General features: G+C 43.4%; 2 protein-coding genes across 5 annotated transcripts in view; one reads left to right on the top strand and one right to left on the bottom strand.

The window, feature by feature from the left end:
• ABCC6 (ATP binding cassette subfamily C member 6) overlaps positions 1–8,667 on the bottom strand; it is a 48,606-nt gene extending 39,939 nt beyond the window's left edge. Inside the window, exons 1-6 of one of the 4 annotated variants that reach the window (XM_087942113.1) lie at positions 8,555–8,667; positions 6,991–7,167; positions 5,363–5,488; positions 3,614–3,751; positions 2,308–2,433; positions 383–444 (exon numbers count right to left, since the gene is read on the bottom strand). In XM_087942113.1, the coding sequence (XP_087798239.1) occupies positions 383–444; positions 2,308–2,433; positions 3,614–3,751; positions 5,363–5,488; positions 6,991–7,167; positions 8,555–8,614 (689 nt within the window). In that variant the 5' untranslated portion in view covers positions 8,615–8,667. Of the gene's footprint in view, positions 1–382; positions 445–2,307; positions 2,434–3,613; positions 3,752–5,362; positions 5,489–6,990; positions 7,168–7,387; positions 7,412–8,554 lie in introns of those variants that run through there. The other 3 variants (XM_087942114.1, XM_087942115.1, XM_087942116.1) reach the window with 3 other exon arrangements.
• A 3,393-nt stretch (positions 8,668–12,060) lies between these two features.
• On the top strand, positions 12,061–46,945 carry LOC113425871 (BOS complex subunit NOMO3-like). Its single transcript, XM_026688152.2, has 31 exons — positions 12,061–12,257; positions 13,610–13,699; positions 14,124–14,169; positions 15,470–15,570; positions 16,630–16,736; positions 17,751–17,823; positions 19,595–19,747; positions 20,877–21,014; positions 23,445–23,534; positions 23,694–23,799; positions 24,879–25,029; positions 25,146–25,323; positions 26,249–26,390; positions 26,597–26,728; positions 27,537–27,673; positions 28,271–28,358; positions 29,211–29,274; positions 29,874–29,969; positions 30,642–30,851; positions 31,765–31,847; positions 33,990–34,149; positions 35,242–35,368; positions 37,626–37,739; positions 38,921–39,048; positions 39,945–40,086; positions 40,413–40,496; positions 42,545–42,655; positions 42,901–43,002; positions 44,091–44,210; positions 45,384–45,476; positions 46,527–46,945. The coding sequence occupies exons 1-31, from the start codon at positions 12,102–12,104 to the stop codon at positions 46,656–46,658; spliced, it is 3,654 nt and encodes a 1,217-aa protein (XP_026543937.2). The 5' UTR covers positions 12,061–12,101; the 3' UTR covers positions 46,659–46,945.
• The last annotated feature ends 24,437 nt before the right edge of the window (positions 46,946–71,382 follow it).

Genomic DNA, 71,382 nt, shown 5'->3' with positions numbered 1-71,382 from the left:
TGCAATGCTTTGGTTATCAAAGGGCAAGGTGCATTTCTCTTGTTTGCCTTCTGTCAAATGTTGAAATTATGTCTGCACTATGTTCTTAGGCTTTTTTGGCCATAAAAATAAAAAAAAATAAAAACCATTTTTTGGGGGCTGCAGCTCCTTAATTTAAGGCCTCCGTTCTCGAGATTGCTCTGCAGAATATTAACTGTCAACTTCCCATAATGATTTTGGCTTCTGAGAGCAGCTTTGATTCACAGCAGAAGGCCGCCTGGTTTAACTTGGAGGGGGGGGAAAAGGCTCAGCAAAATATCTTGCCCAGCCGAACAGATGGATTGGACAGCCACTGCTTGACACTTAAAAGCTGGAGTGGGGGGGATGTCGTTTGAATTCTTACCGAGCAAACCACCAGAATGTGATTTTGGAAACAAAAGAGGCTCCGGATTCAGGACAAGGATTCTGCAAATGTTTATAAGAAAAAGACAACCGTCAAATCTGCACACATCAATGCAAAGAGTATGGCTATAGTATAGACAGTGGGAGAAAGCAAATTCTTGGAATGTTAGGCCAATGGTCACCAACCAGTGGGCCAGGGACCACTGGTGGTCCGTGAGAAAATTTTGGTGGTCCGCAGAGAAATGTCACCTCCAAAGCAATTAATCCAGGCTGTGCAGGAACACAAGGCTGCGCCGCCCACATGGCCCGCGGGAACACAAGGTTTGCGTCACTTGCATTGTGAACAACATGAGTAGTGACAGGAGGGGGGGAAAGGGTGGAGGGGGGGGACTTGCCCCACTCGCCCCACACACCTGGCCTGGCCACCGGGCTGCTTCTTTCCACTTCTTTCTTCTTCTGGTTTTGGCTGCACGCAAGGAAAGCAGCAAAAGTCTTTCTTTCTCTCCCCCAAACTCCGCCAGAAATGAGTCTTTGGGACCCTGCAAGGCCTCCTGCTCCAAGAGGCTGCGCCAGCGTGAGAAATCTCACAAAGACTCATTTCTGGCGGAGTTTCTGCTCAACTAGGAGACTCTATTATTTCAGACAAGTGACTGTCCGGTCTCTTCTTAAAAACCTCCACTCACAACATCTGGAGGCGAGCTGTTCCGCTGGTTAATTGTTCTCACTGTTAAGGAAGTTTTTCCTTAATTCGAGGTTGCTTCTCTCTTTGATAAGCGGCAGCAGCAGTGGGAACCGTGGAAGTTACGGAGGCGGCTCCCCCACCCGAGAAGCGGCTGAAACGCTTCCACGGTTTCCGCCGCTGCTGCCGCTGTTATTGGAGACGACGCTGGTGAGAGAGGGACAGCTGCAGCTCGGCCTGGGCGCTTGGAATGCAGGAACGGGCTGCGCACCGGGACTTTTGCAAACTTGCAGAGCCCGAGGCTGGAGCACCAAGGGTAGCAGCAGCAGAGACCGCTCGCTCGGCTCTTCTCACGCCCACCCAGCCGCTCGGGATTAAACCAAAATGCAGCGCGCGGCGCTCCCAGGTACCTCAAAATGTCTTTTTTTTCCTGTTGTTGCGGGGACGGGGAAAAGCGGGAGCGACTCAGACGCTGTTGTTGGAGATGGCGCTGGTGCACGGGGGGAATTAATTCACCCCGAAAAGACGTCCTAGCTGTTTTTTCGGGGCTCAAAAAATAAGGCCCGGCCTTATTTTGTGAGAAACATGGTATTTTGTAATGTGGAGAGATTCAACATAACTTTGAACATATTCAATGAATTGCTAGGAGGGTCCGTTCAAGATAATTCTCGATCTGAGTGGAATTTTCAAACCACCCTGGGCTATGCATTTACTCCACTATAATTTTTACACATTTTTGTTGTAAAAGGAATGCATGTTCACATGATGAGCTTAGGAAATCCTGAAAATGACCACAAATGAAAACTTTTAAATTCTATTCTGAGAGAGGGGGGGAGAGGGAGAGAGGAAGAGAGGGAGAGGGAGGGAGGGAGGGGAGGGAGGGATAAAGGGAGCAGGAGGGAGAGGCAGAGAGGGAGGGAGAGAGAGGGAGAGAGGGAGGGAGAGGGAGGAGAGAGAGAAGGAGAGGGAGGGAGAGAGGGAGGGAGGAGGGAGGGAAGAGAAGAGAGGCAGAGAGGGAGGGAGGGAGGGGAGAGAGAAAGGGAGAGGGAAGGGAGAGGGAAAGAGGGAGAGAGGGAGAGAGAAAGGGAGGGAGGGAGAAAGAGAGAGAGAAGGAAGAGAAGGCTCAAAAGAGCCCACCAGCCCTTCTGTTATAACTGCTAAGGTCTAGAAACTTTAAAATGCACCAACAAGACTCTAAAATATATTCCAAGCTCTATAAAGGAACAATCCAAAGTTCAGCTACTTACTGAGTCGTTGTTAATTTTGGAAAAGAAAGGTGGGGGATCTGTAAAACAGCACAACACCAGTTCCGATAAAATCAGAGCAAAGTAAATGTATGAAGACAGATGTTGGAAAGGCTGTTCCTGGAATCCCTGTTTAAAAAAAATGTTTAAATTGAAAGTTGGCCACCATTCTTATTAAACCAGCAACTGCCTATATCTCTGTTAACAGCCCTGTAGTGATCTATGGCCGTGACTTTGGGGAGGCAGGAGGAAGAGCTGCAGACTAGGCAATGGTCAGATAAGAGGCAGCTGAACCCTCAGGGGGTATGGCAAATAGCAAGAGCACTTAGACTTATATACTGCTTTACAGTGCTTTACAGCCTTTTCTAAATGGTTTACAAAGTCAGCATATTGCCCCCGCAACAGTCTGGGTCCTCATTTTTACCCACCTCGGAAGGAAGGAAGGCTGGTGAGATTTGAACTGCCAAATTGCAGGCAGCTGGCAGTCAGCAGAAGTAGCTTGCAGTACTGCACTCCAACTACTGCGCCACTGCGGTTCAAATGTCTCGGAAGAGACCCTGTCTAGCTTCTTGGATGGAAAATGGAGAGGGGAGAGACGTACAGATAGTCCTTGACTTACAACAGTTCGTTTAGTGACCGCTCAAAGTTACAACGGCACTGAAAGTGTGACTTACGACCATTTTTCACATTTACGACCGTTGCAGCATCCGTGTGGCCACGTGGTCAAAATTCAGATGCTTGGCCACTGGTTCATATTTAGGACGATTGCAATGTTCTGGGGTCATGTGAACAGCTTTTGGGACCTTTTGACAATCAAAGTCAATGAGAAAACCAGATTCACTGAACAACCATGTTACTGACTTAACAAGTGCAATGACTTGCTTAGCAACTGTGGCAAGTAAGGTCATGAAATGGGGCAAAACTCACTTAACAAAGGCCTCACTTAACAGTTTAAAACAAGGCTCTTCAAACTTAGCAAGTTGAAGACTTGTGGACTTCAACTCCCAGAATTCCTGAGCTAACAGGACTGGAGGAGGAGGAATTCTGGGAGTTGAAGCCCACAAGTCTTGAAGCTATCAAGTTTGAAGACCCCTGCCTTAAATTTTGGGCTCGACTGTGGTTATAAGTCGAGGACCGCCTGTTCTTTCAAACTTATAAGATTTTTTGTTACTATCAACTTAGGCATGGCTCGTTTAACAACCACTTAGCTTAAGAATGGAAACTCTGGCCTCAATTCTGCTCGTAAGTTGAGGACCACCCTGTGCTGTTGCGCTGGACTACCTCGCAAGGCTGACCGAGGCAGACTTACTCCTTCCATCGCTTGGTGCAGTTTGAGGCCAGAGGAGACACTAGAAGAGAGAAGAGACAGCAGCCAAAAGACCATCAAAACACCCGAGGATTGGACTCCTTTCATCCGCTCCATCTGGGTGAGAAAAACCACCAGGACCTAAAATGGAGGAGAAATACCAAAGTATTTATATCTAGTATTTGTATTTATATTTATATAGGCTCTTACTAAATTTAAGAGCCTTGGTGGTGGAGTGGCCAGAGTGCAGTACTGCAGGCTACTTCTGCTGACTGCCGTCTGCCTGCAATTTGGCAGTTCGAATCTCACCAGGCTCAAGGTTGACTCAGCCTTCCGTCCTTCCAAGGTCGGTAAAATGAAGACCCAGATTGTTGTGGGCGAGAGGCTGACTCCGTAAAGTGCTTAGAGAGAGCTGTAAACAGGGATGGACTGTTACCGATTCGCCCCGGTTTGGGCGAACTGGTACCGAACTGGTAGCTAATTTTACGGCCGGTTCAGCGAACTGGCAAATCCCATCCCTGGCTGGCCCCGCCCACCCTGCCCAGCCCCTCCTCTCCCAGGAGTCACCATGCGGCCCCGTTTTGGATCCCAGGTAAGTACAGGGCCCGTTTCCAGCCTTCCAGAACTCCTAGGAGTCCCAGGGAGGCTGTTTTCGCCCTCCTGGAAGCTTCTAGAGCCCAGGGTGGGGAAAACGCCCCCTCTCCATGCTGTAGGAGGCTGACTTATAAGAGCCAGTTCAGACCTGCTAAAGACAAGGACTGTACAGAGCAGTGATCCCAACCTTTTTGACGCCGCTGCCCGGTACCGGCATCAACTGGCGGGCGCTATACTTTTGACGAAAAGTGCGCTTCCGTGACTTCACCCAAGAACTTTTCGCCAAAAAAGATGGTAAGCGCCAGCGCTCCGGTGAGCTTTTCGCAGAAATGGCTTTCTACCCGGAAAAGCTCTCCGGAGTGCATGCCGCCATCTTTTTTGATGAAAAGGCTTCCCGTGAGCTTTCACCCGGAAAAGCTCACCGAAGCACTTTTTACCAAAAAAAAGATGGCGGCGCCCAGCAACCAGCGCCCGTAAGACCCGGTAAGACCGGGTTGGGGACCCTTGGTACAGAGGATTGAACTGCCAAATCCTTATGCCTCATTATAATGTAAAAGACCTCCTGAATATGAGGATGAGCGTTAACAAGATCGAACTACAAACACACACAAACACATTTGCGGGGCAGAGTTGGGGAAACTGAATGGAGCCGAGTGTTTACTGGATGGATGCCCTTCCTTGTTGCCAATGTAGAGTTTGCAGCAGATCATTGTGCTCAGAGAAAGAAATATCTGCCGCTACCTGGGATTGAACTCACAGCGTCCTGACCTTGAGGTGAGAGCTCCACCTCTAGGCCAGCGCACCACACTCAAAACCAGGGATATTATGGGATGCTATTAAATGTTACATGTTACATGGTTAACACCAGCAATGAGTCCTGTGAAGCTAACGAATGAAAGGACTTGTTCCAAACCCAATGTGTTTGAACTGGATATAAAGGGATTCCCTGAATTTTTTAAGGGGGGAGGGAGCTCTTCTCACTTATTAATCACGCCTCTCCTTGTTTGTGCAAAAATAAAGAGATATTCAACCACTTTTCTGGCTCGGATTCTAATTGGGCAAGGCGCACAGATCTTGCCAGCATTATGGCTAATAATATCCTAAGTTCCAAAGCAAAGAAGCATGTGTGAAAAATAGAGACAAATGAATTGTTCTCACCATGGTGACCAGTTGAATTGTAGGGCTAATTATGAGCTCGGGTGCTGGTAAAACCCCTTGGTTAGCTTTCCAAAGGAGGTAGGAGATGGTGGAGAAACACAGCACGAACAAGGCGAAGCCAAGAATCTAAAGAAACGGAAAAGAGCACAATTAGAAAAATTTGAGATCCATTTTTCCCCCCTAAGGATATCATATAGCTATCATTACAGGGAGTCCTTCACTTACAATCATTCGGTGAGCAACTGTTGGAAACCACAATGGCACTGGGAAAAGTGACTTACAACCAGTCCTCACACTTAACAACCATTGGAGCCATTGTAGGGGGTGGGCTTCAAATTTTTTAGCAAGGGGCTCCCTGCCCTAATGACTGCCTGGCTGGGCGTGACTGGGTGGTCATATGACTGGGTGTGGGTGTAGCCAACTCCAGCAACTCGAGGTTGCTTCTTTGCCCTAAACCTAAAAAAGATAATATACCAAAAAGTTGTTTATTATTTCGTGCATTTAATCCTTAAATAAAAGACTGGGTGAACCAGGCTTAATAGCAGTGACTGTGAGAGGGATCTTGGAGTCTTAGTGGAGTTTCTGGTGAGTTACATGATTCTTATTATTTGGGGATTAATCCCCTCGGAGGCTAGTGGCTATGTTCTCTGATTTTCTCAATGGCTGTCCCTCTCAAACGCTGAATAGATTGTTTATCTAGCCTGCAACATTTTTACAAGGTGTGAAATGCTCTTGGCTGAATGCCCAGAAGTTCAATTAAGCCTATTCAGAGCTTTCTCTTGCTGCTTCTCTTTCTGAGGTTATTGGGGGCTCTCTGAGCCCTGCAGAGTCTTAGCTAGCGGCTCTCCTGAGCCACCTCTGATTATAGAATCCCAATGGCCATGTAATCAAAATTCACGTGTTTGGGCACCATCACGTATTTATAATGGTTTTAGGATCTTGGGGGGTCATGCAATTTCCATTTGTGACTTTCTATCTTGCTTCCAACGAGCGAGTGAATCCAGATTCATTTAATTACCACATGATTCACTTAGCAATGGCAGTGATTCATTTAATGACTGCGGCCCAAAGGTTGCAAAGTCAGACGTGACTCACTGAGCAACTGCCTTGCTTAAGCAATGGAAAATTTGGTCTACCTGTATTTTAAACTGTATTTCTACCACTTCATCATTCTTATTTGTGCTTGAACACTCTAGGTGGAAAGAGAACAGCATAATGATAATAATCACAACTGTATTGATTGGATGTTTAACCACAATTATATTGAATTGGATGTTTTTACCGGTTTTACTGTTTTTGTTTTAAAGGTGTGTTTTTATCTTTTTAATTGTAATATCTTTTATGAATGGTAAGCCATCCAGACTCATTGACTGAAATGGGCAGCCACTGAAATTGAACAAAAGAACAAAGAATCCCACAAAAGAACAAAGAATCCGACATGCTTATGGATGGCTGGAATCAGTGGTGGGATTCAAATAATTTAACAATTGGTTCTCTGCTCTAATGATTTCTTCCAACAACCAGCTCACCAAACTGCTCAGAAAGTTAACAACCGGTTCTCCCAAACTGGTACGAACTGGCTGAATCCCACCACTGGTTGGAATCCTTCTCCCGGGTTTGAACCTTACCATTTTTGCTTTGAAGACAGCCGACATCCTGATATAGCCCCTGCGGTTTTTCTGAAGGTAAAGATAATAGAAGGGGAAAGAAATCCATAGATAGATGCAAGGGATCCAAACTGCAACAGTGTTTTGAAAACAGGCTGCAAAGCCTGGGAGATCCATCCACCATGTCTGGCTCCGGTTCTACGAAAACACAAGATCACAAAATGCAAAATCACAACTGCTGAATTCAAAACATGTACTCTGTAATTGTCTAGCTTCCATCCAGAAAGGCTATTAATAAAGCAGTTCAACCGGTTCAACCAATTTCAAACACCAACTGACTTAAAACCCAAAGCCAACCAGTAACGATATTTCAAAAGCAGTGGGGGAAAATTACACGTTTTTTTCAGATAAGACCTACGCAGTACATTTAAATGGTCAAGCGCCCAGGTTCTTTTTCTCCTGCTTTTCTATGCTAAGGAACTGTTAGGTCCTCTACGGTTACAGTTTCTGTCTGTTCCCTGTTTTTGATCACCGCTATAATCCTTCTGAGTTCTGTCTCTCTTGATAATGTCCTCCAACTCCTCCTCTTTCTCAGTCTTAGCCAGAAAGCATTTTGAAGAATGTCCAGAAGTCCAAAGTTTCACTATTATTATTATTATTTTCCTCCTCTCTTGCATCCAGTCTAAAAGGCAGAGTTTTATGGTTCCCAAGATCGGTTTTCTGTTCTGTTACTTATCTCCAAATCTGACTTGAGGAAGGAACTAGGAAATATGAATTGATGGGGGTGGGGAAAAACTTTAACAAGAAAGAAAACAGATAGATATCTGATATTAACACAGTTGAGAAAGTCCAGAAATATTTCACAAGAAGAGTTCTCCATTCCTCTACTCGTTGCAGAATACCTTATGCCACCAGACTTGAAATTCTAGACCTAGAAAACCTAGAACTACGCCGCCTTCGGTCCGATCTAAGTATAGTATATAAAATCATACATTGCAATGTCCTACCTGTCAATAAATACTTCAGCTTCAACCATAACAATATAAAGAGTGCACAATAGATACAAACTCAAGGTAAACTGCACCAAACTTGATTGCAGGAAATACGACTTCAGCAACAGAGTGGTCAATGTCTGGAATACTCTACCTGACTCTGTGGTTTCTTCCCCAAACCCCAAAAACTTTAATCTTAGACTGTCTACTATTGACCTCACCCCTTTCCTAAGAGGTCTGTAGGGGGTGTGCATAAGTGCACCAACGTGCCTACCATCCCTGTCCTATTGATTCTTTTTATTTTTCTTATATGTATCCATTTCATGTATCCATAACTATGTTTATACTTATACCTGTTATCTTATAATTACTTGACAAATAAATAAATGAAATAATAATAATAAAAAAATAGATGGACAGAATCTCTTACCGGTGAGTGGGCATGCATAAATTTGTACGTGGAAAATGATCAGGGCAGAATGCTCATTGCCCTTCGCTTGGACCAGCCTGATTCAGTGTCTATGCATATTAAATTTACCCGCAGTGAAAGCCATATATCAATCAATAGTCAGCAAGAACTGTTTTCTGCTCACCCCGAGTCCAGCTGTTGCATTCTGCGGAGAACTACATAACCCAGGAACCCTGGTCATCATAGCCGTGGAGGAGGCTTCTGTCTTGTACAGATCTGATTGCTGCCTGCTGTCATTCTGCAATATTTATCTTCTTTGGTTCTGTGTGTTCTACCCCTTCCAGAGGGGTGGGGATTTAGAACATAGAATAACAGAGTTGGAAGGGACCTCGGAGGTCTTCTAGCCCAACCGCCTGCTGAGGCAGGAAATAGATAACCATTTCAGACAAATGGTTATCTAATCTCTTCTTAAAAATTTCCGGTGTTGGAGCATTTCCAACTTCTGGAAGCAAGTTGTTCCACTGATTAATTGTTCTCACTGTCAGTAAATTTCTCCTTAGTTCTAGGTTGCTTCTCTCCTTGATTGGTTTCCACCAGTTGCTTCTTGTCCTGCCTTCAGGTGCTTTGGAGAATAGCTTGACTCCCTCTTCTTTGTGGCAGCTCCTGAGATACTGGAACACTGCTGTCATATCACCCCTAGTCCTTCTTTTCATAAGATTAGACATACTCAATTCCAGCAACCATTCTTCATGTTTTAGCCTCCAGTCCCCTAATCATCTTTGTTGCTCTTCTCTGCACCTTAGACGGATTCTCACACTATATGGAGCCCCAATTTCTCTAATCATGTTTTGTTAAATAAGCCACAATGGTTCAGTTCTAAATCTTGGTTTACAATATATGGTGAGGTGAGGGGGAGGGTGTTATTGAAACCAGAAATGCAAAATAAACCACCCTGACGTCATTCCTGAGGATGAGCTGTTTTAAACAGAGCGCTTTGGGTATGTAGTAGTAAAGTCCACTGAAGATTAGATGCCTGGCTTGGTGTAAATTAATCAATAATCCAGACTGGTAAATGATTCTCTTAAATTGAAAAGCCGTCTAGGATTGATGCCACGGCTTAGATTCCTGCTTTAGTTGATAAATCAACCATGTGCGCTGAGAATGTAAATCCTGCTAGAGTCAGCATCTGGCTGAGACATAGGAAGGTCTGAAAAAGGACAACACAGTTACCCGTCTTTCTTTGTATTGAACTGAACATCAGTAAGAAATGGTGGTTGAACCAAAGCTGTGGCAGGAAAACCCAGATTCAAATAAGTTTGTGCTAGTAAATCTCTCTCAGCCACATAAGTGGCTATGAAGAACCAGTTTGGTCTCGTGGTGAAGGCACTAGACTAGAAATCAGGAGATGGTGAGTTTTAGTACCACCTTAGGCATGCAAGCCAGCTGGGTGACTTTGGGCCAATCACTAGGAGACTGTGAGTTCTAGTCCCACCTTTGGTGTGAAAGCTATCTGGGTGATCTTTGGCCAATCACCAGAAGGTGAGTTCTAGTCCCACCTTAGGCATGAGAGCCAGCTGAGTGACTTCGGGCTAGTCCCTCTCTTTCAGCCCAACCCACCTCACAGGGTTGTTGTTGTGAGGAAAATAGGAGAAGGAAGGAGTATCAGATATGTTCACGGCCTTGAGTTATTTATACCAATAATAAAGGTGCATAGGGTGTTTTTTTTTTTTTTTGTGGTCCATTGTGTTGCGAATTTCAGCCAATAAAGGGGTGTAGATGGTTAAATAACACAACCATGTAGATGTCATAACAAATACGGGTTACCGAATAAATTTGCAATAGATGCAAGGACTCCAGAACCACACTGCAACCTTTGTGGCATAACATCACGAAGCTTCACATCATCCTACGGGCCAGTTTGTTGCAATGCCAACACAACCCGTTTGATTACAACATCCCTGTCCTGAAAACAACCCATTTGATTATCATAGTTCACCGCACTCCACAAATTCACAAAATGGGTTGCTTGTATGAACCCAGCCGACTTGCACACTGCAGTCTTTTAGTAACCTCTCGTTCAGAAATCCTTCTGCATTTGGATGAGTATTTTCCCACAAACTCTGTCGTTATTACCTGTTCCTGTACATCCACTTATTAATCTGCCCTGCCCATTGATTCTCTTCAGGAAGAGCTGGAAGTGAGCTAAGCTCACCTCACAACGCAGCTGAATGCTCTGCAATTTCATTCCTCAGCAGTGATTTTAACAGTAAGCCACGATTAAACAAACAATGACTCGATATTAGGCGGAGGGAAGCAACTATATAAATTTCAGTATAAATTTGAACGCGTAAACCCAGGGAAGGTGTGAACAAAGCTGGAAACCACCAAAACTGTGGCTCCTCCTTTTGCTCATTTAACTTTTTCATAACTCAAGTTTGTTTGTTGTTAACTCTTTATGAGTTAAATTTAACTCATAAATTAAAACACAGAATAAAAAGCATACACTAAATTTATTTTAATGTATGCTTTTTATTGTTTTTTATTATGGGCAATGAAATTTCATTTCAATATATGCCGATTAGTACATTCGAAGTCACAATAAAGGTATTCTTAGTCTGTAAAATCCCCAGAGTCGCTCAGATGTGATGGGAGGTGTAGAAACATAATAAATAAGCAAATAATCAGATAAACAAACAAACAAACAAATAAATTGCAAAAGCCCAACGCTTTGTAGAAATATAATAAACAAAGTCAAACAGAAATATAACAAATAAACAGATACCAAAGCCCAAGTTGTAGAAATATAATAAGACACAAAATAAATTGCAAAAGTCCAACACTTTGTAGAAATATAATAAACAAATAAACAGATACACAAATTGCAAAAGCCCAACGCTTTGTAGAAATATAATAAACGGATACATAAATAAATTGCAAAAGTCCAACACTTTGTAGAAATATAATAAACAAATAAACAGATACACAAATTGCAAAAGCCCAATGCTTTGTAGAAATATAATAAACGGATACATAAATAAATTGCAAAAGCCCAACGCTTTGTAGAAATATAATAAACGGATACATAAATAAATTGCAAAAGCCCAACGCTTTGTAGAAATATAATAAACGGATACATAAATAAATTGCAAAAGTCCAACACTTTGTAGAAATATAATAAATAAACAGACACACAAATTGCAAAAGCCCAATGCTTTGTAGAAATATAATAAACAAATAAACAGATACACAAATTGCAAAAGCCCAACGCTTTGTAGAAATATAATAAACGGATACATAAATAAATTGCAAAAGCCCAACGTTTTGTAGAAATATAATAAACAAATAAACAGATACACAAACAAATTGCAAAAGCCCAACGTTTTGTAGAAATATAATAAAGAAATAAACAGACACACAAATTGCAAAAGCTCAACGTTTTGTAGAAATATAATAAAGAAATAAACAGACACACAAATAAACAAATTGCAGAACTCCAATGCTTTCCCCTTTCTAAATGTTTCTTTTTTTTCTAAGTGTCCTTCTCTTGAAGCCTCCGAAGCAACCGAGACGAAAACGCCTCCCGCCTAGCACGGCCCGAAAAAGTAAACTTCCGTTTTCCTGGTCCACTCTGCCCCCTCTGCGAAGAAACCACCGAGCACGTTGGCGGGCGCATGCGCCTCGTCTCTTCCTGAGTCAGCGCTGGCCGGCGTGTTACGACGGGCGACTCGGTGATGCTGGGGCGATGCGGGTCGCCGTCGTGGGGTTGTTGCTGGTGGTGGGCGCTGTGCGGAGCCCTCTGGGCCGGGGCCGGGGGCTCCGAGGACATCGTGGTGGGCTGCGGGGGCTTCGTCAGGTCCGACGTCGAGATCAACTACTCCCTGATCGAGGTGAGCGCTCGCCCTGGTAGGTAGGACAGTGGGGGCTTGGAAGGAAAAGAGGAAGGTATTTAAAAAAAATCGTTAATTAATATTAAAAGTTAAATTAGAAGTGACTTTTTATAATGAAAGTGTATGCTAGACCAGCGGGTCTCTCCAACCTTAGCTCTTTATTTTATTTTATTTATTTTATTTTATCAATTGCTTACAAGATAATAGGCATAAGTAAAAACATAGTTATGAATACATGGATACATATAAGAAAAATAAAAAATATATAAAAGAAACAATAGGACAGGGACGGTAGGCACGTTGGTGCAAATCCCCCCTCTGTTTGTCTGTCTGTATCTCTTATCTCTCTATAATACCTATCCATCTATATAATATCTATCTCTATCTATCTCTCTATAACTGTATAATATCTATCTCTACTTACCTACCTATCTATATCATCTACCTTCATGTCTATCTATCTTCATTTGTCTGTCTATCATCTATCTAGATCTCTTTAATACCTATCTCTATCTCTATTATATCTATATCTATCAATCATCTATCTTCATGTCTATCTTCATTTGTCTGTCAGTCTGCCTGTCTGTCTATATCTATCTGTCTGTCTATCTATCTCTATCTATCTATCTATCTATCTATCTATCTATCTATCTATCTATCTATCTACCTCATCTATCTACCTATATTTACTCTATCTGTGAAATATCATTCATGCATCATCACAAAATCTCCAGAACCGTAAAGTCTACAAATTTGAAATTTGGCATGACTTCTAGGTGCTCACTAAGAAAGGATTTTTCGAAATGATCATCAGAGCATTAGTATTTTCTATATTATTATTATTATTATTATTATTATTATTATTATTATTATTATTATTATTATTATTATTATTATTATTATTATTAACATGCTCTGATGCTCAGGAGTTCTACTCCCCCTCCCCACCTGAAAATAAATCTGTTCCAAATGCATAACGCAAGCAGAGGAGACGAGTTTCAGAGGGTTAAACCCTGTTGTTGGTTGTTGTTTTTTTCAAACCACAGTGGCTGGTTTGCACAAGAGTTCAAATGCAACAGGACTTGCACAACCCAAGACCTCTTCCATTTATGGCAAAAGAAACCAGTGGCCTTTGAGACGAGAGCCTCCGATTAATTGGAGAGGAATAGCTTTTAAGACATTTTGGGATGGGTTTCAAATTGTAGAAGATTACTGTACACTGGCAAGATACTGTCAATTGGCCTTGGCCAAGAGTTGGGTTCGATGGCAGCAGGACTTAAGTGTCATAAATCAACAGCTTTTCCAGAATAATAAACCATTTTTTTTCTCCCTTTTCAATGTTTCTTCTGCAGATTAAATTGTACACCAAGCACGGCACTTTGAAGTACCAAACTGACTGCGCTCCAAATAATGGTTACTTTATGATTCCTCTGTATGATAAGGTGAGAGACTTATCTAATAATTTAAAATAGGTGGCGTTACGTTTCAGGTCTGTGTTTAAACAAAATCCTACTGAAACTGGTTTCTTCAATTTCATATTTGCCATTCTGCTGGCTGTGGATAATGGATGAGTACCTGGGGCTGGTGAAAAGCGCACCGAGAAATTCATGAAATGTGTGTGTGTGTAATATATATATATAAATATATTTAAGCAAAGGTTTCTAAAGGTAAATAAGATTTCAAAATGGATTGAAATGTAAAGTTTATGAATGGAGGTAGGTCAATGACTGAGCAGGAATTCCTCTGGGAGTTTTCTTTGTCCCTGTCCAAAATCTTAACCACGATATTCCCTGTCATTATTTATGATAAAGGATTGAATCGCAGTACCTTATAAGTACATTTTTTTTCTGTTTTCCTTTTTTTAAGGGGGATTTTGTCCTTAAAATTGAGCCTCCCCTAGGGTGGAGCTTTGGTAAGTTGCTATTTTTATAGAAAATGTTCCCAAATGATCTGAAGCTTATTACAGTTGTATATTTGTTTATAAACTATGTTATAATAAACTTAGTTGTTCATTACAGTTGTTTATTGAAGCCCATCCCAAGTTGACTTTCTGATCTGCCCAATATCTGAAGTCTTGACCATTGAGAATCTTTAATTTTCCAAGGGCTGTGATTGTGTATTCATTCTCATTGAAAGAGATCCAGTTGTGGGTGTTTTTTTTTGACGTACTTCCCTTTTACTGTTTCTGAATCTCTGCAACTCAAGGTTGCACTCTGTAATTCTTAGCGTTTTGCTTGCAGATGTTTCATTTATAGATGAATCGATATTTATAGACGTTTCATTTATGGACCCTCCCTCACACTGATGATGTTACCTAGTTGGTTAATGAAACGTCTGCAAGCAAGCAGCCAAGTTCAGAGAACACCAAAGCCTGAACTGATTAGAAGTGTTTATGCTCAGAACAATTCCTAAATCTGCTTTCTGTGCTTATTTGCTTCCATTGAAATCACTCAGAGGGCATTCTAATGCCTTTTTACCAGCTGATAAGCTATCATGGATCTAGTGAGGGTTACTTTGAGTAGACATGGATTGGATTGTGCTCTAGGTCAGTCTTTGCACTTGGTGGCTGGATGGGGTGGGTGAGGGAAACTGGGCCATGTGAATGGCGGCCTGGCAGGCACATGTGCACGCGCATCTCAAGTGTGCATGCATATGCGCATGCTGTTCTGGCCCAACCGGGTTCCCAAAGAGCAAACACAGACAAAGGCAGCAGCCCCCACCTTTTAAAGTTTAATAACCAATTCTGTTCTGAAGGCTGCTTTCCCCTAATTAGCTCCGACAAGAAAGACCCTTGCCAAGGTGTTTGTCAAGGCTGGCAAAAACCCAGAGATAAGAAGTAATTTATTTATACGAACTAAGATGTCCACCGGTTGAGCTTCAGAGCTTCTTTGCTTCCTGCAAAGAACGCTTTTCTAAACCTGGCTTTTATCCTCTTGAGGGAGGGGGCATTACCTTGCAGCCTTACTCCCAAGTTGCCTGCGCTGCTGTAATTGTTCTTTCCTCTGAGCAATCCTTCGTGCACATGCACTTGGCACAGGCTTCTCGGGAACCTCCTCATCACTGCTGCCAGCCCCCACAATCTCTGAAGGCAGCAGTCCACTCCCTGATGGTCCTGGCCCTTCATCCTGGCCCAGTCATCGCTCTCCTCAGCCATCGGCGCTAGTCTTTAGCAGGAAAGAATCCCGTTTGAGGGTTTTGATCTTCCTTTCCAGAGCCAACGAGTGTGGACATCCATGTTGACGGCATCAACGACATCTGCAGTAAAGGAGGTGACATCAATTTTATTTTCACTGGCTTCTCAGTCAATGGGAAGGTGAGCGTTCCTCTTTTTAATTTTAATTGTTTTGGACAGCTGCCTGTGTTATGTTTCCTGTGCAGACCTGCTTGGTCCTCAAGACTGTTTCGTAAGTGGTGCTTGAAGACTCACCATTAAGGCTGCATGTTTTTTTGTGGCGTCTTCCTCTTGGGTGATAACACATTTTGCTTTTAAATTTAAACATGCACCAACTCAGAAAGCTCAAACTGCCCAAGGAGCTGCTGATCCAGCTCTACAGTGAAATTATGGAGTCTGTCATCTGCACCTCTATAACTGTCCGGTTTGGTTCTGCAACCCAACAAGACAGACACAGACTAGGACTCCAGAAAAAAAACAAATTACTAACAATCAGCTTTTAATAAGGACCTGTATATACTGCATGAGCCAAAAAGAGGGCTGTGAAAATATCTACAGACCGCTCACATCCCGGACATAAACTGTTTCAACTCCTTCCCTCCAAACAATGATATAGAGCACTGCATACCAGAACAACTAGACACAAGGACTTTTTCTTTCCAAACACCATCACTGTGCTAAACAAATAATTCCCTCAACACTGTCCAACTATTTACAGAGTCTGCATTACTATTACTATTAATCTTCTCATCCTTCCTTTCACCCATCTCTTCCCACTTGGGACTGTAGGACTGTAACTTTGTGGCTTGTATCCTTACGATTTATATTGACTGTTTCCTAGTATGATTTGATTGCTTATTGTACCCTATGACTATTATTAAGTGTGGTACCTGATGGTTTTTGACTCTTGACGAATGTATCTTTTCTTTTATGTACACTGAGAGCATTTGCACCAAAACAAATTCCTTGTGTGTCCAATCACACTTGGCCAATAAAGAATTCAATTCAATTCATTTCTATTCATATGATGTACGACAATCTTTTCTTTTATGTACACTGAGTGCATTTGCACCAAGACAAATTCCTTGTGTGTGTCCAATCACACTTGGCCAATAAAGAATTCTATGCTATTCTAAACCTTGTTGAACATCATGCCTTTTTCTTTTAAAGCTGAAAGGCGGTTTTATTCATTCCTTGCAGGTTCTTAGCAAAGGCCAGGCTTTGGGTCCTGCTGGCGTCCTTGTTGCACTCAGAAGTCCCAGCACAGGAGTGACCTTACAGAGCACAACCACTCAGCCTGGAGGAAAGTGAGTGTGAATTTGATTGAGATCTCACAACACTTTGTGGTAAAACCCATTTCTCAAGAATTGAACAGTATCGGCAAGGTTAGGACAGGGATGTCAAACTCAAGGCCCTGGGGGCTGGATCCGGCCCGCAAGATGCTTAGATCTGGCTCATGGGACCTCTTGTGGTTCACTGGCAGCCTGTGCAGACAGCAGCGCAATCAGTGGGGAAGAACGGGGACTAATCCGGGAGTCTGGGGAGGACTCAGACGAGGGTCCTGCATCCAATGCAGAGATGGGGCCAGGACCATCTGGGAGTTGGGTGCTGACTTAGGAGCCTCCAGAGCCTGGCAGCAGTGAGGCAGAGGAACAAGGGGAGCCTGTTCCCAGTGCGCGTATGCGCAGAGCTGCTAGAAGGCGAGAACAGCTGAAACAAAAGGGGCGACTCGGGAGTAAGGCTGGGAGGTGATTGTCCCTCCCATAATGGATAAAGGACAGGCAAAGGTGAAGGAACCTTTGCAGGAAGCAAAGTAGTTCACTCTGTTTGGATCAATTCTTGAAGCTCTGTGTGGACTTTGTACTTCGGCTGGTTTTTAGAATTCATTTGGCACTCTAGTTGTTGGCGGCTATTCAAAGGAGAGAAAGGTGGGTGCTTATCTCGAGGGACTGTTTGGGACTCATTACCGGCTGGGAATGAAAATAACTACCAGCATTGAAATAAAACAAGAGTTGTTTTAAATAAGCGTGTGCTTAATTACGGTCTCAGGAAGCCTTGGTCCGAACAGGACCACCCTGGAAATAGTGAAGGACCGCCCCGTGGTGCCTCTGCCAGCGACAGGTGTAGCAATAACCGTTCTGGTAGGAATGCCTGGGTGGTAATTTTGAGGACTTCTGGAGAATATCCAACTGGGGACATGGATTTTATTGTCCTGTTGGTCCCCAAAACTGGAGGGGGAAGTGAATTTTAGCCACTGAATTTTATATCAATGGATAGGAATGTTCCATATGGACTATTTTGGTGTCTTTTTCTTTTCTCAGATATGCCTTCTTAAAAGTGCTTCCCGGAGAATATGAAGTCTTTGCTTCTCATCCCACCTGGACTCTGAAAGAGGTAATAAACATGACTGTTGTCCTCTTTAGTCGATTCCCAAAGGGAAAGTGATTCTTTCCCAGCTCAATTCTCCCAAGTTATCTTTAGCGTGATTTATTGAAATGAAAGCAGCCGGGTCACAAGAATTCCCGCAGCTGAAACTCCTTTGCGTATCGAGCCAGTTTATCCCAGTGACTTATCAAGGTGGAGATTTTTCAGTTTTGAACTAGTGCAGCGCTGGATCTCTTCCCTGATAATGGAAGAGATCCACCCCTGTTTACATGAACAGTTTCCTGGAGCCAATCATTACACTCTGAAGTGGATGCGTTAAGGAGATGCTATCCGTATCTTGATTATATTTTTTTAAAAAAACCATAGACCTTTCCACCATTCATATTTTCTTTGAGAGGGCAAATAGCAGTAGCATTTAGACTTAACATGCCACTTCCTAATACTTTACAGCCCTCTCAAAGGGGTTTGCAGAGTCAGCCTATCGCCCTCCAACAATTTGGGTCCTCATTTTGCCGACTTTGGAAGGATGGAAGGCTGAGTCACACTTAAGACCCGTCAGGATTGAACTCCTGGCAGTGGGCAGAGTTTGCCTGCAACACTGCATTCCAACTACAGCACCATCAGGGCTTATACACATAAGTAACTTTCCCAAGATGAATTGAGGTTCCCAATCGCACCAAGTCATGTCTTTGTATATTGTTTTAATCCAGCAAGCGGAGTATGTAAATCGTAGGTTTTTGCCTTACAATAGGACTTAGACTTACACACCGCTTCATAGTTTCTCTACAGGTTCCGTGGAGGCAAAGAAACGCTGATAATAACTCTCCCAGTCCTCAGCAGAGATTGGTATATCCAATGCAAATCTCCGTTCCTTTAGGACACCTGCTACAGAGTGCCAAAATATTACTGAGTTATGACTTTTGGCAGCCAGCTCAAGTTCTGACCAGATTGAAGCGGCAAAACTTGTTTTCCTTAATTTTACAATTTTTGTACATTCTCTTCTTGTGTGCAACATCTCAGCTTGTATATGAGTAGTAGGATTCCTTTGGGCTAGCCTCATGGCTGCCTTCCATTTCTTTTTCAGCCGCTGGCATTCAGGATCAAACCAACGGGGTCATAGTGCTTTACAGCCCTTTCTAAATGGTTTACAAAGTCAGCCTATTGCACCCCTCCCCCAAACAATCTGGGTCTTCATTTTACCGACCTTGGAAGGGATAGAAGGCTGAATCAACTTTGAGCTGGTCAGGATCGAACTGCTAGCAGTCGGCAGAGTTTGCCTGCAAGATTGCATTCTAACCACTGCGCCGCTAGGATTTGATACAGCGATATTGTCAGGATTCCGGCAGTTGCCCTAATTAAATCATGAGCCTTGAGCCAAGCTTCAAAAACTTCAAAGGATTTATTAGGAGCGAACAGGTCGGCATGACCTCTATGAAGCCGATTCTGAGACACGTAATTCATTGTCACCCTTTGACCCTGGTTTCTCCCCATCCCTCTGGGTGTATCATAATTCATATTCTCCAACGGAACACTTCCATAGCCAAGAGTCCTCAATCGCATTCTCCAATTAGAGATTTGCATGGCAGAAATTCCGGTAGCGTAGTTACAATCTTTGCAAGATAAGAATGGAATGCACTTTCAGTTCCAAACTGCTGCGCTGCTCTTTCAAATTTCTCTCCCCTCCCCCCCCTTCTGTTCATAGCAACTCTAAAACAGGCATAGAAATGTTTTATGAGTTGACATATATATCTTGCATCACCTGTTGCTCTTGGTATTTCAGGCCACCACTACTGTCCGAGTCACCAGCTCCAATGCTTACGCTTCCAGCCCACTTATCGTGGCCGGGTACAATGTCTCTGGATCTGTCCGAAGTGATGGTGAGCCGATGAAAGGGGTCATGTTCCTCCTTTTCTCCTCTTCGGTGTCAAAGGAGGTCAGTCCAGATGCTATGAATCAAAACTATTGGTATCAATTAGCTCCTCCATCGATCGGTTCCCTTCTCCGCCTTGTGCCACATGTAGTACTTGATGATGGCAATTCCATGTAGGAAGACTCGTCAAGGCTGAGTCTGTTCTGGAACCAATTAATTATTGGCTCCTGTTGTGGGTGGCAGAATGGACCGTACCATTCTGTGTCTTTAGGGACTAATGTAACTGGAGGACCATCTGTAGAGATTAAGTTGATGGAGGTCTACCTGTAGGGATGGCCATAACTTGAGGACTACGTATAGGGTTTAATGCCATAATTCAAGGATCACTTGTAGCGATTAATCTTGTAACTCAAGGACCACCTGTAGGGATTAATGTAACTCGAGGATCACCTTTGGGATTAACATCATAGCTTGAGGACTACTAGTAGCGATCAGTGCCATAGCTTGAGGACTACTAGTAGCAATCAATGCCATAGCTCAAGGACCACCTGCAGAGATTAATGTTGTAACTTGAAGCTTACCTGTAGGGCAAGGGTCTTCAAACTTGGCAAGTTTAAGACTTGTGGAGTTTAAGACTTGGCAAGTTTTAAGATTTGTTCAACTCCCAGAATTCCTGACCTAACATGACTGGAGGAGGAATTCTGGGAGTTGAAATCCACAAGTCTTAAAGCTGTCAAGTTTGAAGACCCCTGCTGTAGGGATTCACGTTGTAACATGAGGACTACCTGTAGGGATTAATGTAATTTGAGGACTACTTATAGGGATTAAAGCCGTAACTCGAGGCCTATCTGTAAGTTTTAATGTCATAACTTGAGGACCACCTGTACGATTGAATGTTTTAACGATGGTAATGTAGGGATTAATGCTGTAACTTGAGGACTACCTGTAAGGATTAATGTCATAACTTGAGGACTATCTGTAATGATTAATGTTGTACCTCAGGGACCAACTGTATGTCGTAATTCAAGACCACCTGTCAGGATCAATATTATAACTCAAAAGACCACCTGTAGGATGAACGTCATAACTAGAGGCCTACCTGTAGGGATTAATGTCATAACTCGAAGATCAGCTTTGGGATTAGTGCCATCACTCGATCACCTGTAGGGATTAATATTATCTCTCTGCACAGGACATTATGGGCTGCAATCCTTCTCCGGTTGATGGTTTCCCCGCATGGGACGATTCTCTTGCCTACCTTTGCAACGTCATTTCTAAAGAGGACGGCACCTTCACCTTCCAGTCTCTGCCGAGTGGCAAATATGCCGTGGTGAGTAAGCTGCCAGAAGATTTTCCTCAATAGCGCAGCGGCTTCAGAGGTGGTATTCAGCCGGTTCGGACCGGTGCTGGCGTACTGGCGGCAAAAACTTTGACCAGTTTGGAGAACCGGCAGATACCACCTCTGACTGGCTCCGCCCCTGCCCCCGCCCTTTCCCATCCTATATTTCATTGATTTTTACCTCAGCTGATCTGCGCGCCTCAGCTGAGCTAAAAAAACAGCTCACCTCACTGAGAGCGATCTTTGAGTGCTATGCATGCGCGTGAAGCGATTTTTTGAGTGATGCGCGCGTGCGGGATGTGATTTTTTAAAAAGTAATTTTATTGAAAACAGACATTTAAAAAGTCTTGAACGTGGTGGACTTTCTTTGACGTACATTTCAGTCTTTACCTTTTATACTAGAAAAAAAAACATTAAGCAATATAAGCATTTATAGATGTCAGATCCGTGTATCTTGTCATTTCTTCAGTGGAAGAAGAAGGGGAGGGAGGCTGGTAAAGAAATCCTTTCTTGATGTAACCTGAATATATTTAATCTTATATCGAATTTGTATGACCCACACATGATACAATGGAGGGAGAAAAGCCAGATGGTCAAAACTATCACCTCTGAGAGGCACAGCCAGGAGATGAGAAGATCATAAAAATTCCACAGTGAGATGTGTCTTGGGAATCTCTGGAAAAGTTCGTTCTAAAAAGGGGGGGGAATTAAGATTGCCTGGGAAACTCTGAAAAAGATCGTTCCTTACAAAAGGGGTGGGGAGGAATTAACATACTGGCTTTTGTTTCACTAAATACACATCGAGATAAGGGGAGGGGTTCTAAACTCCCTTATCTATCCCTGTATGCCTGAGAGACCTCAGATGCTGCTTTGAACTCCTACAGGAATTGTCTCATCTCAATAAAGGATTCCTTTTTGATACGTTTTCAGAAGTTCATTCTAGTTGAGTGAACGGGAAAAGTTCTGTAGCCTTGACATAATACATGTATACATACATATACATATTTACATTTAGTCTTTGTGTCGTTTTATATCTTATTCATTGTACTGCATTTCAATTATGTTGTAAATTTAATTTACATTTTATAGACTTCCTTTCATATCCCTCCATATATAAGAGTTGTTCCATACTTTATAATATTCTGATATGTCTTGTTCTTTCCCGTCTAATGTCAAACTGTCTAGTTCAGCGCGTTGAAAAATCTTACCTATTATTGCTTCGTCAATTTGGAATCTTCTTTTGACTTCCAAGTTTAGGCAAGCAATAGTCTTGCTGTTGTAATTGCATGATTAATTAGGTAAATATCTGCTTTACTAAAATTCTCCTGTTATTCCTAATAGGAACATCTCTGGTATAAAGTTAATTTTTAAGCCCGACGTGGTCTTTTGAGCTTGCACACACGCGAAGCGATCTGTGACTACTGCGCTTGCGGGGGAAGTGATCTTAAGAGTGCAGAGTGTGTGCGCAAAATGCGCAGAACCAGTGGCGTGCAATTTGGAACACCCACCACTGGTGGCTTCCGATTGCATGCATTCTGCTCTAAATCCTTCCTTGTACAGGGAAAGCATCGATCGATGCTCTTCAGAATTAGCGGAGGGTTTAGAAACTTAATTTGGAGAGGATTTTTTTTCTCCCCCAGCAGGACTCATCTGACTTGCAATATCAATAATAATGCAAGCATTGATGAAATTAAATGGAATAATCTGCTGATGGGGGGGATGCCAGGCCTCAGGCGCATGATTTCCACCTAAGAAATTCATGTCCGCATTAATGTAGTCGTGACGAGCTCAGCAAGAAATCTGTTAGCAGTGTTTATAGTTATTCAATTTGATTGAATGTTTTCAGCTGGGTTTCCCTTCCCCTTCTAGTTTTGGACGCCACTCAGAATCCGCTGGAGCTGGGAGGTCAATAAATTTTGAATAATAAACTGGCGATTGGTCCCAGTGGTTTTATATATATAAAAAAATTCTGAACCGCATTTGTGCTTATATCCTCAGATTTTAATCATTCTTAGGTCTTGGTTAGGAGGGTTAGGGCTTGAATTATTTAGTTTCCATCAGTCTATGAATCTGATTATAATACACTAGTGAGAAAGGACATTGGGCTTTTCTCCCCTTCGATAGTAATTTTTATTCAGTGTGGAACTAATCAGTTCTCTCCAGACTGATTCACTCAGAAAGCTGGAGTGTTGACAGCACACTAAACTAATTTTATTGCTCATAGTCAATGGACCTCCAAAAACAAACAAACCGCCCAACCCTAAAATCTAGATTTTCTAGCCCAGGTGCTAACCATGCATAGGAAAGGATTCTGGCTTGGCCATATATATATTACAGATATATCCAATAGGATGGGGAGAATCTCGACTGGATTTGAACATTAAGAGACATTTTAATCTCTGGGTTGCTGTCTCCTTCCAGATACCCTTTTACAGGGGGGAGAGAATTACGTTCGACGTCGCCCCTTCCAAATTGGAGTTTGTCGTGGAGCACGATAGTCTCAAAATTGAGGTAGGTTCTGCCGGAAAGCTGTATTGGCGCCCTTTCATAAATTCCGTTGGAAGGGCCATCTTTTGAGACAATGGACGTTTGGAACACTTTGGAACTGTTTCAGAAAGGGGAGAGATGATAAAAGTGCAACAGAGTTCAAATTCTGTCCATCCTTTTCAGCCAGTCTTCCACGTCATGGGCTTCTCGGTCACGGGTAGGATTTTGAACAGCCCCGAGGGTGAAGGGGTGCCAGATGCCACCGTGATCCTGAATAGCCAGATTAAAGGTGGGTGCCAGTTTTGATATTGACCTGGATCAGGGATGTTCAACTCTGGCAACTTTAAGACATGTGGACTTGAATAGAATAGAGCTGGAAGGGACCTTGGAGGTCTTCTAGTCCAGCCCACTGCTCAAGCAGGAGAACCTATAGTCCTATACTATTTCAGGTAAGCATGTGCTGGCTGGGGATTTCTGGGAGTTGAAGTCCACAAGTCTTCAAGTCGCCAAGTTTGGACATCCCCTGAAAGATTTTGTATAGCAGCGACAGTTGTATAAAAGGTAATGCTGTGTTGTTGCAAAGACTTAGAAGAAATTTGGGGGTGGGGTTTAAAGAGGTGCTGAGATTACTATTTTGGGGGGAATTCCTGATCTGTAGCCAGGAAGTCAGTAGGAATTCTGAAAGTTTTAAGTCCCAGTTTCTTTGGCAATGGATAGATTACCTTTTATTTTTCTCACGGTTGTGTTGTGGTTCGCTGGCAGCCGGTGCAGATGGCAGCAGAATCAGACCAGTGGGGAAGAACGGGGACCAGTCAGGGAGTCTGGAGAGGACTCGGATTGAGGGTCCTGCATCCGATGCAGGGATGGGGGCCAGGACCATCTGGGAGTGGGGTGCTGACTCCGGAGCCTTTGGAGTCTGGCAGCAGCGAGGCAGAGGAACAAGGGGAGCCTGTTCCAGTGCGCATGTGCACAGAGCTGCTAGAAGGCGAGAGCAGCTAAAACAAAAGGGATGACTCGGGAGTAAGGCTGGGAGGTGATTGCCCCTCCCATAAGGGATAAAGGTCAGGCCAAGATGACGAAACCTTTGCAGGAAGCAAAGTCGTTCGATCGGTTCATTCTTGAAGCTCTTTGTGCTTCGGTTGGTTTCTTTTCTGGTTCATTTGATACTTCTGTTTTTGGCAGCAATTCAAAGGAAAGAAAGGTGGGTGTTTATTTCGGGGGACTGTTTGAGATTAATTCTGGCTGGGAATGAAAACAATTCCCAGTGTTGCAATAAACTAAGTTTTTTTTTTAAAATAACCATGTGCGTAATTATGGTTTAGGAAGCCTGGGTCAGAACAGGTTGTTCCTTTTTTTTTCTGATTCCAGTTACTACCCGGTCAGATGGTTCTTTCCGCCTTGAAAACATCACCACCGGCACATACACCATTCAGGCTCACAAAGACCACCTCTTCTTCGATACCATGACGGTGAAGATTGCTCCCAACACCCCACAGCTAGCTGATATCATAGTAACGGAGTGAGTGTGCCCTTCTTAAGAGTGTCCCTGCCTAAATTGAACTGGCCATTTTTCAGGCCGCTGTGCGAACCGTTGCATTTGTTTCTCCTTTGTTTAAACCAACCAACCAACTACAGATTCAGCGTCTGTGGGCAGATCTCCGTGACCCGCTTCCCCGATTCGATCAAGCAGATCACCAGATACAAAGTGAACATGTGGCCCCAGGAGAAGGAAAAGGCCGTGCTGCTGACTACCGAAACAGATGCTCGTGGTGGGTTTTGTTTCAAGGCGAGACCGGGGTTATATGTTCTCCAGGTATTTAGAATCTCTATTCTTTTCTTTGTTTCCTATTGCTTTTCTGTTTTTTTTTTTCCTGTTAGAAACACATTTGCTCTTGTTTCCTTGGGATTTTTATACTAGAAACAGGAAAGCTTTTTTTTTTTAAAAAAAATAAGGTTAAGAATTGCTTATTTCTACTTTGCAAATGGACATTTTTGCTGTCTGTCTTTTATTGTCTCAATGATCAGTTTCTCCCTTGGAATTTTACCACTCTAAATACAATTAACATCTATCTATCTTATCTGTCTATCTATCTATCTATCTATCTATCTATCTATCTATCTATCTATCTATCTATATTAAACTAAAAAAAAAACAACACAGGGAAACTGGGGCTTTTAATCTTTTGGACGATGTCCCCTTCTTCATTTCATCTAGATTTTATTGCTATTATTCCATTGTTTTTGCACCATTGGCAGTAAAAATGTCTACTGATTCAGGGGGTAATTATGCAATCTTGCATCTTTTGGATTACAGTTCCCACAATCTCTTAGTAGAGTCCGGGGGTGAAAAGGATTAAGGTTTGGAGGGCCCCTGGGAATGTATGATGCCTCCTTCCTGATTAGTTTACCGGCTTTTTCTGAGTATAGAAACCAATGGGCTGCATGCAGTTTATTAAGCCAGGATTCCTTGTGTATCATACGTGAGGATCTGCTATGTCGCAGTGCATGGGAGCCTTGATACCTGCTACTTGCACTGATTGCAGTAACAGAACAGGGAAAATCTTCTGTGGTTCTAAGACAACGGGTAAAAAAGTAAAGAAAGGTTGCAAAAGTTGTAGCAAACCTCACCAAAAAGGGCCATTGGCTGACAGGAAAGGCCTAGAAGTTTTATTTTTTTTAATTGGGTGTTTGGTTTTTTTCCAGTATCTATCCTGAATTCCAGAATTGCTTTCCTGCAGGTCATTGTTCCCGATGCGGAAGTGAGAGCAGGACTTGCTTTAAAGCCCAAAGTGTTTCCTGTTACAGTGGCTTCCAAGCCCGTGCTGGATGTGATTTTCTCTCAGTTCTTGGCTTCTGTTTCCGGGAAGATCACTTGTTTGGGTAAGCTATTTTTCCCTTCAGGTCCATGAAAAGCACAGAGTTTGACCTGTCCTGCCCTATCTTGGCTTCTGTTGCATTGGGCATCGCCTTCTGATGGTCCATGAAGTTGGACTCCCAAGGGAGCCAGAAGACCAGAGAAAAGCGACTGAATTCACCTTGCCAACTTTTTTATGGCTCACCTGTCCTCATTCCTGGTTTTCTCGCAGATGCTTGCGGGGAATTGATGGTGATACTTCAGTCCATCCTTCGGCCAGGAGAAAAACGAAGCCTCCAACTTACAGCCAAGTCAACTTCCTTGGCTTTTACCTTTGAAAATGTCCTGCCGGGCAAATACAAAAGTAAGAATCTTGCATGTCCTCACATCTTTTTAGAACTGTGCTTATATCAGACTCCTTTTCTGCTTATTTCCACCTTGAGATTTGGCTGAGGACCAGTTTGGTATAGCAGTTGAAGGGGTTCAGCGGTACAGCTTCTCTCGGTTGCTCATGAAAGCAGTTGCATCATTTGGCAGGTTGCTATTTGAATGTGAAAAATACGTGCGTGAATGAACCTAAAGCAGTTGCCTTATTAATAGGTCATTTTAAATAAATAACAATTGGGCTCATATGGATGGAGGTAGCCCAGTAGTTAGCATGTAGTATTGCAGGCTAACTCTGCCCGTATACCAGGAGTTTGATTCTCACCAGCTCAAGGTTGACTCAGCCTTCCATCCTTCCGAAGTGGGTAAAAAGAGGACCCAGATTGTTGGGGGTAACATGCTGACTTTGTAAACCGCTTAGAGAGGGCTTAAGTGCTATAGTTTTTCAGGTAGTCCTCAACTTACAACAGTTCGTTTAGTGACCGTTCTTTTTAAGAAAAGTCCTAAAATGGCGCAAAGCTCGCTTAACAAATATTTCCACTTAGCAACATAAATGTTGGGCTCAGTTGTGGGTCACAAGTTGAGGACTACCTTTGTGAGCTAAATGGACTCCGTTTTAAAGCATGCACTAGCCTAAAAGAATATATCAGCTTTTTTCAGTATTACTCGGTTTAAATTGGCTGATCTTTGGGTGTGCATGCTTGGGCAATGTTGGTTATTTAGAAACCAAGTTGATTAGTGAGGCTTCTCTTTCCATGAGCCATTTTTCCCTCCCCCTTAATTTAAAGTGAGCATCATCCAAGAAGACTGGTGTTGGAAGAATAAATCCTTGGAGATAGAAGTTGTGGAGGAGGATGTATCGGGCATCGAATTCCGCCAGACAGGTTACATGCTGCGATGTTCTCTTTCCCATGCCATTACTTTGGTAGGTAACCAACTCAAATGCATTAAACTTTTTGCAACCGTTCCTCTCCCTTACAGAGAGAGAGACTTAATGGTGTTGAATAAGTCAAAAATATGAAAGCATAAAAACAGTATATAAAATATACAATTTAAAAGGGCAAGGAGGAATTAAAAATTCATATTAAAAGTTAATTAAAATAGGAGGAGATTTGAGGTAATCAGCCCTACAGCTATTTGCTTTTCCAAGCTGCCCACTGCAGCTTCCCCATGGTCATGTGATCAAAATTCAGACGCTTAGCAACTGACTCATGACGATTTCGGTGTCCCGGGATCATGTAATCGCCTTTTGCAACCTTCTGACCAGCAAAGCCAATGGGGGAAAGCCAAATTTACTTAAGAATCATGTAATGAACTTCATGATTTCAACGATTCATTTAACTCCGTGGCACAAGAGATTGTAAAATGGGACAAAATTCACTTAATAAATGTTTTCATTTAGCTAACAGAAATGTTGGGCTCGATTGTAAGTCAGGGATTGCCTCTACATGAATGTCTTCTGGCTTAAGCCTTCAGCTTATTTCTCTCTCCATCTTTTGACCGGGATTTTAATGCTCTTTAGGAATTTTACCAAGATGGAAACGGACCGGAAAATGTTGGTGTTTACAACCTGTCCAAAGGTGTGAACAGGTTCTGCCTCTCCAAGCCAGGTAGGAATCCTTAGGGGACAAGTGGGAAACGAAAGAAGTTTCTTTGCAGCGCATTTTTGGAGATAAAGATGAACAGGAGAAGATACTTTTGGAGGTAAACCATGTCAAGGGATGGTCAGAAAAATGAGAGGCACACATTTTGTGCTGCTGGAACACAGGTTGGTTTGTGACATTTTGACTTTGTGTGTGTTGTGAGGGACGTCCATTTCTGATTAATTCAGCAGGTACCCTGGTGTAGGTGATACCTGAACTAGATCAGAGAAAAAGCGAGTTGATGTGTACATGGTTGAAGTTGACTTGATGATGAGTTGACTTGATGTTTAAGATGACAGTTGGAGTGAAGGTCAAGAAGGAGGTCAAGAAAGGAGTGAAAGGTCAAGAAAGGAGTGAAGGTGAAGAAGGCAGAAGACCTGTTTTTCTTAACTTTGAGGAAATAGGAACTTTTGGCAGGTTTCCAGGCAAACAAATTCGATTAACTATAGTTTGATCCAATATCTGGATGAACAAGGCATATTTCATAATCAGAAAACAGCGGAAGAACCTGTGGGTTGAAATAATTTGGAAATGTTGGTGTGGACTGTCTTTGGGTAGCTGACAAAACTAAAAAACTGTGGATTTTTAAAAAGGTTAAAGTAAAAATATAAATCTTGAAAGCTGAAAAAAAAAAAAAAAAAGAAATTCCCAGCAGACTTTTAACAGCACGCCAGTTTAAGGCAGAGTCTCTGAAGAATTTCCTTCCCACGGCCTCTACCTGTGCTGCATTTTTTTAAAAAACGAGTCCAACTCCATTGCCAGCTTCTCACGGGCTTGAACGATTTTGAAACAGGGCAGTGTTTTGTTCATCCTCTCCAGGTGTGTATGAAGTAACACCCCGTTCCTGCCACCGATTTGAACATGAATATTACACCTATGACACGTAAGCATGGTTGATGGGGAAATGTTTTGGACGGCGTCCATCAGGAGTCATCCAAAGAGCGGTTCAAGGGTGGCTTGTGAAGATGTGGGACAATTGCTTCTTTGTGGGTTCCAAAGTGTTTCAACTTCAGAAGTTGGGAGAGGCCATCTTGCCTTGTGGGGAAATGGGCCCTTTGTGAGTAGCTATGTTCCCCTTGACCACAATTTTGTGAATAACGTAGCTGATGTTTTATGGATGAGCAGGAACCTCTCTATAGTAGCCATTTGATGAGAGTTCCCATAACCTCATCAATCTTCAAATGTTCCTTTGGGGCAGACAAGGTGACCCAACTTCAGAAATAGTTTCCTTTACTGTAAAATAAGTTTGATAAGCTGTACCAGTCTCTTTCCATAGTTTTAGACTTGAAACCCAACTGTAGAGAAATATATTTTCCTTTCTAAATTTCTGTAGGGGTTGTTGCGACCCACTTAGGCTGCAGAGATTTCGAAAGATTTCCTGCCAATAAGGTCATGGCTTCTTGTATCTTGTGTCTGATGTGAGCCAACTTTGAGTAAGTTTTCCTTGTAATTCCACTTTTTGATTATTGATTATTGATCCAGGTCTGCTCCAAGTATCTTGACCTTGACTGCAATTCGTCACCATGCACTTGGAACAATTACCACGGACAAACTGATGGATGTGATGGTTACCATTCGGTAAGAGTCTGATGGACTTCAGAAGGCTGTCCTTGAAATGTTTTTCAACTTTGGCCCAGTGTTGGTTGTTCTTGAACAGACCAGGATGGAGGGATTGAGATATATTTTTGTATCTTTATCGCTCTAGATTTCAAGTCTATTTTCTTCATTTAGTAGAAGTTAATAGAACGTAGGAATGTCAGATGTTCTCCAGATGTTGCTGAACTGGGACCAACAACATTTGGCCAGCATGGTCTATAATGATAGGCTCTGGGGAATGTGTTGCAGCACTATTTGAAAGACTACAAAGTCCTTACTCCAGCCAAAACATCCGGTGTATTATAACATCCCCTAGTCCAGTCTGCCCCATATTTGATCTGATGACCATACTCAAAGTTAGCCTGGGAGCTCCTTAATTGCAATAATTCAGGGATGGTTCATTGGCTTTGAATGCAGGAATAATGAGTTCTTTAGATAAGGAGTTCAGGTAGTAGAAGACCAGAAGAGAACATTAAAAGTGTTGTGGATGTTCTTCCTTGTTGACATGGGGATGGAGGTCACCAATACATCTTTTGCATGCTGGGTTGGGGACGATTGTTCCGTTTAGTCCTTGATGCATCAGATTAAATAGTTGAGTTCAAGGATTGAAGAAGCTGCAGTGGCTTTCACAAGGCAACATTTCCCCCCTCTTAGGTCTTCAATCGACAGTGAACCTGATTTGGTGCTTGGGCCATTGAAATCCCAACAAGAGCTACGCCAGGAGCAGCAACGGGCTGAAATAGAGGCTCGACGGCAGGAGAGAGAGAAAAAAGGACCAGATGACGAGGGATCTAAGCCACCAGTGCAGGAAGTGGTGGAGGAGCTCTTGGGGCCATTCCACTATGACTTTTCCTATTGGGCAAGGTATGTGGACCTTGTATTGGAAGAAAATCCAATATGGGTGGGTGTTTAGAATAGAATAGAATAGAATAGAATAGAATAGAATAGAATAGAATAGAATAGAATAGAATAAAATAGAATAGAATAGAATAGAATAGAATAAAATTCTTTATTGGCAAGTGTGATTGGACACACAAGGAATTTGTCTTTGGTGCAAATGCTCTCAGTGTACATAAAAGAAAAGATACATTTGTCAAGAGTCAAGAATCATCAGGTACAACACTTAATAATAGTCATAGGGTACAATAAGCAATCAAATCATACTAGGAAACAATCAATATAAATCGTAAGGATACAAGCGACAAGGTTACAGTCACACAGTCACAAGTGGAAGGTGAGGGGTGATAAGGAGTGACGAGAAGATTAATAGTAATGCAGACTTTGTAAATAGTTGGATAGTGTTGAGGGAATTATTTGTTTAGCAGAGTAATGACGTATCCTACCTTTATTATTATTATAACTCAATATACTGAACATATCCAAGACATTTTCCTCCTATTTTCCCCACCACAATGACTTTGAGATGAGTTGGGGTGAGAAAGAGGGACTGGTCCAAAGTCAGACTGGTCCAGCTGGCTTTCATGACTAAGGTGGGACTAGAACTCATGGTGTCTTACATACACAGTCTCTTGATTGTGAAGGAGCTTCCTTGGAAGAGTTGACTAAGGTGGAATGACACTTTAGACTAGACCGAGGTATGAGTCTCCAGATGCTGTTGCCATTTAAATTTCTTTGGACTTTGTAATTTAAAATGTAATAAATAAACTCATGTTCCACTAGCTATGAATCTAGAACCACTAGGAGTTGTATAACAAGTCATTGGAAATTTTGGACTAAATAATCTTGAGGTCCAACCCTCTTATTCTGTGATTTGTAGATCTGGCGAGAAAATCACAGTGACGCCATCATCTAAAGAACTTCTTTTCTACCCTCCTTCCATCGAAACGGTGGTCAGTGGTGGTAAGTCTTGGCAGTCATTCCACAGTATTTGCAAAGCATCTCCAAGTGGGACAGCAGAGAATCGGGGAAAATGTCATTTCTCCTGCTAGAAATCTGAAAGAATGATCACTAATTAAAATGGACAGTGTCATTCCCCCAAACCCAAGAAAGACAAAGAGTTACTTCTAAGCAGCTTCCTTTATTGTTCCTCACCTATAGACAGATTCTTGCCAAACTAAAACAAACTGTTTGCACCTTTAAAAACATACTCCAAGAACTTCTAAGGAAGAGCTGTCTTAACCTTTCTTCCTTCCAACCAGACTTCACTGTCCCTTGTTCCTCTGGTATGCAGCTCCTCCTTCCTGGGGATCCAAGCTACATTCCACCTACACCTGCAACTACAGCTCCCAGCATCCCTCTACTTTGCCCAAGCTGTCCGTAAGACCACTGGAACTGTAGTTCAATCATTGTAGGGGAAGAGCAGGCACAGCCTAGAGGTGGAGTCAAACGAGTAATCAGCTGAGAATCGTTACATTCCCACAAACAGTCTTAAGACCAACCCTTCTTGAATTCCGCTGACTCTTACCTGGCACCAATTTAATGCTGACCGTTAGTCGAGTAGACTTTTACGTACAGGCATAACCAATAAATCAGCAACTGGAACTTAGTGAGTGGTCCCAATTCTTCATGCCAGCAGTAGCAACGGCACTTAGTGCTGGAAAGCACTGGAAAGCAGTATATAAGTCTAAGTGGTTTATAGAGTCAGCCTCTTGCCCCCAACAATCTGGGTCCTCGTTTTATCCACCTCAGAAGGATGGAAGGCTGAGTCAACAGTGAGAGTCAAACTGCCAAATTGCAGGCAGTCAGCAGGCGGCAGTAGTAGCCTGCAGTACTATACTCTAACCATTGCGCCACCGTGGCTCATAACTGGAGAGGTGGTTTTCCTACAATAGGGGCAATGTCCTGCAATCTAGCTTGTTCCTCCACTTGTTCCCTCAGATACATACCTGCGTCTAAAATGGGAGAGAGCGTCGTCATCCAGCCAGGTTGTCTCAACCCATCTCTTGTTGCTTTCTCCTCTCGCTGGATAACGTGTGTACTGGCCATGAACCGCTCTAAAGGATCTCTCCTCCTTGGAGGTGACTCTTTCATCTTCTGTAGCCTTTAAAGGCAAATTAGAACACCCTGGATTGTTGAGTAAGAGCCACATGTGGGGGAGTAAGTTGTCCATTGTCACTTGCCAAATGATAATCAGATTTATCCCTGTGGATGAGTCACAGTATAATTTGAATGGACGTTCATTTGTAACAAGCACCCTTCTCCTCCCCAATTAATTTTCACTGTTTCACTGAAACACACAGTGCGTTTCAATAGTAGTGAAGCTTGCAGGGTTGCTGGTAATTCCTATTAACACTCCTGTTAGCACCGAAGTTTTTGCAACTTCTTCACCATCCTTCTCCCTGCCTTTAAATAGAATAGAATAGGATAGAATAGGATAGGATAGGATAGGATAGGATAGGAAAGGATAGGATAGGATAGGATAGGATAGAATAGAATAGAATAGAATAGGATAGAAAGAATAGAATAGAATAGAATATAATAGAATAGATAGAATAGAATAGAATAGAATAGAATTCTTTATTGGCCAAGTGTGCTTGGACACACAAGGAATTTGTCTTGGTGCAAATGCTCTCAGTGTACATAAAAGAAAAGATACATTCATCAAGAGTCAAGAATCATAAGGTACAACGCTTAATAATAGTCAATAGGGTACAAAAAGCAATCAAATCATACTAGGAAACAGTCAATATAAATCGTAAGGATACAAGCGACAAAGTTACAGTCATACAGTCACAAGTGGGAGGGGATGGGTGATAAGGATGAGAAGATTAATAGTAATAGTAGTGCAGACTTTGTAAATAGTTGAACAGTGTTGAGGGAATTATTTGTTTAGCAGAGGCATTTGGGGAAAAACTGTCCTTATGTCTAGTGGTTTAGGTGTGCGGTGCCTTACAGTGTCGTTTTGAGGGTAGGAGTTGAAACAGTTTATGTCCGGGATGTGAGGGGTCTGTAAATATTTTCGCAGCCCTCTTTTTGACTCATGCAGTATATACAGGTCCTCAACAGAAGGCAGGTTGGTAGCCATTGTTTTTTTTGTTTCAGAGAGCTGCCCTGGGAAGCTGATCGAGATATATGGCAAAGCAGGCCTCTTCCTGGAAGGACAGATTCACCCTGAATTGGAAGGAGTTGAGATCATAATTTCCGAAAAAGGAGCGCCTTCCCCCTTGATCACGGTTTTCACAGATGACAGAGGATCCTACAGGTAAGTTCTAGTCTAGAGGGTTCAACTAGAAGACCTTCAAGGTCCCTCCCAACCCAATTATTCTGTGTTTGTAGATGGTAGTAGTTGATATTCCTTTCCCTTCAACCATTACCAAATGCCTCCTTTAGATCAGGAGTCCCCAGCCTCTGTGTCCTTTAGATCAGGGGTCTATGAACCGCAACTGGTCCCCAGCATGCCAGAAACCAGGCCGTGGAAAATATTGGATTGTGCAGAGATGGATAGATTGACATTGAAAATAAAAGATAAAGGAGATACAGGGTATTATTTAACGTGGAATAGGTTTTATCAACATTTTGAGATAAGAGGTAGAAATGAGATGAAGAAAGGGCGTTATGCGTAAGTAAAATATCAATGTTTATAGGTATGCTACTATAATTAATAGGATCATAAATAAGCTAATACAATTCTAAATACGGTTAGAATCATGATGTGTATTATTATTATTATTACTATCAGTGTATCTGTTACTTTTTCTTTTTTCCTTCTGTAAAATGAAACGCCCGGACAATACACTGTATTCAAAATAAGATGAAGGCAAAGGTTCCCCTCGCACATTTAGTCATTGCTAGTCATTGCTAGTCATTTCCGGCTCTACGGGGCAGTGCTCATTTCTGTTACAAAGCCAAAGAGCCAGCCCTGTCCGAAGACGTCTCCGTGGTCATATGGCCGGCATGTCTAAACACCAAAGGCGCACGGAGGAACGCTGTTCCCTTCCCACCAAAGGGGTCCCTATTTTTCTACTTGCATTTTTTAACGTGCTTTCGAACTGCTCGGTTGGCAGAAGCTGGGACAAGTAACAGGAGCTCACTCCGTGACGCGGCGCTAGGGATTCGAACCGCCGAACTGCCGACCTTTCTGATTGACAAGCTCAGGGTCTTAGCCACTGAGCCACCGCGTCCCTTTGTATTCAAATTACTTATTATATAAATAAAAAAGATTATGAGGGATTGATCTCATCTGGAGACTTTGGGGGGAAATTGTGTTGCCTGCCTCACGATGGGTTTTTTTGGGTTCCTCCCCTGTCAATTGAGATTCTCTGCTTTGTTTTCCTCCTCCCTCCCCCCCAAAAAGTGTGGGACCGCTTCACAGCGATCTGGAATACACCGTAACTGCTCAGAAAGAAGGGTTCGTTTTGAGTGGCGTGGAGGAGACCATCGGAGACTTCAAGGCTTTTGCTCTTGCTGGGGTCACTTTTGAGGTAAACCTTCTCCAGATCTTCTGGAAAAATCTTGCTTCCTCCCTCCCTGCTTCTTAATAGACAATTTGGGTTCTGTCTAGAGGTGGTATTCAGCCGGCTCTGACCAGTTCTGGAGAACGGGTAGCGGACATTTTGAGTTGTTCGGAGAACCGGCAAATCCCACCTCTGACAGGCCCCACCCCCATCTATTCTCCGCCTCCTGAGTCCCAGCTGATTGGCTGGGTCTTCCTTGGTTGCCCTCCCCAGGAAAACGGAGCTGGAAAGCAGGTTAGTGGAGCGGGGACAGAATGGGGATTTTTTACAGTATCCTTCCCCCAGGAGTGGAGAGGGAATGGGGGCCGTGCCATGTTCACCAAGCCATGCCCACAGAACCAGTAGTTGTTGTTTTTAAATAATATTTTTATTTTAAATGCAAATAATGCAAACATAATACATATACATCTAAATACAAAAAAGGGGGGGGGGAGAAAAAAATACAAATATTACAGTGCACTCCACTCCCAGAGACCATTTTTTTCTTATAATTCTTCTATAACAATTAAAAGGTTTACTGTATATTCCAATTGTGCCCTTATCCCTTCTAAAACGACATATATTCTTGAGTAGGTTTATTCCCTTTGCCTTCCACCAACACTGATTTTATAAAATCCACCCCATATCATAAAAAAATTGTTTGCTTTAATCATCCCTTTTTTAAAAATTTAATTTCCACAGAACCAGTAGTAAAAAATTTTTTTGGGAATCCCACCACTGGGTCGGTCTTCGGGGCAGAGAGGGATAACGGACATGCTATCTGAGGCCTGCAGTAAAGGCGTAGTCCTTGATTTATGACCCCGATTGGGATCGGGTCACAATTTTAGTGTCAAGCAGATGTTTGGGGCCAAATAGTTTCCTTTTCAGACTTCTTCAATCTAGATAGTACAATTTTCTTCCAGTCTAAATCTACAGCAGTTTATATTTCGCTTTCTACCTTGACCTACCTACTTTGGATTTTGGTTGACCTGAGTCTGGGGACGGTTGAGTGCCCCGGTTGTAGGCTATTTGAGGGGTCCTTGGCACTCTTTGAGATGGTGGACTTCTTGCAGGGGTTTCATTACCAAAGTAGGTAATATCATCAATGCTAGGAGGGGCGGGGTTTGAGAGCAAGCACACCCACTCCCTTACTAGCACTGATGATGTTACTTAGTTGGGTTATGAAAGATCTGCAAGGAAACAACCAAGCTCAGAGAGTGCCAAGGACCCCACAGTTCAACCCTGACCTACAGATATTCTGAAGGACATTTCTTCCTAATAATCTTTATATACATACAAGAGGTGTGATGACCCGGGGCGTGACACAAAAATAACACAGTCACAGAAGTAGAATAAATTCCCTTTAATGCCTCCAACTTGGGCCCCAACGTCCAATTATCCTTGGCTTGATATCACACTCTTCCAAAAACAGTCTACAAAGAGAGTAAATGCCGTCCGAACCAAAAGTAAAGATAATTAGAAATTAAAAAAAACCCAACCCAAACCACACTGGAGTCATTAACATGGCAGGCCAGGATGATAAATTGCAGACTTCCACAAGATAACGCAGCAACCACAGTTGGGAAGACGCCAAAACCCAGATAAGCCTTGACCAAGATAAAGCACGCTTTGCTTCCAGCAAAGAGCTATTTAAAATGGCCCACTTATATCCTGTTCTCCCAGCTGCAACTAATGAAAGGGATCAGGGCCTTTTCCTCCCCTGTAAGACACGTTGCTCCCTTCTCCGATCCTCCCTGCGTGCCGTAGGATGAAGAGGGGGCAGCCCTGGGTCTTCCTCTGAATGCCCAGCCGGACTATGCCCTTCCCCCATTTCTTCCACAGCCACCGGAGCCACTCCCACTCCCTGTCAGCTGCTCAATCTCCCCCTGAGAATCCGACTCCAACAAGGGGCATTTGGACTTTCTGGTTTGGGACAGCCATGACCTGGATGACTGAGAATCTCCATAGCCATTTCTTCCTTGGCTTTTCCTTGCCAGAAACGGAGAAGTTGGTCCTATTTGAACATCTCCAAACAAGAGCCCACCATTCCAAGGAATTATTATGGTCATTTATGGTAGAAAGAGATCTATTGGGTGGACCCTTGTTCAGCTTCAAGACCTGGGGTTACTGACGTTCTCCCCTTCCCTCTCCTGTCAAAAAGTCCAATTAATCCTTTAATCTGGACCACTGAGGCTGCACTGAGACAACTTGATAGCACGTTGGTTGCATTTTTTTGTTTGGACAGATTAAATCGGAAGATGGCCACCCCCTTGCAGGAGTCCTCCTTTCACTCAGTGGTGGTACCTTTCGCTCCAACCTCCTGACTCAGGACAACGGCATGCTGACGTTCGCCAACTTGGTATGGCTTATTTATTTATATTTACAGTTTTTGGCCCGATCACCCAAAGGGGAAAATGTCCACCCAGTTTGCCTCTCCTTCAGAAAAGTTGACCCACAGTGGTCATCCCCTCCAGCCAGTTAGACTTTTGGGATAGGGGATGGTGAGAACTATAGCACTTAGAGTCAGCCTCTTGCCCCCAACAATCTGGGTCCTCATTTTACCCACCTCAGAAGGACGGAAGGACAAGTCAACCTTGAGCCTGGTGAGATTTGAACTGCCAAATTGCAGGCAGCCAGCAGTCAGCAGAAGTGACCTGCAGTGCTGCACTCTAACCACTGTGCAACATGGATGGATGGATGGAGGGAGGGAGGGAGGGAGGGAAGGAAGGAAGGAAGGAAGGAAGGAAAGGAAGGAAGGAAAGATGAATGAGCAATAGCACTTAGACTTATTTACTGCTTCACAGGCCTTTACAGCCCTCTCTAAGCGATTTTTATAGAGTCAGCCTATTATCCTCAACCATCTGGGTCCTCATTTTACCCACCTCAGAAGGATGGAAAGATAGGTAGATAGATAGAATTCTTTATTGGCCAAGTGTGATTGGACACACAAGGAATTTGTCTTGGTGCAGATGCTCTCAGTGTACATAAAAGAAAAGATACATTTGTCAAGAGTCAAGAATCATCAGGTACAACCCTTAATAATAGTCATAGGCAATCAAATCATACTAGGAAACAGTCTGAGTCAATCTTGAGACTGGTGAGATTAGAGCTGCCAAATTGCAGGCAGCTGGCAGGCAGCTGGCAAGCAGCCGAAGTAGCCTGAAGTACTGCACTCTAACAACTGCGCCACTGTGACTAGTCCAATTTGGATGGCCCCAAGTTGAGGTTGGCTGGAGTAGAGCTTTAGTGACTCTGAGATTACAATAAAGGTAGTCCTTGTCTTAGCAACCACAATTGGAACCAGAATTTTCATTGAATTGTAGCATTTATTTTTAGCTCTGGGGTGTGTAAATAGGTCAGGGCAGGAGTCTTCAATCTTGACAGCTTTAAGACTTGTGGACTTCGGCTCCCAGAATTCCTCCTCCAGTCATGTTAGCTGAGGAATTCTGGGAGTTGAAGTCCACAGGTCTTAAACTTGCCAAGTTTGAGGACCCTTGGGTTTGGGGGAATGATAGTAAACGAATGGGTCTCCTTTCGCAGAGTCCTGGGCAGTACTACTTCAAACCAATGATGAAAGAATTTCGCTTTGAACCCTCATCTCAAATGATTGAAGTTCAGGAGGGCCAGAATCTTAAAATCGCCATCGTTGGTTACCGTACGGCTTACAGGTCAGTAAATCTGAGTTCAGGGCTCAGGGCTGGAAAATTGGGGCTGAATTTGATGGAATTATCTGAACCAGAGAGCAGGAATATAGAGAAAATGAACAAGCAAGGGATAGGAAGATGGTAGGTCCAGGTCTTCGCTTCTGAGAGGACGGTGTTGAAAGAGAAGGCGAAGGAGCCGAGATCTGCCTGAATATAAATTCTGAAGTACCATTCTTAACTTTGCTTTGGAACTCAGCTACCTCACCCATCTATTTTCCTTCCAAAATAAAGGACACATATGGTCTGCTTTGTCTTTGAGAGCGAACATACCTAATATGCCGCCTTTTCTCCCCCAACAACAACCCTGTCTGGTGAGTTGGGTTCAAAGAGAGTGATTGGCCAAGGTCGCCCACTTGACTCTCATGCTTAAAACAGGACTAGAACGCGCCCAGTCTCCTGGTGATTGGCCAAAAGTCATCCAGCTGGCTTCGTATCTAAGGCGGGGATAAGAATTCACTGTCTCCTGGTGATTGGCTCACAGTCACCAGGCTTTCATGATTAAGGCCAGGACTAGAACTCACTGTCTCTTGGTGATTGGCCCAATGTCTCCAGGCTTTCACGCGTAAGGCGGGAGTAGAACTCACCATCTCCTGGTGATTGGCTCAGTCGCCAGGCTTTCATGCCTAAGGTGGAACTAGAATTCACAGTCTCCTGGAGATTGGTCCAAAGTCACCTGGCTTTCATGCCTTAAGGTGGGATGTCCTGGTGATTGGCGCAAAGTCGCCCAGTTGGTTTTTCATGCCTAAGGCTGAACTAGAATTCTCCGTCTTGTGGTTTCTAGGCCAGCACCTTACACACCCCACCAAGTTTTAATTCAAGGGTGTTAACTTGAGTCTTACCTTCTTCCTCCTTTTCTCCAGCTGTTACGGCACCGTCTCTTCTCTGAATGGGGAACCTGAGCAAGGGATTGCGGTGGAAGCGGTAGGACAGGGGGAGTGTGCCATCTACGGAGAAGACACCATCACAGATGAAGAGGGGAGATTCCGGCTACGGGGTCTGCTGGTGAGTGTCTTAAAAACGGCAGAATTGGGTGCAAACTCCTGTTGGGTTTGAGTTAAGCCACTGGCAGTTTTTAAGGGAAGGGTTGTAGCTCCAAAGCCTGAATTTACTCATCATACTAAGACATAATATGCTGGGTAAACTCTGTTCTTTTCATTAGAAAATGTGGATTAGCGTCCAGTGAATCCAGCTATTTAACATCATCTTCAACAAGTTGTGATTCAGTTAAGTCATGGCTGGTGCAAAAACAGTGGCACATGTCGTAATGACAATGCTTAACCTTGGGAATATTAATGTGCGTCTTTTTTCTTAATTGTATACATAAAAAGCCGTCCTGCCTGTATCACATTCAACTGAAAGCCGAAGGCAACGATCACATTGAAAGAGCTCTTCCACAGTATTCTGCTATCCAGGTGCTATCCAGGTATTCTGTTCTTGTTATAAATTGGATGGATGGATGGATGGATGGATGGATGGATGGACAAATGGATTTAGGAAATCATGATCACTGTTCAAAAGAATGTTCCAGAAGTACAGCACAGAATAGTTACAGGTAGTCCTCAACTCATAGTTGGCTACTTAATAATCATTCAAATTACCACAGGCCTTCCAAAACAGATTTACATTTATTTCCAATTTTGGGGGAAACAATAGATTTGTCAGACCTGCCCAAGTGTGATCTCCTAGGAAAGTAAAACTCTCAGCTCCCATTGAAGTGAAAAAAGCACTTTTATTAAGAGATTGCAATGAAGTCAGGTGAAATCTAAAGTTCCCGTGAGAACTAACCTACTTGGTCCCCTCAGACCTTCCCCCACTATTGTCCGATCATGTGCAGCCAATCCAACACTGCCGAGATATTTTGAGAGATGCTGAGGTGTTTGGACTGGTGACCGTCCACTCTCAGGGTAACCGGCCTTGAAGGTGCCAGCATGAACTGGATTCTGAAACGCTCTGGTTGTCAACTCATAAAATATTTCTATGGACTTTTTAGAGTTGCCAACAGAAAGGGAGGGGGAAACAGTGTGGCAGCTTGCATTCCATAAATGTTTTCAAAGATAGTAACTAGGTGACCGAAGTTTCTGCTGCACAAATATCTAACTGGAGAGCACGATTGATGACTCTTGGCTAGGGATGTGTCCCATTGGAGAATATGAATTATGATACACCCGGGGTGGGTGGGGGGGAAACCAGGGTCAAGGGTGACAGTGAATGAGGTGTCTCAGAGTCAACTACACCCAGGCAGTGCCACATCTTCTAACTCCCAATAAATCTTGTCGGAGTTTGGCTCGAGACTCATGATTTAAATAGAGGTAGCTGCCAGAGCCCTGACACTGGTTTTTCTCACCTGTCAATCTCGCCCTGCCAATTTCCCATCAAAAAGGTATACAGCTTTATTGCTGATGTGCTCCCCTCTTCCCTCCTCAGATAGATGGCAGGACATCAAGGAGCCAAGCAGGGTCTGACAGGGTTTGCTTAATGAACGACAGCTTTCTTCTAATGATTGTTTATGGTTTACTTTACTTTTACTTCATTGTCATTGCACCTCGTACAATGAAATCAAACGCCATCTTCAGTGCACATCATGACCATGAAAATAAACACAAACACACATCCTTCACGCTCCACACATTGAACCGAACCCCCCCGACACCACACCAACACTGCACTAAACAGTAGAACTCAACAGAGTTACTGCCCTGGGATAGAAGCTGTTTTTCAGCCTATTTGCCCTTGTTTTTATTATCCTGTACCGTCTGCCAGATGGTAATAGTTCAAAAAAAGGGAGCCCAGGATGAGATGGATCTTTGAGGATGTTTTGAACTTCCTTAAGGCAGCAGGAGCTATGAAGCTCTTCCAAAGAGGGGAGAGGGCAACCCATGATCCTCTGGGCAATGACCTTAACCCCTGGAGCGCTGTCCTATCTGCCCCTGTGCAATTGGCAAACCATACAGAGATGCAGTAAGTTAAAATAGGGATTCAATTAACTGGTGCATAGAAAAATTGTAAAAATTGGGCTAGTCTGGACGTGATGACCCATTTTGCAAACATCATGGCTTAACAACCATAACCGGCAGACTCGCATTACAGTTGTAAGTTGAGGAACTACCAATAACTGGAATTTTTCATACAGGAAATTAGTTCCAAAATAGCAACTCTCCTTCGGGAGGTTGGAGAGAGGAAGCTATGGAGAAGCTAACCCAGTTTTGTTTTAAATGAGGTGATTGTCTTCAGCTGAGTGTGTGCGGGCTCCCCTGTTTCAAATTTTGAAATTGAAACCTTTGGGACACCTGAACTCTGAAGTTTTTGCCTCGAGAGTATTGCACGCGTCACTTTCTTCCCCGCACAACCCACCAAGGAGTGGAAATGTTCTTTCTGATTGCAAACCCGATGAAGACAGTTGACCTGAGAAAAGGTGTTCCTGTTTTCGACCCATCATCCTTTTTTCCACCCCAAATTGTAGGTCGGTAGTGATGATGTCGACAATGTGAACATCGTGGCTTTCCGCCAAATCAACCAATTCGATCTGAGCGGAAATGTCATCACCCCTTCCGAGTACCTCCCTACCTTATGGGTGAGTTAAGTACAGGTGGAATTGTCCAGATTTTTTTTTTCAGGGTGCAGAAAGGCGGGGAGAGGAAACTGCACTAAACTGGGAATAAAAATATTCGGCTATTTGCTGCTTCTGGTCCAGCACGGGAGCAATCACTGAACCTGCTAATTGCTACTAGCAGCCCATCCCTGCCTCTACCTCTCATTTAACAATAACCACTAACCACTTTGTCTGTGTGTGTGTGTGTGTGTGTGTTTTCTCCCCAGGTGAAACTTTACAAAAGCGAAAACTTGGACAATCCGGTTCACACAGTCTCACTCGGCCAATCTTTATTCTTTCATTTCCCACCTCTGCTCCGGGACGGAGAGGTAATCATCTTCAAATGTAAAGAAGTAAAGAAAATTTGTATGAAGAAATTTTTTATTGAGTGATAGGCCCATCTTTGCAGAGGGGGGGAGCAGGAATCATTTTCTTCTGTTTTCACTCACTAATCTTGTAAAATATCTTCAGTGGAAGATGAGTTCTTCGTACCGTGTGTTCCCTGAAAATAAGACCGGGTCTTATATTCATTTTTGCTCCAAAAGACGGATGAGTGCTTCTTTTCCGGTTAGGTCTTATTTTGGGGGAAATACAGTATTAAATGTGTCCGTCTGGCTGATGATCTTAACTGGGGCTTATTGGGGCGGGGGTAGGGCTTATATTACAAGCATCCTGAAAAATCATGCTAGGACTTTTTTTTCCGATTGGGTCTTATTTTACTTGGTGGGAGTTTTCTCCTTCAGCTGCAGATAAGGTAGAGTTTTTCTTTGCTGCCCATTGCAATTTTGACTTTTGGAAAGAAACAGAAGTGAGAGACAGTTTGGTCTGGTGGTTAAGGCACTGGGCTAGAAAGCAAGAGACCATGAATTCAATCTTAGCCACAAAAGCCGGCTAGGTGACTTCAGAATAAACACTGAGAGTTCTAGTCCCGCCGTAGGATTGAAAGCTGGTTGGGTGACTTTGGAATAAATACCAGGAGACTGAGAGTTCTAGTCCTGCCTTAGATGTGAAAGCCAGCTGGGTGTCTTTGGAATAAATACCAGGAGACTGAGAGTTCTAGCCCGACCTTAGGCATGAAAACCAGCTGGGTGACTGTGGGCCAATCCCTCCCACTCTCAGCCCAACCCACCTCACAAGACTATTTTGGGGAAAATAGGAGGAAGAAGGTATATTGAATACGTTTCCTGCCCTGAGTTATTTGTAAAAATTGATAAAGGCAGGATATAAACAAACAAGCTTACTGACCTGTTGAAATGATGTAAAATCACCTGGGGTGTTGTAGTAAATGCCTACCTAGAAGAACACCTGAATATGATTCAGATTCTGTTGTCTTCCTTTCTTTTTTTGTTAAGCCGATTTTATTGTTTTTTATTTTTCCTTTCTCCATTCCCTCTCTTTGTTTTTGTTTTTCTGCTAGAATTACATGGTGCTTTTAGATTCCACCCTGTCCAAGTCCCAGTATGACTACACCCTACCTCAAATCTCATTCACCACCATCGGATACCACAAGCACATCACCTTGGTTTTTAATCCTACGGTAAGGTGCTGCAAATTTTTGGAGAAAGGGAGGGCAGAAGGGAGGGAGAAAGAGAGAGAGAGAGAGAGAGAGAGAAGAGTGGGAGTCAGCCCCAGCATAATGCCATGGTGAGCTCGCTGGTGGGTTAGCAGCCACGATTTGTGGCTGGCTGTGGTAGATGAACCCAGCTAATGGAGATTTATTCACAGCAAACCAGGCAAAGAAAGTCAGCAAGCTATTGCAGGAGGAGGATAGGCAGAGCTAGGAGGGGTGGAGTTAAGCTTGTCATCAGCCTAGAATCATTGCGTTCCCACAGATGATACAAGTCTAACCCTCTCTTGAATTCCATTGACCCTTATCTGGTGCTACTTTAGTATTGAACTTGAGTTGAATAGATTTTTGTATATAGACTTAAGCAATAAACCTGGATTTCACCTTAACTGATAGTCCTGATTGTTTGCACTTGGCAGATGCGATGCCTTTGATGATTTCTAAGGGACGACGTAACACCACTGTGGGGATTTTTCTGGGCCCTTAACTACCAAAAGTATTCAAAGACTCTTGTAACTCTTATTGTCATCCCCCTGGTGGAGACTGACTCTGAGGAAGAGGAGGAACAGGGAGTGGAAGTGTAGCTCCGGAGGTGGTGGAGGAGGCTGGGGAAGGGCAGAGGCCGGCTGAGCAGTCAGAGGAAGACCCAGGCCCATCCCCTATCCATCCTAGGGCACGCAGGGAAGAGAGGATCAGGGTAAAACATGGTCTACTTGGGAGGAGAGGGCCATGATCCTCTTCATGGGTTGCAGGTGTGAGATCTGCATAAGAGTTTGGACCTGCGTGCTAACAGACGCTGGAGACAAGTTAGTGTTTTATTCCTAAAGAAGGTTTATCTTGGTTGGCGTTCTTCCAACGGACTGTTCCTGATTATCTTCCTGAAGTTGGCAATTATCTATCCTGGTCTGTCGTGGAACTTTATTCAGTGCAGTTTGTTTTTGGTTTTTGCTTTGTTATCATCTCTTCGAACATGAACTGTGTTTCTTGCCCTCAAAATGTTATTTTGAAAATAGTTTACTCCTCCACTGTGAACAATGAATCAGTGAAGCCAAGTTGAAGGCATTAAAGGACTTTTAGTTACGTTTTCGGTTTTTGTTCTATTTCTGAGATACTCTGGGTCATCACACTTGTCTTCCTTTTCAGAGAAAACTGCCAGAGCAGGATATTGCTCAAGGATCCTACATCGCCCTTCCGTTGACTCTGCTGCTTTTGTTAGCTGGCTATAACCATGACAAGGTAATAGAGAAATTTGTTTTGTAGTGATGGTCCGTATGGTTGTGGCTGTGCTTTGGGTTGAGTTGTTTCCCTTTCTTGGGTGCCCGGTGAACATCATCTGGCTAGGATGGCTTCCCTTGGGTTTTGCACCAAGCTGCAAGCATTTTGATGCTGGGGTTGAGGTTTGGATAGATGAACTGTGGTTGGGTTCATTGTCTTTCGTGGGTTTGGCCAATCAGAGGCACCAACCAATGCTCAGAGTGTGCAATTCGACTTCATTCCCGGTGCTTTTAAATGCATGTGTTCGTTTTGCCAAACTTACGATACATCCTGGAGAAGAAGAGCTGTTTTGAAAGTTGCTGAAATCTGTATTTCTCAACCTCCACAACTTCCCGCTCCATTTTTTGCCTTCCTGGGCCCCGGGGAAACCTTCTAGGAGCAAAAATGCCCCCCCCCAGGAGGCTTCCCTGAGGCCGAGAAGGCCCCAAAATGGGGCGCAGGGTGGGTGGGTGCTATGTCCCCCCCTCCCGGCTCCCTTTTTTTCCTTTCCTGGGCTGCAAAAAAAAAGCCATGCCCACCCAGCCATGCCCAGAGAACTGGTGGTTAAAAAATTTGAATCCCACCCCTGATTGCCTATTTAGGGTAATGAGATTACTGAGCTAGGGGGACAGATAGATTGAACCATCAACTACATCTTAATGCACCTGTAGAAGAGAATAGTTGTAGCTTGGGGTTGAACTATGGAATCCTTGGTGCTCTCTGAGCTTGGTGGTTTTCTCACAGGCCTTTCATGAGCCGGCTAGGTAACATCCTCAGTGCTACAAGAGAGTGGAGTTTGTTCTGTTTCTTATCCCTTCTTGCACCGATGATGTTATCTAGCTGGGCTATGAAACGTCTGCAAGAAAACAGTCAAGCTCAGAGATCAAGGACTTCACATTCTAATGCACGCCTGGAGCTTCTCACTGCTTTGTAATGTGGGGTTGATGACTTGTATAATGGTATCCTGTTGGTCTTTTGGGAAGTATTTCCCCTTCCCTGGGCCAAAACGTCGCCTATTTTCTGTTCCTCCAGTTGATTCCCTTGCTGCTTCAGTTAACCAGCCATCTCCAAGGGGTGTGTGCTCTGGGGCAGGCGGGGGCTGATGCAGGAGGCCTCGAGGATATCAAGAGGCAAGCCAAGAAACAGAAGACGAGACGGACGTGAGAATGGCTGTCTGATTCAGATGCGTTGGTTTTACTTACTCCTCCTCCTTCTCTTTTCGCCTGGCTGCTAAAGTGAGACACTCTGGGTTACAGCAAAGAAATTCCTTGCACTGGACATCTTGACTCCGAGTTGGTTTGTCACGGGTATGATGTTTTTACATGGAGTATCTTGAATGTCACAGAAGCCCTTTTTAAGAGAAAGCCTCTGTCCTAAAAGACAGTGTTGGGGTCATAAATTATGATCAGGTTTGGAAGAACAACGACCAATTAAATTTGTTTTCACGCCCACCTTTGTCTGAGTTGAGTCTTAATTCTCAGGCATTCTTGTTGTTTGTTCCTGATTTGCTTCATTTCTTATTTATATTTTACTTTCCAAGCACTTTCCAATCTTTTTGCAAGTAGCATTCCTGGAATGTACACACAGGAAGGGACCTTGGCAATCCTCTGGTCAGATTCTATGCTCAGTGCAGGGATCTGGTTGCATAGCATTTTAGCCCACTATGACCATTTCAGTCCAAACTTCTGCAAGCTGGCCAACCATCCAGATATGGGGATTCTCTCTCCCGTAATTCTCCAACTAGTATGGCTGTTACCAAAGATTCTGAAAGTTGGAATCCACACATGTAGATTCACTTCTAGATTCTCTAACCCACCTTCTTCAACTTAATGGAGTCCATGAATGCTGGTTTCACCTTCCATTGGTTCCACTAACCTTGATGTTCAGTGACCCCCCTCCATATTGGTTGTCCAACAAATCTGGAGGACTTAGGAAAGGCTGCCCTATGTCTTACAGTATGGCCAGCAGTAGGTCCTTGACATGTACTGTAGGTGGTTTGGATGATACCAAAAGATTCTGGGATAAGAATGAAGGGACCCATAGCAACATGGAATTAATATCTATGGAGATTCTCAGTCATGCAGGTTGCAGTTGTTCCAAAGGTGCTTTTTCAAGAGGCAACTGGATTTTCTTTGCTTTTCCTTGAAGACATTTAACTTCTCATCCAAACACTGAACTGAAGGACTTTGAACTGTCACTAAAAGAATGGTTATAGTTCGAGAATACTTGTACTGTACAGGTTTCGACTAGGTGGATAATGTAATATGAGAAAGCAGCCTCTAGGTGGCATAAGACTAGGTTGCCTAGAGTGGATGAAGCGGAGAATGTCTTAGTGGAGAGAAAGCTAGAATAAAGCTTGGCATTTTGGCTCGCCCTTACAATCTTCTAAGGATGAACACAAACGCCGTTTTTAACCAGTCTGATTCCAAGAGGATTTGGGGTGGGGAGAGATTTGAACAACCCGAATTGCACAGTGCCATGAAGAGTTCATCATGAATCAAGAATAAGTTCTGATGAGAATGGAATTGAAAGATCAGCATGTTTTCTCCTAGCTCTTATGTCGCTTTAGTTCATATCCCTGCTTTAATTGCAAAGATGTTTCTTCTTTTACGGAAAAATGGGCTCATGTGAATTGAACGCGGAAGAGATGGAGTGCATGAGTCATCCTCTACCATTAAATGGAAGGTTTAATGACATCTCCTTAGCCAAACCACTTCAGGGTTCAGCAGGTCCATATAAGTGGAGGAAAGCTGTATTTTGCACCTCAATAGGGAGGGGAAAAATAATTGGCACGAAAAGCAAACACCTATTATGATTTTATTTTCAAATCCCTATTTGTGCTGGTTCTTTTTTTTTCTTCTTAAAGTCTTGTTTAAATTTGCATTCGTGCTGTGTTGCTTTTTTTGATGAGAATCGGCCACAGGAGTTGAGCGCAGTTATTTGTCTCGAAGGTCTGTGAAGAGATGGGCAAGCATACCTCCAGGACACCAATGCTAAAGGGTAGAACAGCCTAGAGGGCTAGGTTGTAGGCAGAGAATCTTCTATCATTATTGATAATAGCTAGGAATTCTGGGAACTGTAGTCAAATCTATCTAGCCAGTGCTGGGTCAGAAAAGATGCGCCATGCAAAGCCAACCTTTCTAGGTTGGATTCAGATTTAGACCTGGTACACAAACGGGCCAAAATAAACACCGACACATCCACCTTTCTTTACTCAACTAGGAGTTGGCACATAGAACAATTAGAAATTTGCTAATTTCCCATAGTTCCCTTTTGTCGGTTTCTGCATGTTGAGAGACCTCAATATTTAATGAAGTAAAGTAGTGAACCTAGTTTGATCTAGTGGTTAAGGCAGCAAGCTACAAACCGGGAGAAGGTGAATTCTAGTCCTAAATTAGCTTTGAAAGGCGGCTGGTAACGGAGCTAATCGCCAGGAAATAAGTGAGTTCTAGTCCCACCTTAGGCATGAGAGCTGACTGGATGACTATGAGCCAATCACTGGGAGATGCTGAGTTCTAGTCCTGCTTTAGGGATGAAAGCTGGCTGGGTGACTTTGGGCCAGCTCCTCTCTCAGTCCAACCCACCTCACAGGGTGGTTGTGAAGAAAATAGGAAGGAAGGAGTATAACATATGTTCACCATCTTGCGTTATTTATAAAAAAAAACAATAAAGGCAAGATAATAAATAAAATGTCTTTGTTTCCATCTTCCACGCAATCTTTTTGCAACATGTTCCGATTTAACAAAAAAAAAAAAAAAAGATCGTATATAAAGTGCCCGCACTTTGTGTCTTTCCTTTTTCTAATCGACACAAAATATTTTCATCCTTCCTCTAGATATTTCCCCTTCTGGAAATAACTTCATCGAAGAACCACGGAAAAAGGTCAAGCGTTCTCTGTCTGCAAATACTGTCAGCAGAGAGACTCCTGAGTCTTTGTGACCAGAGGTGGTATTCAACTGGTTTGCACCGGTTGTGGCGTACCGGTAGCGAAAATTTGGAGTAGTTCGGAGCAGGGGTCCCCAACCACCGGGCCGCGGACCGGTACCGGTCCGTGGAACATTTCCTACCGGGCCACCGGTTTGCTGGGCGCCACCATCTTGTTTGACGAGAAAGTGCTTCCGGGTGAGCTTTTCCGGTTGGAAAGCGGCGTTTGGGTCCTGAAGGAATCCTCGCGCCTTAGTTTCATCGAAGGGGGGGGCTTCGAACAAAACTAAGGCGTGAGGATTCTTTCAGCACCCAAGGCAAGGCGAGCCGAGCGACCGTCCTGAAGCCGTCCCTAAGCGAAGCCCATTGACAAAGGTACAAAGGAGGAGTTGAAGGTGGCGGGGAGAAGCGGGGGACAGCTGGCTGGCCGGTCGCTCGGCTCGCCTTGCCTTGTCATGCGTGTTGATGCCAGTACCGGGCCGCGGATCATTTTGTGATGCTGGTACCGGGCCGCGGCACAAAAAAGGTTGGGGGCCACTGGTTCGGAGAACTGGCAAATACCACCTCTGGCTGGCTCCACCCACCTGCCCCTGCCCTTTTTCCCATCCTATATCCCCTTGTTTTTTTTTTAGGTCAGCTGATTCGTGTGCCAGAGCAAATTGCCGCGCCTCAGCTGAGCTAAAAAGCACTTCACCTCACCAGCACTGACACAGAGGGCGGTCTTTGAGTGCTGCGAAGCGCTCTCTCATAGAACTAGTAGGGAAAAAAATGTGAAATCCCACCACTGCTTGTTACTGCTTATATTGCCAGTGAAATGCGTCCATCATATTCCTCTTAAGTTGCAGTTTGCAGAGTTTTGTTTTTTTTAAAAAAATAGAATTAATCCCTCCAGCCGAGGGTGGGCAGAAGATTTTTACGTCCATAATGGAACAGTTCGGAAGTGTTTATTAATTTGCTTTTGAAGATAGTGACCATTATTTTGCCATCTATTGGGGATGATGTTACCCCCCACTTCTGTCAAAACAAAAACGCCAATCCAGAGAAGAAACATTATTTTAAAATTTTGCATGATTCTCTCGTCCAGTGGTTGTTTGAAAACTTGGATGACACAGGTTGAGATCGTTCAAACAATAGACTCGGCAAACTGGAAGGAGGCCTCTTGGTCTTTTGTCACAACTACAATGGGCAGAATGAGCTTTACACGCCTGGAACCGATTTGCAAAATTAGGGTGAACCGAAATGTGACAGCTGTCTTGGGAGGTTCAAGACAGGGCCTTTGTTTTCGAAGCCATTATGAGTTTTATTCTTCGGGACCGTTCAAGTTGGCTGCAGCAATTTTTTGGTTGATGTGACACGACGAGCTCAACACTGCTGCCAAGGACAGGTTGTGTGGATATATTCAAATGCAGAGAGCAACATTTTGGATCTAGGTTGTGTTTTATGGTTTTTTTTAATCTGGGGAGCTTCTGATAACAAATGACAGAGCTCCTGTTTTTCTCCTTTATGTTTGTTTGGGTTGAAAGCGTGACAGGAACAAGTCACCCAATTCTAGTCCAACATAACCGTTGGTTGTACTCAAAAAGAGTTTTCCTATATCATTCATCAAACCCAGAGATAATAAATCTGTTTGCCTCTTTTCTGGATTGGAGGTGTAGGGCTGACCCAAGATGTTTAAGGAAAAGGATTGGAGAATACGGGTAGTGTGATGACCCGGGGCGTGGCACAAAGGCAACCTAGTCAGATAATCAATAAGACTCCCTTTATTAACTCCAACTTTGCCCCCAATGTCCCGGTTGCCTTCTGGCTAGAGAAAAACTCTCCTGGTTACAGCCTTTGGCTGCAGAGAATTAAGTCCATAACATGGTCAACACCAACTGTAACTATAAATCCAATAAAGCCAAAATGAGGTAATTAGTTTGGCAGGGCAGGAGCAAGAATTCCAGACATGAAGGCACGGCAAAACTCAACACGGGTTGGAAAGATGCCAGGAACACAGATAACTAAAGTCAACACGAGATAAATTCACGTTTGCTCTCAGCAGCTGCCGCAATCAGCATTCAGTTCTTTTAAACTTTCATTCTCAGGTATGGCTAATGAAGGGAATCAGGGCCCTTTCCTCCCCGCAACCCATGTTATTCTCTTCTCTGTTCCTCCCTGCGTGCCCTAGGATGAAGAGGGAGCGGGTCTGGGTCTTTCTCTGAACTCCCTCTCGTTCTATCTCTCCCCTGCTCTGCTCAACCAGACTTGGCTCTTTCCCAGCCTCCCTCACAGCCAACGGAGCCACATTCCCACTCCCTGTAAGCTCCTTCATCTTCCTCCTCGGATTCAGACTCTGACAGGGGCATGACAGGTAGTCCTGGACTTACGACCACAACGGAGCCCAAAATTTTTCTTGCTAGTGAGACATTTATTGAGTTTTGCCCCATTTTACGACTTTGTGCCACAGCTGTTAAGTGACTCACTGCAGGTGTTGAGTTAGTAACACAGTTAGGTGAGTTTGGTTTCCCCATTGACGTTGTTTGTCGCAAACAAGGATCATGTAGCCCTGGGACACTTGAACCGTCATAAACATGAGTCAGTCGTCAAATGTCTTAATTTAGATCCCGTGACTATGGGGATGTTGCAAATGTGATAAAATTGTCGTAAGTCCCTTTTTGCAGTGCCATTGTAACTTTAGAGCAGTCACTAAATGAACTGTTGTAAGTCGGGGACTACTGCATAGCCTATATAAAAAGCCACCTATGGAATTATTATTCACCACATGCAATAGATAAAATGATCTTAGGAAGTACCGCACACTTTGTAATCATAGTAGGATTTCAAGATCTACAATAACGATGTCTAGGTAGTCTTCAACATACGACCACAATTCAGCCGAAAATTTCAGTGGCTAAGCAAGACAGTTGTTCAGTGAGTTTTGCCCCATTGTATGACCCTTCTTGCCCCAAGTTGTTAAGCAAATCACTGCAGTTGTTAAATTAGCAACACAGTTGTTCAATGGATCTGTCTTCCCCATTGATTTTTGATTGTCAGAAGGTCGGAAAACATGACCCTGAAACACTGTGACCGTCATAAACACGAGCCAGTTGCCAAGCATCTGAATTTTGATCACATGACCACGGGGATGTTGCTACGGTTGTGTGAAAAATGGCCATAAGCCACTTTTTTTTTCAGTGCCGTTGTAACTTTGGTCCCTTGATGAACTGTTGTATGATGAGGACTACTTGTGACTGAAGGAACCCAGACTCCAGTCCTGAAGGACGATTTCTGGATTTGAATTATTTCAGTGGTCCTCTCAAGATTGGACTGCTTTGGAAATGTTTAGGTCTTATCGCTACTTCAACTTGCCAACGAACTGGGGGAAAAGAAAGGGAGAAAGCATGCAGGCGCACCAGAGACAGACCATGAGAGCCAAGGACCCATCAAGGCCACTCATGCAGATGTCTGACCGAAAAGGGAACAGTTCTCAAAACAAAAGGACGATTCATAATTGGACTATGTGGACCAACCAAGGATGGGGAGAAAGTAAAGCTATTGTTTGTGAGCCAGGGTGGTGCAGTGGTTAGAATGCAGTACTGCAAGGCTACTTTTGCTGACTGCTGGCTGCCTGCAATTTGGCAGTTCGAATCCCACCAGGCTCAAAGTTGACTCGGCCTTCCATCCTTCCGAGGTTGGTAAAATGAGGACGCAAATTATTGGGGGCAAGAGATTGACTCTGTAAACCACTTAGAGAGGGCTGGAAAACACACTGTGAAGCGGTATGTAAGTCTAAGTGCTATTGCTATTAACTATACATGCATTGCACGGGGAAAAACCAGAGTTGGTTTTTGATTCTTCCGTACCGAAACAGTGTCCCCAATAACATTTTGCTTTTGGGATTACAAAGTTCCTGAGGCTGTCTACTTTTCTTGGGTTCGCTAGTTGGACCATTGACAGGTCCAGTCTGAGCAGAGGTCTATCTGAGCGAGTTAACTATCTCTTTTCAAAGCTATTTTGTCAAATCAGAGCATCCCTCTCTCCTGCTCTTCCCACCCTCGTTTTTTCCCATTTATTCAGCTTGCAAATTAATCTCTCTCCTTTGACATCACTTTCCTGCTGCCTGGCTTTAATGAAAACAAATGAATTCACAGATCCATTTTAGTTTGCAGCCTCGTGTGGATTTTAGGCAGTGGTAATCGTATCGCCTTTTAATGCGAGCACTCGTTCCAAACAAACAAATCAGAGTTTGCTCCTGGGAGGGAAGCAATATGCAAAATATTAGGGATAAAAGGATTAGAAATAAAGAGAGAAGATGGGTTTGAAAAAGCAGCCCCCCTTTGGCTTCTACTGCATTGGAGGTTTGATAACTACAAGTGGTGATAATTGCTGTTTCAATTTCTCAGAATATCTGGGAGGAGGAACAGGGAAGACCGACAAACTGGAAGCCCCAACATTCCTAAACCCCAAGACTAGGAGTTGAAGTATCGCATAAAATGTTAAACTTGGTTAGCTTAGTTGTGTACACGTAGTCCTTGAGTTACGACTACAACTGGGACAGGAACTTCCATCGCTAACCAATGAGGTCGTTATGGGAGTTGCACCCAATTTTACACCCATTGTGCTGTGGCTGTTAAGCGAATCTTGGTTAAGAGAACCCAACTTCCTCTATTGACTTTGCTTGTTGGAAAGTTGCAAACGGTGGATCATGTGAATAACAGCAAGCTTCATAAATGCTTGCCGGTTGCTAAGTGCCTGAATTTTGATCAGGCAAACTGGGGGCGCTGACAGGCAGAAGTACAAGAACTCACTAAAGTCACTTTTTTTTAGTGCCGTCAAAACTTCCAACCATCATTAAACCAATGCTTGTAACTCAAGGACTACCTAATAATGCTATACCAGTTGGTTGGGTTGGTCGTCGTTCTATTGGAGCTTCACCTAATCAATAGTCTGGGTTTGCGTGATGACATTGAACTAACAATCATATCAATGGTTACCTGGGTTGGCAGAATATCATAAATGTCAACTAAAAAAAAAAAAACTCCTTTGGTCGTTTTAGTTGCCATCAGAAAGGGAGTGGGGGAAAGCAGTACATTCCTTAAATGCCTTAGATAATCGCCTTGGCAGCCCAAAGCTGTCGGTGCGCAAGATTATTACTGGAGAGCATGATTGATGACTCTTGGCTATGGATGTGTCCCATTGGAGAATATACATCCAGGGTGGGGAGGAAGACCAGTGTCAAGGGAGAAATGAATGATGTATTTTAGTGTCGGCTGCACCCAGCTAACGCCAACATGGCCATTCCTAATCAAACATTTTTTTTTTACTCAGCTAGAGACTTATGATTTGAATGGGGGTGGATCTGTTGGAGCCCTGACAGCCAGCCGACACTAAAATACCACCAGGTTGACAACGCTACCTGACAGTAAGCCATAAAAGCATACAAACTTGATGAAAGCTAAAAACTCATCTTAAGGGTGAGGGGTCCTGATCAGCTGACCTGATTGAGCAGTTGGTGTGTATTCTGCAACCCTTCAAAACATATGTAACTGAGCAGGAACATCCAAATTTGGGGACTCTTGCAAAGAATGGAAGATGTCTGTAGTTGGGTTTTGATGGCGGGCATGCATGCAGAAGGGCAACGCAGCAGCAACGCAGTGGAATCTAATGAATCCCATCCAATTGAGAAAACAAAGAACAAGGTAGGTGCTGTCCTTCACCACCTGGAGAATGAATAGCTTCATGGTCACTGTCAACTCCAACTCCTAACCAGCTTAGGATCAGAATAGAGCTGGAAAGGACCTTGGACATCTAGTCCAACCCCCTGCCCAAGCAGGAGACCCTATACCAGTGGTGGCTAACCTTTTTGGGCTCCTGTATCAAAAATTGTGTGCACGCTTGCATGCTCGTGCTCGCCTGCCAGCACTCAGAAGGCAATGTCCCATGCCCCCTACGCATGCGCGCGCAATCCACACCCACCCACTCACCCATCCCCGCCGCCCTCTTACCTGCACTGCACCTCACAGCTGATTTTCGGCCTCCCAGAGGCTTGAGGAAGGCTCCTGCAGGCTCCTGCAGGCTTTGCAGGCCGAAAACTAGCCCCATTTCATCACTTCCGGTATTTCCGGAAAAACAGGAAGTGATGAAACGGGGCTAGTTTTTGGCCTGCAAAGCCTGCAGAAGCCTTCCTCAAGCCTTTGGGAGTCCGAAAAAGGCACGCACATGTGCAGTGAGGTAAGTTTGCCTGCAGCTCACGTGCTGGCACAAATGGCTCTGCGTGCAACCTGTGGCACGTGTGCCATAGGTTCGCCATCTCGGCCCTATACCATTTCAGAGAAGTGACTGTCTAAGGTCTTCTTAAAAACCTTCAGTGATGAAGCACCTACAACTTCTGGAGGCGAACTGTTCCACTGGTTGATTATCCTCACTCTTAGGAAGTTTCTCCTTAATCCCAGGTTGCTTCTCTCTTTGATCAGTTTTCATCCATTATTTCTTGTCCTGCCTGCCCTTTGGTGCTTTGGAGAAAAATTTGATCCACCCTCTTCTTTGTGTCAGCTCCTCAAATACCAGAATACTGCTATCATGTCACTCCTACTCTATCTCTTCTCTAGACTGGCCATATCCCAAATCCAGCAACCGTTCTTCAAACGTTTTAGCTTCCAGACCCTTAATCACCTTAGTTGTTCTTCTTTGCACTTTTTTTTGTAATGTGGTAAAACGGGTCATTTTTTTTTTTTAAAAAAAAGCCACATTCAATATTTCTGTCCCCAAAGACATACGTATAGGTGGAATCTATTATTAGGAGATTTGAAAGCTGTTTCCCCCTGTTATTTACCTCTACTTGTAAAATAATTCATGATCAAAGCGAAGGGTAAGAATAAATTTAAACGGTTCCATGCAGGACTGAATATTTAACAGGGAAGATAGAAAGTGGATTTGCTGTGTGCGTGGACTGCAGTGGGCTTTTCCACTCCGAATAATTTTAGCCAGCTTCGTTGTATTAGAAAGCGATTTCATTGATGGTCTTTACATGAACATGGGGTAGTCTATGCTAACGACAGTGATTCATAGCCAAAAGTGGAGCTCAAGATAATGCCAGCTTCTGAGCCCTTCCTGGTATTAAATTATGTTTTCAAATGAGGCCAGCTCCCTTTGCGAAGCCGGGAGAAGGATGAATGAAGTCCCTTGCCAATTGTTTTACTTTGGAATGGAGTTTTGATAATGACATGATGACCTTGTAGGAGCTGAAGCAGAGGCAGAAAAGGGAGTAATTTATACCTGCAAAAGAAACATGCAATATACAAATCAGTCCTCTTTGTGTGTGTGTGTGTGTGTGTGTGTGTGTGTGTGTGTGTGTGTGTGTGTGTGTATGGGTGCCAGGAATATCATCAGTCTGGCTACTTTATCATGTGCTGATGCTTGCATTCAAATCGTGTGCAGGCTTAAGCCACTCCAGCAGCAGGGTGGAGGGGAAATGAATTTTCGAGCGAGGAGTGGTTGTGTTTTAAATTCATAGGAAATAGAATGTTACTTGCAGCTGTGAAATCTTTCCCCCAGCAAGCTAAAGCAGTATTCCCACAACATGCTATGCTACAGTTGAAACTCGGGGAGTCCATCCATCCATCCATCCATCCATCCATCCATCCATCCATCCGCCTAATTGGGGAGCACATGCAAAGAAGTGGACTTTTAAAAAGCAGATTATTATGATTTAATTTAACACAAACATATTTTCAAAGTAGATAATAGCTATAGATGAGCACCTGGCTGTGAGGCTTGTACAACTGATGCTCAGCATAATATTAATATGAGTTTTTAATGCCAAGAAGAAGGGATAATGAGCCACGGTGGCGCAGTGGTTAGAATGCAGTACTGCAGGCTATTTCTGTTGACTGCCTGCAGTTTGGCAGTTCGAATCTCACCAGACTCAAGGTTGACTCAGCCTTCCATCCTTCCAAGATGGGTAAAAATGAGGACCCAGATTGTTTGGGGGCAATAGGCTGACTTTGTAAACTGCTTAGAGAAGGCTAAAGCGGTATATAAGCCTAAGTGCTACTGCTATTGCTATAACATACAGAATCTTGACAACCAAATTAGGAACCCCACAAGTCTTCATTTATTGGACACTGCAACCGTCATACATACATGCCAGTTGCCAAGCGTCTGAATTTTGATCATGTGATTATGGAGATGTTGCAACAGTTGCATGAAAATCTGCCAGAAGCCATTTTTCCCCCAGTGTCATCATAACTTTGATTAATTAAATACTTAAGTAGGAACCTTACACTTCCTCTGCTAAACTTTTGTTGGCAGTTTCCATTTTTTATTTGATTTGATTTAGGTAATATATATGGCACTCACTTTTACTGACTCTGGATGGCTTTTTAAAAAAACGATTTAGTGAATGTTACCTTGGATGCTGGAAGGATCCCACCAATATCTTAATTGTTGCATTTGACTGATAGATCCTAGCACATCTGGGATATTTTCTTGTGTCAATTATCCCCAGTCTAAATCTTTCTAGGTTTCTAAGTATGACAAATATTGCATGATACACTTTGCTTTAATCCCAAAGGATTAAAACACCCCACCTCCTTCCAGTTCTGAGCTCATTTCCATATTCCTCAATACTCAGGAGTGTTTACTTTTCAACGCTATCTAATTGGTAATATTTGCATTGTCTTGTTTATCTTTGAAATGCAGAATTAGCAGGGAGACGCTAATCCCTATCTTGCCTTTATCAGTTATTTGCAAAATGGCTAATTTAGCAGCCCCATGCTCAGTTCACGTTTTATCAAGCAAGCAAGCAAGCAAAACCTACAGCAACTAGGCAAAAACAATGCATTGAATGCCAGCGCTGTGGTTTCCCAGTTCTCGCCTTCCTGTTTGCAAATATTTTGTACACAGAGTCATTCAAGTTATGAGAGCCGGGGGAAAAAAATGATAAGGGAGGAAAAGTAACATTTGGTTCTCAAGTGGGTCATTAGCATATCTCAGCTGAAATGTGCTGCTTGGCCCCTGCGCGCATAGCATCGGGCTGCACTTCTAACGATGCGCCTGAATTACTTGGTAATGAAAACAAAATGCACCAAGATTAATCCCTTCTGTTTTGAGGATGCTGGAGTACCCAGGGAGCTCAGTTTCACTCGTCAGAGTTTGTGGTGTGCTTTGCAATTGGCACCCTCTTCTGGGTTTGCAATTGACACCCTCTTCTGGGTTTGCAATTGACACCCTCTTCTGGGTTTGCAATTGGCACCCTCTTCTGGGTTTGCAATTGACACAAGGTGAATCTTGGAGGATTCATCCCCTGTTTCTTAAATTAACAGATTAACAGAGTTGGGAGGTACCTTGTAGGTCATCTAGTCCAACCCCCTGCCCAAGCAGGATACCCTACACCATTTCTGACAGATGGCAGTCAAATCCCTTCTTGAAAGCCTCCAATGACGAAGCTCCCTCGATTTCTGAAGGCAACTTCTGTTCCATGGGTTGATTGTTCTCACTGTGAGAAAATCTCTCCTTATTTTCATGTTGAATATCTCCTTGATCAGTTTCCATCCATTATTCCTTGTCTGGCCTTTGGGGGCCTTGGAGAATAGCTTGACCCCTTCCTCTCTGTGGCAGCCCCTCAAATATTGGAACACTGCTATCATGTCACCCCTGGTCCTTCTCTTCCCTAGACTAGCCAGGCCCAGTTCCTGTAATTGTTCTTCATATGTCTCCAGTCCCCTAATCATCCTGGTTGCTCTTCTCTGCACTCTTTCTAGAGTCTCAACATCTGTTTTATAGTGTGGTGACCAAAACTGGATGCAGCATTCTAGGTGTGGTCTTACTAAGCCTTTATAGAGTGGTTTTACTTGATCTTGATTGTATCTCTCTGTTAATGCAATTTAGGATTGCATTGCATTGGCTTTTTTGGCTGGTGCCGCACACGGCTGGCTCATATTTAACTGGTTGTCCACCAAGATTCCAAGATCCCTCTCATCTTCTTCCCCAACTGGAGGGCCAAAAGCAATGAGGTTGGGAATATGGTCAAATTGTCTGAGTGGGAAAGGTCAATCATGTGAGATCTTTTCTTATTTTGTGGACTTTTGAATGGGCAAATAGGGTTTTTAAACTGTCTGCCCCATTCTTTTGAAAGAGTTGCCAAATCTGGTCTGCTAAACTCTTTATGACCACCAGAGGGCAGCAAAGCAATGCAGAAATCTCTACCTCTTTGCTGTCCTTTAGTGGCCATTTAGATCTAGGCAGGCCTGAACTCTGAACTCTACTTTCAAACTCCTCCAATATCAAGCTTCACCCCTAAATTACCCCAAAGTTGAAACAAAAATTGGATCCTGATTTTTCAGCCTCTTCTACCCCAGGAAGGCTGAGTAGGTTACAAATGGGGTTGAAGGGCCTTGTTTGGTGCCCATGACTGCTCTAGAACCATCAACTCCTTAACTGTCTTCAAGACATGGAAATCCTATCAAACTCAGCATCAATCTATTGAGCTGGATGTAAAGTCTCTCTTTATATATATATTTCCTTTTTTCTAAATTGAAAATGCCTCTTAGGACAGTGGTTGCCAACCAGTGGGCAGGGGACCACTGGTGGTCCGTGAGAAAATTTTGGTGGTCCACAGAGAAATGTCACCTCCAAAGCAATTAATCCAGGCTGCATGGGAACACAAGGCTGGGCTGCCCACATGGCCTGCGGGAACACAAGGTTTGCGTCACTTGCATTGCAAACAACACGAGGTAGTGAGGGGAGGGGGGAAAGGGTGGAGGAGTTGAACTTGCCCCACTCGCCCCACACGCCTGGCCTGGCCACTGGGCTGCTTCTTTCTGCTTATTTCTTCTTCTGCTTTTGGCTGCACGCAAGGAAAGCAGCCAAAGTCTTTCTTTCTCTCCCCCAAACTTTGCCAGAAATGAGTCTTTGGGACTCTGCAAGACCTCCTGCTCCGAGAGGCTGCGCTGGCATGACAAGTCTCACAAAGATTCATTTCTGGCAGAGTTTGGTGGAGAGAAAGAAAGACTTCTGCTGCTTCTGCTGCTTTCCTTGCATGAAGCCAAAAGTCTCTCCCTCTTTCCCCCTGAGAACGGAGCTGGAGGCGGTATCCTGCGATCCCAAATAAAGAATGATCGATCGGTAGGAAAATGGGGTGGGGCATTTCCCTGCAGACTTTTTAAGGGATTTTCCCAGGGTCTCTGCTGCTTTCTGCAGAGACCCTGGGAAAACATCAGCAAGCCACCGTCAGTCAAAATTTATATTAGTGGTCCGTGGGATTTAAAATTATGAGTTTGGTGGTCCCTGAGATCCAAAAGGTTGGCGACCCTTGTCTTAGAACACCAGAGGATATAAATGCCTCTTAGTACACCTGAGGAAAGGATTCAGTGTTGATTATATGGAGCGCTCCAGGAGCTGCAGAATATTGAGTAGTGGTGCAGATAGAAATCATAATAAAGCCCAACTCTGATTTTCGAAGGCGGCAGCCAGCATTGGCGGCTTTTGACAGAAGTGGGAAGCGAGGAAACTGCTGAGTGAAGAGTGGAAATCAACAGAGAGCTAAAAAAAATATCACCGTTCAGAAGCACACAAGTTATCTGATGAAGAGGCATAGACGGGGAGCCACCTACCTAACAGTTGGCACAATTTTTTATTCCTCTTTCCACTGGACAAGATCGCTGTCGGTTAAAACCTTTCTTCCGTTCCTGGCTAGGGTATTAGAAGAGACCAACAGATTGGTGCTTGTTTTGATTTCCGTCAAGATCTTGGTGTTCTCCAGTTTTGGAAATGCAGCAGGCAATTAAAATAGCAGCTAAATTCAGCCACGCTTATGACTTTGTGCCCAAATGTTGGATCCTATCAGGGAATCACATCCTAGCAGTCCACAGGCATGTAAACACCTGGTGTAGGTGCTAAATTCCATTTATTTGATTAAGGATCAAAGAAGTTAGGCTTTGGGGAATGATGTATGTATGTATTGTTTATTTGTTAAGTTTATTTGCTGCCTCTCTCGCCGGAGGTCTACTCTAGGTGGCGAAATGTATTGGTAGGCCTCGACTTAATGACCAATTGCTTAGTGACTGTTTGAAGTTCTGATGGATCCTCCCAAAAATATTTACGACCCAATTGTGAAATTCTGTCAGCCATCCTCCCCCAATGGGTCATGTCACCGCATGTTGGGTGCTCGGCAATTTGCCTGTACTTATAGTCATTTCTAGGGACGTGGTGGCTCAGTGGCTAAGACGCTGAGCTTGTCAATCAGAAAGGTCAGCAGTTCGGCGGTTCGAATCCCTAGCGCCATGTAACGGAGTGAGCTCCCGTTACTTGTCCCAGCTTCTGCCAATCTAGCAGTTTGAAAGCACATTAAAAATGCAAGTAGAAAAATAAGGGACCCCTTTGGTGGGAGGGTAACAGCATTCCCTGTGCCTTTGGTGTTTAGTCATGCCGGCCACATGACCACGGAGACGTCTTCGGACAGCGCTGGCTCTTCAGCTTTGTAACGGAGTTGAGCACCGCTCCCTAAAAGCTGGAAACAACTAGCATGGATATGCAAGGGGAGCCTTTATCTTTGACCCCCCATTTTTGCCAAAAATTAGCATTTGCTTCCAGTTTCTAGCAAAAATGCCACCATAGTGAACAATGGATTCGCTTAATGACTTCTGCAGTAGCTTAACGACCACTGCAAAAAAAAAAAAGGTCATAAAACAGGGCCGGTTGTGTGATGATCTGCTTTGTGACCATCACAGGATCAATGTTGGTCATAAGTTGAGGATCACTTGTACACTTTTATAGTTTTTATAGCTTTATTTGTTTTGGGGCAGAGTTGTTCTAATGAACCAGCTATTTAAAAAAAGAAAAGAAAAGAAACACATTTGCATTGCTGAATGTTCTTAATCTTATCGACTTAATGTTAATCTAATGTTATTAAAGAGGCCACCACCCTCCAACAACTGTTAGCAACCCCTAAAACTAAAAAATAAAATAAAATAACAAACCCTCAACTACAGTTAGGAGCCTCGTATATTGTGCCTGATATCTTGAACTATGGGGCAAAATGAAACATAATAGAAATATCAATAAACAATTTTAATGAGGTCTGACAGTGGGTTGTCATTGAAACAAAATTAGCCTAATGACTTTCCAAGAGCAATAAATAACCAATATTTTCTTTACTTAAGTCAAAAATGTGGTTTGACATTTTCCGCGCCCATTAACGTTATATTTTTTTCCCCCTCGGGCACGTCTTGATCATATCGTAAATAGATTTAGCGTTGTGTCAAAGCTCTTTCCTGCCTAATTTGATGGCTTGCCAATGGCTCTGATGACTTATTGATGCTTGATCGATACTTTCTGATGGTTAGTAGATGTTTCTTTCAGGAACGTTGATGGATGGATGGAAAACAACTCCCTCTTTCCCCCTCCTAATCCCCTTTCAAAGTTGGAGCCAAATCAAAGAGAAAGTTGGAAGGGGGGAAAAAATGGGCTTGTAGAAAGATAGATTTTGTGACAGTCTCGGCGGTGGTTTGATCAGGTTCCTATGTCTGATGTGACCAATCGCTAAAATCCAGATAAATAGAGGGGAGAGGAATTCAATCGAATGAAGTTTAAGACGATTGGGTGGTAATGAATGATTTAGGGCGATACTGTGGTTTTTAATAGGTATCACAAAGGGATTCTAGAGGCCATGATGTTTGTGTGAGGTGTTCCTTTGTGTGCGGCATTTTAGATTTTAGGAGTGAATCTTTGTAACTTAGGGTTGAACTATGGGGTCCTTGGTGCTCTCCGAGCTGGGTGGCTTTCTTGCAGATGTTTCGTGGTCCAACTATGTAACATGATCAGTGCAAGAAGGGATTGGACTGTGTGGAAGGGAGGGGGAGGAGAAGGAGAAGGAGGAGGAGGAGGAGGAGGAAGGAGGAGGAGGAGGAGGAGGAGGAGGAGGAGGAGAAGAGAAGAAGAAGAAGAAGAAGAAGAAGAAGAAGAAGAAGGAGAAGAAGAAGAAGAAGAAGAAGAAGAAGAAGAAGAAGAAGAAGAAGAAGAAGAAGAAGAAGAAGAAGAAGAAGAAGAAGAAGAAGAAGAAGAAGAAGAAGAAGAAGGATGATGATGATGATGATGTAGGATCCATGGTGCTGTCTGAGCTTGGTAAATTTTCTTGCAGATGTTCCATGACCCAAGTAGGTAACATCATCAGTCTTGGAAGAGAGTGGGCTTTGGGTGTGGGGGGAGGGGGAGGAGGACTGTAGGCTCTTTGGGCATCTAGGAGTTTGCTGGAGGTTTTTGCAGACATTTCAGTACCAATGGATAAAGAGCTGGATCCAGTAACAAAAGTTCCTGTGTTCTCAAGAAAGATCTGTAAGCTTGTCAGTGGGCGGTAAAGCCACATGCCTTGAATTCAGATGGTTTTGAGTTCAACCTGAAGTTTCTCCAGGTGAAACTGAAATATGCCATTTCAGAAAAGTCACTGCTGAGAAATGTTGCAAAGGATAAATGTTTCCTCTGCCCAACTCTAGCGGGTGTCCAACTCTAGTAGGTGTTACTCATCTCTGCTTCTTAGCTGAGGGAGCCGACGTTGCCCGAAGATACTTCTGGTATCATGTGGCCAGCATGGCTATACGCCCATGGAATGCTGTTACCTTCCCACCGAAGTGGTACCTATTCATCTACTCGTGTTCCCATGCTTTTGAACTGCTAGGTGGGCAGGAGCTGGAGCGAGGAACAGGAGCTCGCCCATTGTGCTGTGTTTGGGTCTCAAATGCTGGAAAGCTGACAAGCTCAGCGTCTTTAACCACCATTGGGCCCCAAAGAAACACAAAGAGTTGTACTTCTGACAAACGTAGACTCCACTTTTGAACTGCTAGGTGGGCAGGAGCTGGAGCGAGGAACAGGAGCTCGCCCCATTGTGCTGTGTTTGGGTCTCAAATGCTGGAAAGCTGACAAGCTCAGCGTCTTTAACCACCATTGGGCCCCAAAGAAACACAAAGAGTTGTACTTCTGACAAACGTAGACTCCACTTTTGAACTGCTAGGTGGGTAGGAGCTGGAGCAAGGAATGGGAGCTCGCCCCATTGTGTGGTGTTTGGGTCTCAAACGCTGGAAAGCTGACAAGCTCAGCGTCTTTAACCACCATCGGGCCCCAAAGAAACACAAGAGTTGTACTTCTGACCAGTGTAAACTCCCCTTTTTTCTGGAATTGCCATGGAGTGGTTAACCCAAGAAAAGTTTTAGCTGTGCCCGAAAATAGAACCTACGAACTTAGGAAGAGAGAGAGAGGTCGAAAAAGAAGGAGCGTAAGACCACTAAGTATAGCAGATGTTCCTGTGAGGTGGGCGTCTTGGCAGTCCAGCAGGCAGGTTCTTATGTATATTTGGTTCCACGATGGATTTTAATAACTCCGCCAGCAAATTTTGATAGATGGCCAGCCACACATTGTCAAAACAGAGGAATGGTTTTTTTAAAAAAAGTGTTTTATTTATAGTGAGTTAATAAGGGAGCAGCGTGGGCTACACACGAAATGCCAGCCCAGAAATAAATTTGGAAAATTGTACTTGAAAAGAACCGCTTTGAACGCAGCTCCCTTGCTTGGGCTCATGTTAAATGGCTTATCCACTTTCGGCCATATCTCTGAGAAGGAGCCTTTTTAAAATTTAAGCCGGTCGGTGCCGCCTATGCCTTCAAATGTTAATTCTTCCAAGTTTATACAGGTAGTCCTCAACGTACGGCAGTTCATTTAGTGACCATTCAAAGTTGCAACGGCACTGAAAAAAGGGACTTGGGAATAGCAACAGCCCTTAGACTTATATATCGCTTTATAGTGCTTTTACAGCCCTCTCTAAGCGGTTTACAGAGTCAGCATATTGCCCCCAACAATCTGGGTCCTCATTTTACCAACTGAGCAGGGGGTTGGACTAGATGACCTCCCAGGTCCCTTCCAACTCTGTTATTCTGTAGTAACAGAGGTTTTTTTTTAAATGAATTCCTACAAAAGAAAGCTCTTGACCGTGACTCACAGCACACACTTGGGCAGACAGCACAGATAACCTGGTATGCTGTTGATGCCTTCCTCTTTAACCGTGTACTTTTCACTCTCCCAGAATTCATTCTTTTTTTATGATGATGATGATGATTATTTACAGCTTTCCCAATTACAAAGACAAGATGAATTTGCTTACCACTAAAGGCCATGACGAATTGACATTAAGCTCTCTGTAATCCATGAGTAATATGCAGTGAAATTTATGTTAAGGATGAGGCACCTATGTACCCTCTATCTTCAGCAACCTTTCAGAGATAAAAAAAGGGGAAAAAAATATGGCAACCCTCCGTCTGCTTTACCAAGGCAATATCACAAAGCAGAGCCACCTCCATCAGTGGTGAGGTTCAATTTTTTTTTTTTACTACTGGTTCTGTGGGTGTGGCTTGGTGGGCGTGGCATGGTTTGGTGGGCATGGCGGGGGAAGATAACTGCAAAATCTCCATTCCCTCCCCATCCCACTAACCTGCTTTCCAGCTCCATTCTCCTGTGCAGGGCAACCAAAGAAGACCCAGCTGATCATCTGGGACTTAATGGGAGGCAGAGAAGAGATGGGGTTGGCGGGGCCAGTCAGAGGTGGGATTTGCCAGTTCTCCGAACCACTCAAAATTTCCACCACCGGTTTTCCAGAACTGGTCAGAACCGGCTGAATCCCTCCTCTGATTCCATTCCATTCCATTCCTGACTATGTAAAGACTCTAAACCGGTTCCTTGCTTGACTCCTCCCACTGGCTCAGACAGTCTCTCTTCTACCCCACACCCCCTTGATCACACAATGTCATATTTTGGGATCTAGGAAATGTTACTTCTTGGTTGCAGCACTCGCTTTCTGGAATGAGGTTCCCCTTGAGATCATGACATCTTATGCTGATCGAGGCCCATAAAAAAAAAAGATTGGATTTGGTGTGTGTGTGTGTGTGTGTGTGTTTAACCAGATGATCTCTCACTCGGCTCAGCTCCGAACACCAGGATAACCAATCTGTGAATGGACAAATATATTATTGACTGCAGCCAGTCCAGGGATTCTACCAGCTTAATGGTAGAAAGGAAAGAAATCCTATTTGTTGCTGCTCTTGTAAAGCCTCTGGGGATCAAAAGCCGTTCTTGATCTCTGCTACAGACATCTTTTCCCCCCGCCCCAAATGAGGCTAAGCTTATTTTACAGTCTTGGCCAGAGCTGTTGCTGTTCCCTGACTCACCACGGCAGTGAACTTGCTGGCTTGATTTGTTTATTTATCAAATTTAAGAATTTTATTGATCGATTGATTGATTTGATTTGTCAATTGCTTACAAGATAATAGATATAAGTATAAACAGGAGTAAGAATACAGGAAATAGGTACGAATAAATGGGGACAACAGGACAGGGACGGTAGGCAACGATGGTGCACTTATGCACGCCCCTTGCAGACCTCTTAGGGGAATGGGGTGAGGTCAATAGTGGTTAGTTTGAGGTTAAAGGCATGGGGGTTAGAACAGTGATCCCCAACCTTTTTTATGCCGCGGCCCGGTACCGGCATCAGCTGGGCGCCGCCATCTTTTTTTGATGAAAAAGTGCTTCCGGTGAGCTTTCTACCCGGAAAAGCTCACCGGAAGCACTTTTTCATCAAAAAAAGATGGCGGCACCCAGCAACCAGCGGCCCGGTACCGGTCCGCGGACCGGTGGTTGAGGACCCCTGGGTTAGAGGATGTAACAACAGAGTCAGGTAGTGCATTCCAGGCATTGACCACTCGGTTGCTGAAGTCGCACTTTCTGCAATCGAGTTTGGAGCAGTTAACATTGAGTTTGTATCTGTTGTGTTGCTCTTGTGTTGTTGTGGTTGAAGCTGAAGTGGTCATTGACTGGTAGGACATTGTAGCAGATAATTTTGTGTACTATGCTTAAGTCTAATCATAGGCAGTGTAGTTCAAGGTTGTGAACCATTGCAGTTTGGATTTTTTTTAAAAAACAACAACATTTTTTCACCTTTAACATGGACTAGAAGCCTTTCCAACTCTGTTATTCTGTTTGCATAAAAATAAAAAATCTACAGTCTATCCCGATGCCATGCCACCAAGACTAGATTTAATACCATGTCTACGTTCTGCAAATGATTTTAAAAAAAAATTAATCGTTCTCTGAAGCTCTCTTCCCCAAGATGCGAAATTCCAGTCTTGGATCATTTTCCTGGAGGCTGAAAGATGAATTATGGAACAGAGCTTTCCGTGTGTCAGATATGTGGGCATTGAGTAACACCTGGGACATTCTCTGCATTTGTAAATCTTCTTCCGATTTGGCTGTGTCTTCCGCTGTGGAGCCAAAAAAAAAAAAAAAAGAATGGAGCTGTTTCTCTCACCAAGAAATGGAAATTTTAAATGCAATGTCCAGTTTTCAGCAAATTCCGGCTTCTTGGCCAGATTTCATTATCATTTGAGAACATGAAGCATATTGTTTTCTTTAACAGACATTTGGGAGTACAGCTTTTGAAAATGAAAATTGTAATCAGATAGAGTACAGGTAAGTCTTCCACTTAGGACCACAATTCAGCCCAAAAATTTATGTTGCTAAGCGAGACATTCGTTAAGTGAGTCTCACTCATTTTTCTTACCCCCACTGGTTAAGTGAATCAGTGGCGTGGTTAAGAAAGGAACCTGGTCATTAAATGAATCTGGCCTCTCCAATTGACTCTGCTTGTCAGAAGGTCGCCAAAGGGGATCACGTGACCCTGGGACGCTGCAACCGTCATAAATGTGAGTCAGTTGCCAAGCATCTGAATTTTGATCACGTCATTGCCGGGATGCTGCAGCAGTCAAAAGTGTGAAAAACACTCCTAAGTGTCAGCTTTGGAAGCCATATTGAGGCCAATATGGAGTGTGTGTAGTTAGACATAATAACATTTTTTTTCTAATTCAAGGTCATGTTATTTTATGCATCAGTGAGGGAAAGTCTCAAGTTGTTCTGACCCAAACCTGGTTCCAAGAGAGTAAACACAAGACAAAGGCAACAACAGCACAACCTTTTACTGTTTCGTTTACGGATCCTGTTTCTTCACAGATAAAAGGCTGCTTCCAACTAACTAGCTCCGATAAGGAAGAGCCTTGCTAAAACTTCCAAGAACAACAGATAAAGTTCCTAAACAATAAATCAAAGAGTCTCCAAACACCAACTCGGATATTCCTAATGTCCACCAGGCTTGAGTCTCAAACTTCTTTGCCTTCTGCAAAGAACTGCAGTTTCACAGCTGGTTTTTATCTTCTCAGGGAGGGGCCATTACCTTGCAGCCTTACTCCCGAGTCGCCCATGCTGTTGCAGCTGCTCTTTCCTTCGAGCAGCCCTGCGCGCATGTGCACTGGGCACAGGCTCCTCAGGGACCTCTTCCTCACTGCTGCCAGCCTCCACAATCTCCGAAGGCAGCACTCCACTCCCTGATGGTCCTGGCCCCATCCCTGCATCCCACGCAGGCTCCTCATCTGAGTCCTCGCTCTCCGAGACCTCAGCCGTCTGCACCGGCTGCCGGTGAGCCACAACAAAGTTGGGACGGATGGTGATTGGGGCATGTGATGTGATGATGGGTGCAGGGGGTGGATTTGTAGTTTTTACTGATTGCAAGGAAACCCAGAACTTTCAGCCATTGATGGCAATGGCTGGCTCACCAGAGGATTACAGAAAGGAGGTAAAAAGTTGAGGGCAGCGGATGAAGCTCATGTGTGATGAAACATCGTTAAATCTATCGGTCTTCCCTGCCTTTTCTTTCAGATCGGAAAAATGGATCCAGTCATTGATTCGACTCTCAGGACCGATTTTAACGATCCGCTCTTGATGATGGTTCCTCAAACCGGAGCAACTCTAAAAGGTCAAAAATGCAATCAACTGTTATAAATTTATCTATATGAGTCTATCAGTTCTTCTGGCTAATGAAGTATTCTGGTTCCCGTCCAGCTTGCAAATGTCTGATGAGCTGTATTGGTAATAATAATAATAATAATAATAATAATAATAATAATAATTTTTTTTTAAAAACATTCAAAGTTTTTGCTCCAATAGAAAATACAGTCTCTCTCTAATTAGAACATGGAATGTAGAATAATAGGGTTGGAAGGGACCTTGGAGGTCTTCTAGTCCAACCCCCTTCTCAAACAGACTCTATACCATTTCCGACACACGGTTCTCTATAGAAAAACAGGTGGGTGGAGTTAAGGGAGTCATCAGCCTAGAGTCATTACGTTCCCACAAATGATCTAAGCGCAACCTCTCTTGAGTTTTGCTGAGTTTCTTATTGTGCCCAGAGAGAGGAATATCTGCCTCTACCTAGGATCGAACTCACTGCCTCCTGATTGTGAGGCGAGAGCTTTACCTCTAGGCCACCGCATCATTCTCCAGAAAGTTAAACAATGATCAGCCTGCTCTAAAGCTAGCTTGTTCGCCCAGTAGGATGCTATCATGGGTCATCCCAGAGGTGCCCACAAGGGAAGGACATTAAAAAAAATCAAGATGGTGGCCATGGGTCCACCATTCAAGCCCCGCCCTTTTTTTTACATAGGTCATGTTTTTTGGACCTTCCTAGAGATTCTTCCCCCCAAGAATACATTTGACAATTGAATATAAAATAGAATAGAATTCTTTATTGGCCAAGTGTGATTGGACACACAAGGAATTTGTCTTTGGTGCAAATGCTCTCAGGGTACATAAAAGAAACGATTCATTTGTCAAGAGTCATCGGGTGCAACATTTAATAATAGTCATAGGGTACAATAAGCAATCAAATCATAGAATAGAATTAGATTAGAATAGAATAGAATAGAATAGAATAGAATAGAATAGAATAGAATAGAATAGAATAGAATTCTTTATTGACCAAGTGCGATTGGACACACAAGGAATTTGTCTTGGTGCAGATGCTCTCAGTGAACATAAAAGAAAAGATACATTCATCAAGAGTCAAGAATCATAAGGTACAACACTTAATGATAGCCCTAGGTACAATAATAGAATCTAGAATCTAGAATAGAATAGAGTAGAATAGAATAGAATAAAATAGAATAGAATAGAATAGAATAGAATAGAATAGAATAGAACAGAACAGAACAGAACAGGAATAGAATAGAATAGAATTCTTTATTGGCCAAGTGTGATTGGACACACAAGGAATTTGTCTTTGGTGCAAATGCTCTCAGTGTACATAAAAGATAAGATACTTTTGTCAAGAGTCAAGAATCATCAGGTACAACACTTAATAATAGTCATAGGGTACAATAAGAGTAGAGTAGGGTACAATAGAATAGAACAGAATAGAATAGAATAGAATAGAATAGAATAGAATAGAATAGAATAGAATAGAATAGAATAGAATAGAATAGAATTCTTTATTGGCCAAGTGTGATTGGACACACAAGGAATTTGTCTTTGGTGCAAATGCTCTCAGTGTACATAAAAGATAAGATACATTTGTCAAGAGTCAAGAATCATAAGGTACAACACTTAATAATAGTCATAGGGTACAATAAGAGTAGAGTAGGGTACAATAGAATAGAATAGAATAGAATAGAATAGAATAGAATAGAATAGAATAGAATAGAATAGAATAGAATAGAATAGAATAGAATAGAATAGAATAGAATTCTTTATTGGCCGATTGGACACACAAGGAATTTGTCTTTGGTGCAAATGCTCTCAGTGTACATAAAAGAAAAGATACATTTGTCAAGAGTCAAGAATCATCAGGTACAACACTTAATAATAGTCATAGGTTACTAATAAACAATCAAATATACCAGGAAACAAATAAAACAATGTAAATTGTAAAGATACAAGCAACACAGTTATAGTCATAAGTGGGAAGAGATAGGCAGTAGGAAGGATGAGAAGCATAATAGTAATACAGTCTTAGTAAATAAGCTGACAGGGTTGTGGGAATTAGTTGTTTAGCAGAGTGATGGCCTTCAGGAAAAAACGGTCCTTGTCAGAGGTGGTTTTCAGCAGGTTCTGACCAGTTCTGGAG

This window comes from Notechis scutatus, chromosome 12 (genome assembly GCF_049901735.1).
Source record: "Notechis scutatus isolate UNSWTSFEM ecotype Mainland chromosome 12, rNotScu1.2, whole genome shotgun sequence".
NCBI lineage: Eukaryota > Metazoa > Chordata > Lepidosauria > Squamata > Elapidae > Notechis > Notechis scutatus.
This window is presented reverse-complemented; position numbering and strand designations above follow the sequence as displayed.

Bases quoted from the DNA above. Each gene is read 5' to 3' on its own strand.
- LOC113425871 (XM_026688152.2), top strand. From the start codon at position 12,102: ATGCTGGGGCGATGCGGGTCGCCGTCGTGGGGTTGTTGCTGGTGGTGG. The intron at 35,369-37,625 runs GTAAACCTTCTC...TTGTTTGGACAG, and splicing joins TTGCTGGGGTCACTTTTGAG to ATTAAATCGGAAGATGGCCA. The intron at 45,477-46,526 runs GTAATAGAGAAA...CTGTTCCTCCAG, and splicing joins CTGGCTATAACCATGACAAG to TTGATTCCCTTGCTGCTTCA.